Consider the following 61,587-nt stretch of genomic DNA (forward strand, 5'->3'; position numbering starts at 1 on the left):
GCTATTCTGATAGGTGTGAGGTCACTTCTCATTGTAGTTTTGTTTGCATTCCCTGATGATGAGTGATGTGAGCATCTTTTCATGTGTCTGTTGACCATCTGGATGTCTTTTGGAGAGATGTTTGTTCATGTCTTCTGCCCATTTTTTAATTGGATTATCTGTTTCTTGGGTGTTAAGTTTCATAAACTCTTTATATATTTTGGATACTAACCCTGTATCAGATATGTCATTTGCAAATATCTTCTCTCATTCAGTAGGTTGCCTTTTGGTATTCCCTTCATTGTGCAGAAACTTAATTTTTATGTAGTCCCAATAGTTTATTTTTGCTTTTATTTCCACTGCCTCAGGAGACATATCTAAAATGTTGCTATAGCTGATGTTAGAGAAATTACTGTCTGTGCTCTTTTCTAAAATTTTTATGGTTTCAAGTCTCACATTTAGGTCTTTAAAAAAAATTTTTTTAGTGTTTATTTATTTTTGAGAGAGAGAGAGAGAGAGAGAGAGAGAGAGCATGAGTGGGGGAGGGGAAGACAGAGAGGGAGACACAGAATCTGAAGCAGGCTCCAGGCTCTGAGCCATCAACACAGAACCCGATACGGGGCACAAACCCACAAACCATGAGATCATGACCTTAGCTGAAGTCGGATGCTTAACCGACTGAGCCACCCAGGTGCCCCTCACATTTAGGTCTTTAATCTGTTTTGAGTTTATTTTTGTGTATGGTATAAGAAAGTGGTCCAGTTTTTCCAACACCATTTGTTGAAGAGACTGTCTTTTTCCCATTGGATATTCTTTCCTGCTTTGTCAAAGATTAATTAACCATGTGATTGTGGGTATATTTCTAGGTTTTCTATTCTATTGATCTATATGTCTATTTTCATGCCAGTATCATGTTGTTTTGATTACTACAGATTTATAATATCACTTGAAGTCTAGAATTTTGATACCGTCAGTTTTGTTTTTCTTTTCAAAATTGCTTTGGCTATTTGAGGTCTTTTGTGGTTCTATACAAATTTTAGGATTATTTGTTCTAGTTCTGTGAAAAACGATGTTGATGTTTGATAGGGATTGCATTAAGTCTGTAGATTGTTTGGGGTAGTATGGACGTTTTAACAATATTTATTCTTTAAATCCACAAGCATGGAATGTCTTTCCATTTCTTTGTGTTGTTTCCCAGTTTCTTTCATTGGCATTTTATAATTTTCAGAGTACAGATCTTTCACCTCTTTGGTTAAGTTTATTCCTAGATGTTTTATCCTTTTTGGTGCAATTGTAAATGGGAATGTTATCTTAATTTCACTTTCTGGTGCTTCATTATTAGTGTATAGGAATGCAACAGATTTTTGTACATTGATTTTGTATCCTGCGACTTTACTGAATTCATTGATCAGTTCTAGTAGTTTTCTGTTAGAGTCTTTAGGGTTTTCTGTATATAGTATCATGCCATCTGCAAATAGTAAAAATTTTACTTCTTCTTTACCAGTTTGGGTGCCTTTTCTTTTTGTTGTCTAATTGCCATGGCTATGTTGAATAAAAGCGGTCAGAGTTAACATCATGTTGCTGACCTTAGAGGAACAGCTTTTAGTTTTTCCCATTGAGTATGATGTTAGCTGTGGATTTCTCATATAAGGCCTTTACTATGTTGAGGCATGTTCCCTCTAAACCTACTTTGTGGAGGGTTTTTATCATGAATAGATGTTGTGCTTTGTCAAATGCTTTTTCTGTGTCTATTGAATGATAATAGGTTTTTATTCTTTTATTGATATGATGTAGCACATTGATTGATTTGCAAATATTAAGCCACCTTTGTAAACCGGGAATAAATCCCACTTGATCATGGTGAATGATTTTTTTTTCATGTATTGCTGGATTTGGCTTGCTAGTATTTTGTTGAGGATTTTTGCATCTTTGTTCAGCAGAGATATTGTCCCGTAGTTCTTTTTTGTGTGGTGTCCTTCTGGTTTTGGTATCAGGGTGATGCTGGCCTCAAAGAATGAATTTGGAAGTTTTTCTTCTTCTAGTTTTTGGAATAGTTTGAGAATAATAATAATAATTAACTTAAACGTTTGGTAGAATTCACCTGCGAAGCCATCTGGTCCTGGACTTTTGTTTGTTGGGAGTTTTTTGATTACTGAATCAATTTCATTGCTGGTAATCAGTCTGTTCAAGTTTTCTATCTCTTTCTGCTTCAGTTTTCGTAGGTGATGTTTCTAGGAATTTACACATTTCTTCTATGTTGTCCAATTTGTGGGCATGTAGTTTTTCATAATATTCTCTTTTCATACATTTCTGTGACGTCTATTGCTATTTCTCCTCTTTGATTTCTGATTTTGTTTATTTGGGTGAGTTTGGCTAGAGGTGTATTAATTTTGTTGATCTTTTCAAGGAACCAGCTCCTGGTTTCATTGATCTGTTCTTCTTCTTCTTCTTTTTTTAGTTTCTGTATCATTTATTTCTGCTCTATGTTTATTATTTCCTTCCTTATGCTGGTTTGGGGTTTTGTTTGTTTTTTAGATGTAAGGTTAGGTTGCTATTTGTGATTTTTCTTGCTTCTTGAGGTAGGCCTGTATTGCTATAAACTTCCTTTTTAGAAAAAATTTTGCTACATCCCCCCAAAGATTTTGCACCATTGTGTTTTCATTTTCATTTGTTTCCATGTAACTTTTGATTTCTTCTTTGATTTCTTAGTTGATCCATTCATTGTTTAGTGGTATGCTATTTAACCTCCATGTATTTGTGCCCTTTCCAGGTTTTTTTCTTGTGGTTGATTTCTAGTTCCATAGTATTTTTGTCAAAAAAGTATGTATCAAAGCATGGTATGACCTTGATCTTTTTAAATTTGTTGAGACTTGTTTTGTGGCCTAACATGTGATGTATTCTAGATAATGTTCCACATGCACTTGAAAAGAATGTGTATTCTGCTGTTTAAGGATGGAATGTTCTGAATATATGTTAGGTCCATCTGGTCCAATGTGTCATTCAAAGCCACTGTTTCCTTATTGATTTTCTGTTTGGATGATCTGTCCATCAATGCGACGGGGGTATTAAAGTCCCCTACTATTGTTGTATTACTATCTATTAGCTCCTTTATGTTTGTTATTAACTGCTTTATGTATTTGTGTGCTTCATATTGAGTATATATTTACAATTGTTAGGTTTTGCTGTTGGATTTTCCTCTTTATTATTACATAGCGTCTTTCTTTATCTCTTGTTACAGTCTTTGTTTTAGAGTCTTTTTGTCCAATATAAGTGTTGATACCCCAGCTTTCTTTTGACATCCATTTGCATGTTAAATGTATCTCCATCTCCTTGTTTTCAACTTGCAGGTCTGAAATGAGTCTCTTGTAGGCAGAATATAGATGTGTCTTATTTTTTTGATCTACTCTGTTGCCTTATGTCTTTTGATTGGAGCATTTAGTCCATTTACATTCAAAGTAATTATTAATATGTATTTGTTGCCATTTTGTTACTTGTTTTGTGGTTGTTTTATAGGTTTTTTTTTCTGATCTTCTCTTTCTTTCATGGTTTATAGGCTTTCTTTTTTTTAAGTTTATTCATTTTGAAAGAGTGCATGAATGCATAAGTGGGGGAGGGACAGAGAGAGAGAAAGAGAGAGAGAGAATCTGAAGTAGGCTCCCTGCTGTCAGTGCATAGCCCCACATGGGGCTCAATCTCATGAACAAGAGATGCTCAACCAACTGAGACACCCAGGCACCTTGGCTTTCTTTAGTGATATACTCAGATTCCTTTCTCTTTATTCTTTGCATATCTATTATTGGTTTTTGATTTGTGGTTTCCATTAAGTTTGTATATAACATCTTGTGCATATAGCAGTCTATATTAAGATGATGGTCGCTTAAGTTTTAACCTATTCTTTACTCCTCTCCCTTCACCCCATGTTTCAGGCATATGATGCCATAGCTAACAAACATCCTTTATGAGTCCCTTGACTGATTTTTACAAGAATATTTATTTTTACTGCTTTTGTATTTTTTGCTTTTTAAACTCTCACTTGTGGTCTTTTTATTCCACTCCTAAGTCCCCTTTAGTATTTCTTATAGGGCTGGTTTAGTGGTCATAAACTCCTTTAGTTTCTGTTTGTCTGGGAAACTCTTTATCTCTCCTTCTCTTCTGAATGATAGCATTGCTGGATAGAGTATTCTTGGCTGTAGAGTTTTCCCTCTCAGAACTTTGAATATATCGTGCCTGTCCCTTCTGGCTTTCAAAGTTTCTGCTGAAAAATCTGTTGATAGCCTTTTGGGTTTCCCATGTATGTAATTGTCTTCTTTTCTCTTATTACCTTTAAGAATTTGTCTTTACCACTACTTTTAATTAATATGTGTCTTGTTGTGGACCTACTTTTTTTGAATTTGGGAGCAGGGATCTCTGTGCCTCTAGGATCTGGATATCTGTTTCTTCCCCCAGATTAGGGAAGTTTTCAGCTATTATTTTTTCAAATAAATTTTCTTCTCCCTTTTTGAATGTTATTCCATTTGATGGAGTTGTGAGTTCCTAAGACTATTCTCATTTGCATGATTTTTTCCCCTCTCATTTGCTCAGCTTGATTACTTTCCATTACTCTGTCTTCCAGGCCATTAATTCCTTTCTTTGCTTTATCTAGCCTGGTATTTATTCCATCAAACGTATTTTAATTTCATTTATTATGTTATTCATCTGTGATTGGTCTTTTTTATCTCTTTGTAAAGGGGTCACTGATGTCCTCCACTCTTTTCTCAAGTCCAGTGAGTATCTTTATGATCATTACTTTAAAATCTCTATCAGGCACATTACTTATATCCTTTTCACTTTGGTCTCTTGTTATGGTTTGGTCCTGTTCTTTAATTTGGGAGATATTCCTCTGTCTCCCCATTTTGTCTAACTCTGTGTCTTTTTCTGTGTGTTAGGAAAGTCAGCTATGTCTCTTGCTCTTGAAAGTAACAGCTTTATGAAGAAGATGTCCTGTAGTGCCCTGGAGTGCAGTGTCTCCTCTTTCCTAGGACCTGGCACTTCAGGGAGTGACTCCTATGTGTCTTTCTATGCCCTTCTTTTCAGTCCTAGCCTCTTTTCCCTTCAGTCCAGTTGTCCTCAGAGGCTCTCTTTGCCTGTTGTGGTCAGTGTTTGGTTCCTGGCCAAATGGGGTACATTTTAACAAGGTGTGCACTGGCCTGCTTGCAAAATAAGACCTGCTACCACCACTCCTGGAACCAAGGCCATGCAAAAGGTACAGGTGAGGATACAGGGTATGGTGAGGTTTATGCTAGTCTTCTGGGAGGTGGGGGTGGGGGTGGGTGTCCTGCAGCACCAGGACTGAGGCAAGCATGACTGGGAAGGGTGAATCTGCTAAAACGTGGTGGGGGGTGGAACTTGGTGTAAGCAAGTTAGGTAGCAAGTATTGGTGCCACACTGTTTCCTGCAGGTAGTAGTGTGTTTATATTGGGGACAGGGGAGGGAAATGGCACTTGCCAGCTCCTTTGCTCCTGGAGCGGTCTCCCTGTGATCCCTGCCTCTCTGGGCCATGCTCTGAGATGAGTAAATAACTCTCCCTCCCATCTGTCCATCGTGTTTTTCAAAATGCTGCTTCCCTACTGTATCTCTGCTGGCTGTTTGTCATGCTGTCTCTTTAAGTGTGATGTCTCAGTTTCTTAATGCTTTCCAGGTTCTCCCAGAGCCAAGCCCTCCAATTTTTAATATTCCAGGCTTTAAGTCCAGCTGGTTGTAAGAACTCATGAGATTTGGACCCTCTCATTTTCAAAGCCAAATGTTATGCAGATTCCTTTTCCCCATGCAGGCTCCCTGGTGTGATAATCTGTTTTTCTTGCCCTTTTCTGTGCCACCTGCTCCCTCCCAACTATGGACAGCCATGGTCCATTTCATTCCCAACTGTGTCTTCACCCTTCCTACCTTCTTTGATATGGCCTCTTCTCTACCTTTAGTTGTGGAGTTTGTTCTGTCAGCCTTTCAGATCATTTTCTGGGTTATTTATGCTGATGTGAATGTTATCTAGTTGTATCTATGAGATGAGGTGGGTTTAGGGTCCTCCTACTCTGCAACCTTCCCAGTCTCTCACCCTCAATAATCTCACAGATTGTTTTTTTTTTTTTTTAAGTTTCTTTATTTTTGAGACAGAGAGAGACAGAACATGAACAGGGGAGGGTCAGAGAGAGAGGGAGACACAGAATTCGAAACAGGCCTCAGGCTCTGAGCTGTCAGCACAGAGCCCGATGCGAGGCTCGAACTCACGGACCATGAGATCATGACCTGAGCCGAAGTCGGATGCTAAACTGACTGAGCCACCCAGGCGCTCCTCACAGATTGTTTTTAATCTCTAGAAATTCCATTTGCTTCTTTTATATGTTTTCCACTTCTATCCTCCCTATATTGATATTTTCCTTTAATCAGCTTAAAAGGAATTATAATAACTGTTTTAATGTACTTTTCTGTCAACTCCATCATTTCTATTGTCTAGTTTTTCTCCTAGTCATGGGTCACATTTTTCTGTTTTCTGGCATGTCTGGTAATTCTTAATTGGATGCTATAAATTATAAATTTTATTCTGATAAGTATATGGATTTTTGTTTGATCTTAAATGTGTAGAGCATTTTTCTGGAAGCAGGTTAAGTTATTATCAGCTTCTTTTGATGTTTCTTTTAACTTTTGTTATGATTCATCTGGAGTTGCCTTTATTTTAGGTATAGAATAACCCCACTTCTAAGATGTGGCTCTTTTTGAAGTTTCTATTGAATGCCTTGAATGATTCAGGAGGACTCCTCACTCTGGCTAATGGTGAACTTACCTAATTTCTAGGACTGTAAATTCTGGGATCCATTCAGCTCATTTACTGTCTGACTTTTGTTTGTCTTACGTCACAGAGTTTCATCCTGTACACGCATATGTTATTATTTAGGAAAGACTCAAGGAGACACCCATGCAAATTTCTGTGGCTCATTGTCTCCTTCATTCTTTTTTTTCTTTTGTCTTGTACCCTGCCCCCATAGCTTCCAGTTGCCTGTATTCCTATCTCTGTCTCCTAAACTCGATGAGAATTCTGTTCTCTGGGATCCCCACCTTGCTCCATGATCCAAACTGTGTATCCAGACAAAAAGCTGGAGTGGATAGTTAGAGTATCATGGGGGTAAATATATATAATTTTTGCATGCATAGAATAATAGATAATAGACTATCCCACATATACAATCTTTACTACTGAAACAAAAACAGTCCCTCTGCTATCTTAGGATCTAAGTTTATATAAATTTAAACTTAATCTGATGAACAGATGAAGTAAATTCATGGAAGAAAACTACTAAAGCCAACAGTATTTCTTCCCCCAGGCATTCCAGAAGAAAATGGGGGGTGGGACTGATATTTTAAGTTTTCCTCAGGATCTTCATTCAGTAAGACTAATTTAAAACTATTCTGGTGTACTGCCATGGATGTTAAGAGCAATTGACAACCCGGGCAACATGATGGAAAGCTGACTAGCCTGGGAATAAAGAAACATGGATTCAAGTTTTGGTTATAACTGTTACTCTGTGATTTGGGGCTTCAATTCCCTTATCTATAAATGAGCCAATGACTGGTGCTCTGCCCAATCCCAAGTTGTTTTCAGGATCAAACAAGCTAGTATACATGAGAGTGCTTCTAAAGTATGAAAGGTCAGATCATTATCAGAATGATTAAGATTACATTATGTTTGGAATGATTTAAGGCATCCATAGTAATGCTCCTAATTAGGAGAATCCAGTCAGATTATACATCATGAATATCACGGGGTCAGTAGGCTTGATAAGAGTCCTCAGATGCATATAGAGTCTGAGCAGAGTGGTGTGTGAGTACCACACGGCCAGATTGCAGCAGCCCCTATTTTGTCATGATGGGAACCCCCAGAAGCCAACCTTCAGATATCATTCTATTGAATGTTATCACCTCTGTGTTGTTTTAGGGTCTCCTTTTGTGGATTCACTACTGCTGCAAGCTCTGTCCTTCCTGTTTAGTGCTCATGGCCAGTCCCAGCTCCCTCCCTCTCAGAACATTCTGCACTGGCTGGACTTCAGGTCTTCTCCCTGTTGTCCCTCCCCCATTAATAAGTGCCATTCCTGGGCTGCCCACCCAGCCAGTTGGCATTCTTCTGGACTGTTACAGTCAGAAATTCTAATTAACTGTTGCTTAATTGTCAACCTAATTAAGGCACCTGCTAGGGAGATCAGCCCCTCTGATCCAGGTTCCTGCTGTAGCTGTCACAGTTAATTTGTTCCTGGATAATCAAGAGTTGACTATGGCCTTGTTTTCACCATGATTTTTGACTATCTGTAAATTGGCTTCCACTTGGTAATCTGGATAATTGGGAATAGCCTATGCCATAGGGAAGGGCGCAGCTTCTCAAACTTTGCTGCTTAGAAGGTGGTCTTCCAACCAGCAGGACTGGCATCACCTGGAGCTACTTAGAAATGAAAGATCTCAGGTCCTGCCTCAGATACATTGAATCATAATGCTCATTTTAGCCAGAGCTGCAAGTGACTTGAGTTTGAGAAGCACTATTCTAGACTAAGCCATAAGCCTCAGAGAGCAGTGGGGAGTTGCCAGAGGCACCAGCAAGCATACAGGGACAGCATCTCCCATGGTGTGAAATGGACAATGACTACATTGGAGGAATAAAGGGGAAGTCTTACCACCAGTGTGGAGGGGAAGGCATCGGATTGCTCTCAAGGTGAGAACCAGAGGATTCTGACTCTTTACTGGGAAATTTCGCCTTATCAGCATAGAGGAAGTGACAATTTGAGTGGGGCAGCCCACCCAAGTAAGAGCCCAAGTAAGCTCTAAAGACACATTAATATATGAATAAATTCTTGGGGCGCCTGGGTGGCTCGGTTGGTTAAGTGTCCGACTTCAGCTCATGATCTTGCAGTTCATGGGTTCGCGCCCCACGTTGGGCTGTGCTGACAGCTCAGAGCCTGGAGTCTGCTTTGGATTCTGTGTCGCCCTCTCTCTCTGTTCCTCCCCCACTCATGCTCTCTCTCTCTGTCTCAAAAATAAATAAAGCTTGGGGCGCCTGGGTGGCGCAGTCGGTTAAGCGTCCGACTTCAGCCAGGTCACGATCTCGCGGTCCGTGAGTTCGAGCCCCGCGTCGGGCTCTGGGCTGATGGCTCAGAGCCTGGAGCCTGTTTCCGATTCTGTGTCTCCCTCTCTCTCTGCCCCTTCCCCGTTCATGCTCTGTCTCTCTCTGTCCCAAAAATAAATAAACGTTGAAAAATAAATAAATAAATAAATAAATAAATAAAGCTTAAAAAAATTTAAAAGAAATTTATTAATAAACTCTTATCTCTGAATAAATCTAATTTCAAAACAGCAACATTCATCTAACATACTTAAACAAAATCAAAATGAACAAGAGTATAGAATGAAGCAAGGATTTATACCAAAAAGCCAAAAACAAAACAAAACAAACCCAAACAACCAACATTTTCGGACATGAATACATTGAAATAAATGACACTTACACACTATTCTGTTAAGTGTTTGCCCTGTTTGCTACCAGGGAGAACAGACAAGAAGATGGCACCACAGAGGAATCATGGAAAGAGGTTGAGATAAGGAATTAGAAGACCTGGATTTGAATTTTGTTTCCACCTTAAAACGTAATAGTGTCAAACCTTAAACTTTGTTGACAATCTTTGATAAAAGGCTCATAATACAAGTGTCAAGGGGGTGTTGTGGGAATCAGCTAGGATGGCTGGAAAACACCTACCTCGCCTGGCACCTGTGTCATTACGCAGTATTTTATTCATCCCTCCATTCCTCAACCCAAGATGATGTTGATCTTGGCAGGGCCTGAGTTTGGCTGCACTTCTGGGCATGGGAGGCTTCAGGGCAAACTCCTCCCTCTTGTAACGTCAAACATTCTCTTTAATAAAGGAGTCATTTTCAGGTCTTTGAGTGGAGTTCTGGTTCATGTGCCCAAGATTAGGAACCCATTCCAGCCTTTGCACTGGCCAGAAAGATGCAACACAAAAGTGAGATTCATCTCTCCTAGTCAATTTTGAAAAACATGAAACTCCCTCAGTCTTCTCCAGGTATTTATTTATATTTTTTCTACAGTTTTGCTTAATATGGAGAACTTGCTTTCTCTTAGCCCAAAGAGACCTAGAAATATTCCTTTCAATTATATTTTAAGCCAACCTGATCATATAAATGGAATTCAGGGTATCCTGATATATAGCAAGTCTCAGCAGAAAATCAGAAAAGAGAAGAAAAAATATCAAGTATATCAGGTAGATAGAAAATTCATATGTATTAATTATTTTTAGTCTTAGGTGAAGTAGAAAGGAGAAAAAATAAACTAGAAGAAAAGAGGTGAACAAAATCATTGAGAGAAGTTTTGATTATAAAATAAGACTTAGGTAGCAGATTTTATATACCTAAAGGCTGAGCCAAATAAATATTCAGCCATGCAGCACATCATGCAACAGCAGTGAGAGCAAGGAAGGTGCAGGCCACAAATGAATGAGGCATTAATGAAACATTAAAAGCCTCTTCTCACTGGATAGTCAGTACAAGATGTGCTGAAGCATAAAGATGTGCAATTTCATAAATAGTATGGCGAAACAAGTGGGTGGAAAAAACACTCAAACCCGTGTAACTCATGAAGATATTGTAAAAGATTTTATGAAATGCCTTGGAAAAAAAATATGGCAATCTACTCATGGATGTTGGTAGGCAATTTTGCGCACATTTATAGTTCTACATTAGTTTTCCTCTTCTAAATCTTTCAATTTGTTGTTTAATAAAAGGGGGGGTTGGGGGAGAAATCTCCAAACAAAAAGCACACAAAAGTGGGGTGCCTGGGTGGCTCAGTCGGTTAAGTGTCCGACTGGCTCAGGTCATGATTTCACCATTCGTGAGTTCGAGCTCTGCATTGGGCTCTGTGCTGACAGCTCAGAGCCTGCAGCCCGCTTCAGAATCTGTGTCTCCCTCTCTCTCTGTGTCCCTCCCCTGCTTGTGCTCTGTCTTTCTCTCTCTCTCAAAAATAAATAAACATTAAAAAAAAACACAAAAAAGAGGGAGGAATGGAGGAGAGAGAATCTATAAAAAATACAATTGGGAATTTCTTTCTATTTGAGATAACAAAAGAAAAGGATCTAGGGATCATAGTGAACCACACACACACACACACACACACACACACACACACACAAAATTAAGGCAGTATTACAGTGTACTTAGATAAAATGTTAGTGTATTTGCTGTTGTGGCTAAGAACAAGAATACAGTGTGTTTTAGAAAGAGCATTGGACTGGAACTAGGAGTTACTAGAAATGACTGCCATGCACATTGTGTTAAGATTCTATGGTTCTGTTAAGACTCAGTGGGAAGTAGTACAGGACTGATTTCTGCCAGAGATTACTGGTGCATATTAGATAAACCAGTAAGTTCATTCATATTGCTATGAAAAAGCTCTGGGAATCTGGATATTTTTTCTAATTTATTTAAGCCTAAATTTCCTCATCTATAAAACAACGAGAACAAACAAAATAATCTCTTCCATGGGGCTCTGAGGGAACCTGGGAGCACAGCTGGGTTGGGACAGGATGGCCACTGTCACTGCTAGATTCCATGATCAAGTGAAGTATCCAGAACGAGGGTCAAATCAAGTCTATCTACCTGAAAAGGCCACATTCAGGCTCTGGAAAGGCCAACATAAATGCCATGTCTGAGCTAGAATTAAGGTTTGGATCTCAGAGTCAAAAATTCCAACTCAAGACTTAAAGTCAGAGTAATACAGTTTGAAAAAAATAAATAAGAGGGAGGAATTCTTATTGAAGCAAAATCCTGGTGTCATCCTAATTTTCTCTCTCCTTTAAATTCCCTCCTAAAATGGACAGGAAAATCAGGCCAGCAAAAGAAAACCCGTGGATCACATCTTTAATAAGACTAAGTGACAAGATATCCCACAAGACCTAAAATATGTATAAGTAGGACAAAGCAACTGCCAACAAAAAGACCTTCGCAGGTCCCTCAAGAGATGTGCAGCTTGCAGAGGGGAGGGAAGAGCACAAGGAGGGACCCCACTTGCATGGAAACCTCTGCAAGTGCTTCTGAAAGCAACTGGCAAAATGGAAGTAATCTCTGCAGGTTCCTGTTTGGGTGTGAGTGCAGAAGGCCACTGGAATCTGCTGAGCGGCAGTGGAAAGATCAGAGAGTGCCCCATACCTTTGACAAAATCTCCCTTCCAGAAGTGCAATGAAGCAACTGCTAGTAGTAACTCAGATTGGCAGAGTCAGAACTAGGGCGCTGATACTGAAATATGAAAAAAGGCAAAAAAGCCAGATATCAAGAGGCCATTTTTTGTTGCTTCCTGGTAACAACAAAGGAAAAAGGCTTTGAGCAAGGAAGCTAGGAAAACTACCCTGAACCTGTAAGGGTTAAATTGTAGTGTAGGGCTAATGCTTAGCTTGAAAAATAACAGCTTTGTGTTGACACTGAAGGTTAAGAGATAACAGCCTTGCTTTGCTCTGGTAAACTATGCCTCATACTCTTGTAAATTAGGCTTCACCAATTAAGGAAACAAAAGTTCAAAGAAAAGAGCATCAGAGGCAGGGTCAAGGAGATCCACTGGTTGCAACTTAGAGGCAGAAAGTCTAAAGTAAACACCTCATTAGGCAACTGTTTCTAACTCATCTGGAAACTGTTTCTTTGTTCTGTTCCCAGGTGGTGATAAAACGATGTGATCGGTTATAAAAACTCTGTACCCCGGCTGTTCAGGGCCTCACTCTTATCAAGAGTGTTGGTCCCGATCTGTCGGCCTTGCCTCTCATTGTAATAAACTTTGTTGTGACTGTCACTGGTGCCCGTAGCATTCTGTTTCAGGAGTCGTTGGATGCAACAAACCATCCCACCTTGTACACTGGACTCTCCCTAAAGTACAGGAAAATGCTCCTTATTTAAACATTATCAGCAACAAAAAAAGAATTGTGATTTAATTCTATATAAAGACCTATGAATAAAAATAGAGCCTAAAATAATATGACAGAACTGAAATAATAAATATCTTGTGTAGGTTTGGGGCACCTGGGTGGCTCAGTCAGTTAAGCGTCTGACTTCAGCTCAGGTCATGATCTCACAGATTGTGGGTTCAAGCTCCGTGTCGGGCTCTTGCTGACACTTGGAGCTTGGAGCCTGCTTTGGATTCTGTGTCTCCCTCTCTCTGCCCCTCCCCTGCTTGTGCTGGCTCTCTCCCTCTCTCTCTCAAAAATAAACATTAAAAAAATATCTTGGGTAGTTTAAAATATATGTCTAGGAGAATTACTAGGAAGATGGCGGCATAGGAGGACGCTGGGCTCACCGCGCGTCCTGCTGATCACTTAGATTCCACCTACACCTGCCTAAATAACCCAGAAAACCACCAGAGGATTAGCAGAACGGAGTCTCCAGAGCCAAGTGCAGACGAGAGGCCCACGGAAGAGGGTAGGAAGGGCGGTGAGGCGGTGTGCGCTCCACGGACTGGCGGGAGGAGCCAGGGTGGAGGGGCAGCCCGCCGGCCAAGCAGAGCCCCGAGTCTGGCTGGCAAAAGCGGAGGGGCCGGACGGAGTGTGTTCCAACAGCAAGCGCGACTTAGCATCTGGGAGGTCATAAGTTAACAGCTCTGCTCGGAAAGCGGGAAGGCTGGAAGACAAAGGGAGGGAGAGTTGCTGAGCCCCGGGACGACAGAGCTCAGTTTGGTGGGGAACAAAGGTGCTTGCCAGCGCCATCTCCCTCGCCCATCCCCCAGCCAAAGTCCCAAAGGGAACCAGTTCCTGCCAGGGAACTTGCTCGCTCCGCACAAACACCCAACTCTGCGCTTCTGCGGAGCCACCCCTCTGGCAGCGGATCTGACTCCCTCCCGCTGCCACAGGGCCCCTCCTGAAGTGGATCACCTAAGGAGAAGCGCCCCTCCTGCCCCCATGCACCTCGCCTACCCACCCCAGCTAATAGGACAGATCCCCAGCAACACAAGCCTGGCAGTGTGCAAGTAGCCCAGATGGGCCACACCACCCCACAGTGAATCCCGCCCCTAGGAGAGGGGAAGAGAAGGCACACACCAGTCTGACTGTGGCCCCATCGGTGGGCCTGACTGCAGTCCCGCCCACCAACTCCAGTTATACACCACAGCACAGGGGAAATGCCCTGCAGGTCCGCACCACTCCAGGGACTATCCAAAATGACCAAACGGAAGAATTCCCCTCAGAAGAATTTCCAGGAAATAACAGCTAATGAACTGATCAAAAAGGATTTAAATGATATAACAGAAAGTGAATTTAGAATAATAGTCATAAAATTAATCGCTGGGCTTGAAAACAGTATAGAGGACAGCAGAGAATCTCTTGCTACAGAGATCAAGGGCCTAAGGAACAGTCAGGCGGAGCTGAAAACCGCTTTAAACGAGATGCAAAATAAAATGGAAACGTCCACGGCTCGGATTGAAGAGGCAGAGGAGAGAATAGGTGAACTAGAAGATAAAATTATGGAAAAAGAGGAAGCTGAGAAAAAGAGAGATAAAAAAAATCCAGGAGTATGAGGGGAAAATTAGAGAACTAAGTGATACACTACAAAGAAATAATATATGCATAATTGGTATCCCAGAGGAGGAAGAGAGAGGGAAAGGTGCTGAAGGTATACTTGACGAAATAATAGCTGAGAACTTCCCTGAACTGGGGAAGGAAAAAGGCATTGAAATCCAAGAGGCACAGAGAACTCCCTTCAGACGGAACTTGAATCGATCTTCTGCACGACATATCATAGTGAAACTGGCAAAATACAAGGATAAAGAGAAAATTCTGAAAGCAGCAAGGGATAAACATGCCCTAACATATAAAGGGAGACCTATAAGACTCGTGACTGATCTCTCTTTTGAAACTTGGCAGGCCAGAAAGGCATGGCAGGAGATCTTCAATGTGATGAACAGAAAAAAATATGCAGCTGAGAATCCTTTATCCAGCAAGTCTGTCATTTAGAATAGAAGGAGAGATAAAGGTCTTCCCAAACAAACAAAAACAGAAGGAATTCCTCACCACTAAACCAGCCCTACAAGAGATCCTAAGGGGGATCCTCTGAGACAAATTACCAGAGACATCGCTACAAGCATAAAACATACAGACATCACAATGACCCTAAACCCGTATCTTTCTATAATAACACTGAATGTAAATGGACTAAATGTGCCAACCAAAAGACATAGGGTATCAGAATGGATAAAAAAAAAAAGACCCATCTATTTGCTGTCTAGAAGAGACTCATTTTAGACCTGAGGACACCTTTAAAAATTTTTTTTTCTTTTCAACGTTTTTATTTATTTTTAGGACAAAGAGAGACAGAGCATGAACGGGGGAGGGGCAGAGAGAGAGGGAGACAGAATCAGAAACAGGCTCCAGGCTCTGAGCCATCAGCCCAGAGCCTGACGCGGGGCTCGAACTCACGGACCACGAGATCGTAACCCGGCTGAAGTCGGACGCTTAACCGACTGCGCCACCCAGGCACCCCCTGAGGACACCTTTAAATTGAGAGTGAGGGGATGGAGAACTATTTATCATGCTACTGGAAGCCAAAAGAAAGGTGGAGTAGCCATACTTATATCAGACAAACTAGACTTTAAATTAAAGGCTGTAACAAGAAATGAAGAAGGGCATTATATAATAATTACAGGGTCTATCCATCAGGAAGAGCTAACAGTTATAAATGTCTATGCACCGAATATGGGAGCCCCAAATATATAAAACGATTACTCATAAACATAAGCAACCTTATTGAGAAGAATGTGGTAATTGCAGGGGACTTTAACACTCCACTTACAACAATGGATAGATCATCTAGACACACGGTCAATAAAGAAACAAGGGCCCTGAATGAGACATTGGATCAGATGGACTTGACAGATATATTTAGAACTCTGCATCCCAAAGCAACAGAATATACTTTCTTCTCGAGTGCACATGGAACCTTCTCCAAGATAGATCATATACTGGGTCACAAAACAGCCCTTCATAAGTATACAAGAATTGAAATTATACCATGCATACTTTCAGACCACCATGCTATGAAGCTTGAAATCAACCACAAGAAAAGTCTGGAAAACCTCCAAAAGCATAGAGGTTAAAGAACACCCTACTAAAGAATGAGTGGGTCAACCAATTAGAGAAGAAATTTAAAAATATATGGAAACAAACGAAAATGAAAATACAACAATCCAAAAGCTTTGGGATGCAGCAAGGCAGTCCTGAGAGGAAAATACATTGCAATCCAGGCCTATCTCAAGAAACAAGAAAAATCCCAAATACAAAATCTAACAGCACACCTAAAGGAAATAGAAGCAGAACAGTAAAGGCAGCCTAAACCCATTAGAAGAAGAGAAATAATAAAGATCAGAGCAGAAATTAACAATATAGAATCTAAAAACACTGTAGAGCAGATCAATGAAGCCAAGAGTTGGTTTTTTGAAAAAAATAAACAAAATTGATAAACCTCTAGCCAGGCTTCTCAAAAAGAAAAGGGAGATGACCCAAATAGATAAAATCATGAAAGAAAATGGAATTACTACAACCAATCCCTCAGAGATACAAACAATTATCAGGGAATACTATGAAAAATTATATGCCAATAAACTGGACAACCTGGAAGAAATGGACAAATTCCTAAACACCCACACTCTTCCAAAATTCAATCAGGAGGAAATAGAAAGTTTGAACAGACCCATAACCAGCGAAGAAATTGAATCGGTTATCAAAAATCTCCCAACAAATAAGAGTCCAGGACTAGATGGCTTCCCAGGGGAGTTCTACCAGACGTTTAAAGCAGAGATAATACCTATCCTTCTCAAGCTATTCCAAAAAACAGAAAGGGAAGGAAAACTTCCAGACTCATTCTATTAAGCCAGCACTACTTTGATTCCTAAACCAGAGACCTAGTAAAATAAAGAGAACTACAGGCCAATATCCCTGATGAATATGGATGCAAAAATTCTCAATAAGATACTAGCATATCAAATTCAACAGCATATAAAAAGAATTATTCACCATGATCAAGTGGGATTCATTCCTGGGCTGCAGGGCTGGTTCAACATTCGCAAATCAATCAATGTGATACATCACGTTAATAAAAGAAAAGATAAGAACCATATGATCCTGTCAATCGATGCAGAAAAGGCCTTTGACAAAATTCAGCACCTTTTCTTAATAAAAAACCCTTGAGAAAGTCGGGATAGAAGGAACATACTTAAATATCATAAAAGCCATGTATGAAAAGCCCACAGCTAACATCATCCTCAATGGGGAAAAACTGAGAGCTTTCTCCCTGAGATCAGGAACACGACAGGGATGCCCACTCTCACCGCTGTTGTTTAACATAGTGTTGAAAGTTCTAGCATCAGCAACCAGACAACAAAAGGAAATCAAAGGCATCAAAATTGGCAAAGATGAAGTCAAGCTTTCACTTTTTGCAGATGACATGATACTATACATGGAAAATCCGATAGACTCCACCAAAAGTCTCCTAGAACTGATCCATGAATTCAGCAAAGTCACAGGATACAAAATCAATGTACAGAAATCAGTTGCATTCTTATACACTAACAATGAAGCAACAGAAAGACAAATAAAGAAACTGATCCCATTCACAATTGCACCAAGAAGCATAAAATACCTAGGAATAAATCTAACCAAAGATGTAAAAGATCTGTAGGCTGAAAACTATAGAAAGCTTAGGAAAGAAATTGAAGAAGATATAAAGAAATGGAAAGACATTCCGTGCTCATGGATTGGAAGAATAAATATTGTCAAAATGTCAATACTACCCAAAGCTATCTACACATTCAATGCAATCCCAATCAAAATTGCACCAGAATTCTTCTCAAAACTAGAACAAGCAATCCTAAAATTCATATGGAACCACAAAAGGCCCCGAATAGCCAAAGTAATTTTGAAGAAGAAGACCAAAGCAGGAGGCATCACAATCCCAGACTTTAGCCTCTACTACAAAGCTGTCATCATCAAGATAGCATGGTATTGGCACAAAAATACACACATAGACCAATGGAATAGAATAGAAACCCCAGAACTAGACCCACAAACGTATGGCCAACTCATCTTTGACAAAGCAGGAAAGAACATCCAATGGAAAAAAGACAGTCTCTTTAACAAATGGTGCTGGGAGAACTGGACAGCAACATGCAGAAGATTGAAACTAGACCACTTTCTTATACCATTCACAAAAATAAACTCAAAATGGATAAAGGACCTGAATGTGAGACAGGAAACCATCAAAACCCTAGAGGAGAAAGCAGGAAAAGACCTCTCTGACCTCAGTCGTAGCAATTTCTTACTTGACACATCCCCAAAGGCAAGGGAATTAAAAGCAAAAATGAACTACTGGGACCTTATGAAGATAAAAAGCTTCTGCACAGCAAAGGAAACAACCAACAAAACGAAAAGGCAACCAACGGAATGGGAAAAGATATTTGCAAATGACATATCGGACAAAGGGCTGGTATCCAGAATCTATAAAGAGCTCACCAAACTCCACACCCGAAAAGCAAATAACCCAGTGAAGAAATGGGCAGAAAACATGAATAGACACTTCTCTAAAGAAGACATCCGGATGGCCAACAGGCACATGAAAAGATGCTCAACGTCGCTCCTCATCAGGGAAATACAAATCAAAACCACACTCAGATATCACCTCACACCAGTCAGAGTCGCCAAAATGAACAAATCGGGAGACTATAGATGCTGGAGAGGATGTGGAGAAACGGGAACCCTCTTGCACTGTTGGTGGGAATGCAAATTGGTGCAGCCACTCTGGAAAACAGTGTGGAGTTTCCTCAAAAAATTAAAAATAGACCTACCCTATGACCCAGCAGTAGCACTGCTAGGAATTTACCCAAGGGATACAGGAGTACTGATGCATAGGGGCACTTGTACCCCAATGTTTATAGCAACACTCTCAACAATAGCCAAATTATGGAAAGAGCCTAAATGTCCATCAACTGATGAATGGATAAAGAAATTGTGGTTTATATACACAATGGAGTACTACAGGGCAATGAGAAAGAACAAAATATGGCCCTTTGTAGCAACGTGGATGGAACTGGAGAGTGTGATGCTAAGTGAAATAAGCCATACAGAGAAAGACAGATACCATATATTTTCACTCTTATGTGGATCCTGAGAAACTTAACAGAAACCCATGGGGGAGGGGAAGGAAAAAAAAAAAGAGGTTAGAGTGGGAGAGAGCCAAAGCATAAGAGACTTAAAAACTGAGAACAAACTGAGGGTTCATGGGGGGTGGGAGGGTGGGGAGGGTGGGTGATGGGTATTGAGGAGGGCACCTTTTGGGATGAGCCCTGGGTGTTGTATGGAAACCATTTTGACAATAAATTTCATATATTGAAAAAAAATATTATCAAGCATAAACAAAAACAACTCCAATAAAAATATAATAATAATAAAAAATAAAATAAAATAAAATATATGTCTAACTGAAATACAGTCCCTATAGGGGAACATCAATTAAAATGACAGTGGGTCTCATCTACCACCATGGAGAACAGAAGAAAGTGGCACATATTTTTCAAGTGCTGAAAGAAAAAAAAAAGTCAACTGCAAATTCGATATCCAGTGAGACTATTCCTGAGGAATAAAGGGGAAATAAAGACTTCAGGTGAAGGAAAACTAAAGGAATTTGTCACTAGCAGACCTACCAGCAAAGGACAGGAATTGGCAGAATGTATGCAAAAAAGACAATTATATGCTGTCTAAAAGAAATTCACTTCAATTTCAATGACATTAGGCAGGTTAACAGAAAAAGGATGCAAATAGATATACCATGAAAACATTCATTTAAAAATTAAAAATGTAATAAAGTTATTTTAAAAATATTTATAGTGATATCACCTGTTTCATTCTTGATATTAAGTCAAAATGATTAACATTTGTTTATTTAATTCAGAATTTTAATTTTTTAGTCAGCAGACTTTATTAATATGTGATAAAGTAGGCTTAGGGCAAAGAAAATTACTAGAACATAAAGAGGCATTACATAATGATAAAAGAAGTCACCAAAAGACATAATTATCCTAAGAGCCTTAAAATATATGAAACAAAAACTTAATGCGCAAAAAAAAAAGAAGAAGAAGAAGAAGAAAAAAAGAAAAGAAACTGACAAATCCACAGTTATAGTTGAAAACTTCAACACCCTCCTTCAGCAACTGATAGAACTACCAGACTAAAAATTAGTAGGGATATAGAAGATCTGAATAACACAATCAACCAATGAATCTAATTGTTATATATTGAGTACTCCACACAATAACAGCGGAATACACATCCCCACCCACCACCAAAACCCCACGAACATTCACAAAGATAGACCATAATCTGCGTCATAAAAATTTTTTCAACAAATTTAAAATAAATTGAATCATAAACAGTATATTTTCTGACCATAATGGAATCAAACTACAAATTAGTAACAGAAAAAGAACAGAAAAAATTTATAAACATGAGGAAATAATAATACACTTCTAAATATCCATAGGTCAAAGAGAAAGCCTCAAAGAAAATTTAAAATAAGTACACAGAACTGAATATAAATTAAAAATATATAAAAATATGTGGGATGCATTGAAAGCAGTTCTGAGAAGAAATCTCATAGTACTAAACGGTTACATTAGAAAAGAGTAAAGGCTCATAAATTATTTGAGTTCTTATCTCAAAACAAAACGAAAGACAAAAAAAGGAAAGAAAAATAACTCCAAAAAAAAGTATAAGGAAGACAAAAATAAAGATCAGAGCAGATGATGATGAAATTGAAAATAGGAAAACAGGAGAAAAATCAGTGAAACAAAAAGATGTTTCTTTGAAAAAAGCCATTAACATTAGTAAAGCTTTAGCAAGAATGATACCGATAAAAAGAAGGAAGACACATATTATCATCAGAAATTAAATAGGGATTATCACTACAGATCCTATAGCCACTAAACAGCTAATTAGAGGGTGATATGAGGGGAAATATCAGAGTAAGGACCTACAAAATTATCTCCTCCATAAAGCAATGAGAAAACTGGCAAAAATTGTTAAAAATCAACTTTTCTTTAGAACTTTGGAAAGGTTTTTCAGCAATCCAGGATGCATTTGTTCAAGATAAATGTTGGAATCTCAGTAAGAACTGTGAGCTCTTTAGTGCTCTGTGAGCAACTATACTTACTTAAACTGTACTTACACTACAATTATACTGAGAAAACATGCTGATGCCTAAATGAGTAGGACTCTCTATGTATTAAAGCTGAATGATGGATGAGGAATTCCTATAGGATGGTGATGCGGTCAACATAGTTAACATCACCCATCACTGATATACTGGCCCTTGGTGGATGGGTTTTTTTTTAAAATCAGGCACAGACTTTATAGGATTCATAGAGTATAAAAATAAACTATGGGAAACATCCCAACCATCTGTGACACAGATGCACAGTGAGCAGGAGATGGTGTGGATTTCTGTAGAAAGTGACCATTAGTCATTCTTCAAGCTTGGAACTTGTTGCCAAAAGTGGAAACCAGCTCTTAGTGTTAATAGAGTTATTGGCTGAGAGTTAATGAGGCTATTGATCAGACAAAAGCTCTGTGGTCTTTTCTTCTTTGGGAACTCCCTGAGCCTCAGCATGCACAGCATTACAATAGACATTTTTCTCCACAAATCCTTTCCACAATGTCCCTGTAAATCTTCTTCACAAAGTCATCCTTAAATATCTAACTGTTTCATATACACCTAGCAATTGGTTTCCATTCTCCAGAATCATGTGGTAAAAAAGCAAGCAAGTAGGCTAAGAAGAAATTAAAGACATAAAACAATCATACCTATTCTGCATTGTCTTCATTCACAGCTGTTTCTGAAAGGGCCCTGTACCCACTTCTTGGATTCCCTCACTATACACCCCCCTGCTCTTTACTCAGGGCATTAAAGGACTGTACCCACCAAGGACTCCCCAGGTGACTGTATGCACATGAGGGTTCCCACCTACATTTTTTAAAGCCACCTTCCATTAAAGCTGGGAAGGCAAAATCAACAGGATGTTGTGGCATCCCTGCACAGAAGATAATGATCTTAGGTGATAAAGGTCGAAGGTTGTCAATAAAATGTGTACATGCTAACAGGGGAAGCAAAACACCAGTCAATGTATGGAGCACAAAGCTTTTAAAGAAGGAAAACCTCAGTGAACACATGAAAGTAAAGTATACATTTCATATCTGTTTGCCAAGAATTGAAGCTGTAGGCTTACTGAAATGAACCTAAATTACACATAGATACGGATATATATGTATAGATGGGTATAGATAGGCACACGTGCACATACATACAAAACCACATACAGAGAAAGCTTTTACTGCATGTCTTAATTTTACTGTTTGCTGGGCTCTTGCTAAGCAGGAAAGCCTTTCTGTAGAATAATTAATTTACCTGCAAGTTTGAGCAGTTGTTGAATAGAAAAACGGCTCACAAATGCCACATGCCTAACCGTTGTTTGGTTTTTGTTACCTGGGTTTTGTAGATGTTAATGAGTGTGCAATTCTTGACAGGCATGGGGAAAGATTTCTTTTTCTGAAACTCACACCAAAGCCTTGAGAGTTCAGGCAGAGGCAGGCTGAGGTCTCTACTGCAGACTGTCAATTTCTTCGCTGAAGGTGAAGACAGTCCTTCACAAGCAGAACGACTGCTCTGGGCCCACAGTACATCCTTCATTCCTTTCAGAATAGGACATAGAGTTAGCTTGATTTGCCCCAACTATAAGTGGGACAAGCAGGGGAAAACCATGGTGAAATCATATGAAGACCAAAACAAGGGGTTCCAGATTTAAAACTAACCAGTACCACCATCCCCAACAACAACAACAACAAAATCTCTGCATGCTTTAGCATCTTGTACTAGGAATTACCTCCCCAGAAGGGAAGCTTTCCACTGTTTGTTTTTAGAGCTTACCATTTAATGAAAAAGACAGGATTTCTATTTCCATGGCTCAGAGATTTTCAGTGATCCCTCTGTAGACTTGGTTTGATCTCCTATTCTCTACATGCTCTTTAGTAGAGAAAATCCACCCATGTACATCCTGGGCCTAATTTCTGTACATTAGTGTTTTGTACTGTCACCACTGTAGCTACTTAGAGTATCTTGGTGAACTTCCCTGCTTACATGAAGAGAACCTAGGTTTAGCAGGTATTAGAATAGGAAACAGTGCCCCCTGGAGGAAGACGGTGAAACAAAGCTGGAAGAAAAACTGCCAGTACAAGACAACCAGTGAATAAGGGGTGACCCTAAAGCTCCCTTAATTTGTGCAGCTCTTCTTTGATGTTCCCAACTGTGAAATGGGTATTCTCACATCAATTTTCCTGTTCATCTTCTTATACTTGAAAGTGCCATGAAGATCAGAGGTCCTTGACATTTTCCTCCTAAAGGAACCACTTTCAATTTATCCAAAACTTTATGTGTTCCTATATCTGGCTATTTTCAAAATCAGTAAGAGATACCATCAATGGGAAAATTGTGAAACATGAGGAAATTGATTAATCATGGGGTTTCATGCATATATATTGGGGAAGAAGGAAATGGGCTGTCACTTCTTTCTGTTATAGAGATTAGAGATCCTGGGGTTTCCCAGACTCCCTGGCTTAGGCAGAGGTGACCATGCCTTTCTATGGGGTGGTCCCTGGCCTAGAAGTCCACTGGTTTTGGTCACAATTGTCTAATATCTACCGACTCACTGGAGACTAAAGGATACACCACCGCTATTTTTGTTATTATCCTTCTGGTTTCCACATAGTTTCTCTGAGCAATATGCTTATGGCTAATTCTTTAGTTTTATTCTCTATGTAACATAGGGGTTGGTATTATTATTATTATTTTTTTGCCCTTTAAATACTTCCCTAAAGTCATAACATTGGTTTCTTTTTTTGGGGTTTTTTTTTCTTTACCAAAAACAAACAAACAAACAAACAAACAAACAAAAAAACCAAAAAACCAAAAAACAAACAAAAAAAAAACCCCAACCAACTGACCAATGGAAACTATCTACAGCCAGCAATTCCATGGTTAGGAATATACCCAAGAGAAATTAAAACATATCTACACAAAGTCTTGTATGCAAATGTTCATATTAACATTTTAAATCCTCATTTATAAGAGCTAAATGCTTTAAACAACCCAAATATCAATGAAATGGTAAATAAACAAAATGTGGTATTTCCATAGGAAGGAATACCATTCAGCAGTAAAAAGGGACTAAACATTGAGACATGTGACAATATGGATGAAACTGAAAGGCTATGCTAAAGGAAAGAAGCCATACTCAAGAGTTTATGTATCATATGATTCCATTTATGGAAAATTTCTGGTAAGGGCAAAACTATAGAGACAAAGATCAGTGGTTGCTTGGGGCTGAAGGTGGGCAGAGTGATTGATCTCAAATAGGCATGCAGGATTTTTTTTGGGTGATGGATGTGTTCTAAAACTAGATTGTAATAGTTGCATAACTACCTTCATTTATTAAAAATCATCAAACTGTGGACTTAAAGTAGGCAAAGTTGGGGCGCCTGGGTGGCTCAGTCAGTTAAGCGTCCAACTTCGACTCAGGTCATGATCTCACAGTTCGTGAGTTCGAGCCCCGCGTCGGGCTCTGTGCTGACAGCTCAGAGCCTGGAGCCTGCTTCACATTCTGTGTCTCCCTCTCTCTCTGCCCCTTCCCTGCTCATGCTGTGTCTCTCTCTGTCTCAAAAATAAATAAACATTAAAAAATTTTTTTTAAAAAATAGGCAAAGTTGATGGCTTGTAAATTATAACTCATGCTGAAATACAAAAACCCCAAATTAAAAAAGAAAACATCATCTCTAGCTTCATGAAGACTGTATCCTTAAAAAAATATTCTGATAATTAAACTTCATGGCTATTGAGTTATTGACCTTAGGAATTTATTTTTGGCATGCTAGCATAAGTCATTCATGCCAAAATTTAGGTGGCAAAAGAACACCATTGTTTAGGGTACATCAGCTAGGATTCTGCCTAAATGGAGGTGAGGGGTGCAAGTTGAGAATGGCAGGTACTACAGAGCCCCATGGAAAGCAGCAAGGTCTAGAGTGGAAGAAGGCTGGGACCCAGGAAAGGTGGCTAATGCTACTTCATTATTGCCATCTGTAACCCAGGTATGGAGGTTGAGAATAAATCTTTGGGTTTGGCGTTCTGAAAAATGCAGGGTTCAGCGCCCAGGTCAGGGTCTGAGCAACATGAAGTCAGGGGGTCAGCACAGAGCTGCAGGAGTCCTGGCTGGAACAGCAAGAAATTAGGGGGATTCTAGGCTTATGTTGACTTTGTATCCCAGTGTCAACATTATAGTCTGTTATTGGGATATAAGTAAATGTACTTATTCATGCAGGGACATGGCTCATAATTATGAATTTAGAAAATGTAGCTCTTGTATTGATACAACCAAAGGATTTGTGAACCAGAAGCTTCAAATGTGTTTCTCATATAAGGGATTATAGAAAGAAAGCAAAAGAAATACTCTTTCCTTACCACCTGGATTTTCAGTTTTTTGTGAAGACCTCGAAGCAACAGTGATTTTTTAATAAGTATTCTCATCCAGCCAAAAAACACCATTGTAACCTCTGTGATACAGCCAGATGTTATTACTAGGAACAATGTTGGGACAGGAGGCCCTAATTCCTTCCTTCTGCCTGTACTCAGCACTCTCAGGTTCATCTTGGAGGTGTTATCCACCTCTCTTTCTTAAAGCTTCTGGCCATAAAGGAGCTTATCTGGGCCTTTAGATGGGCCTCTAGATCTTAAGGTGGAGCAGAGCCAACTTACCTGGCTCCAGACAAGATTCTCTCATGTTATTTGGGGGGGGGGGCCCACAGGGGGATAGAGAGAGAAAAGGTGCAAGTGAGCAAGGGGCAGAGAGAGAAAGGGGAGAGAGAGAAGGAAAGAAGCAGGGCTCACCCTAAGCGGGCCTCATGTTTACCCAAAGAGGGTTTCAAGCTTACCCGGGGTGGCATTGGAGCTCACCCAATGCAGGATTTGAACTCGACATACATTTAGAAATTGGCAACTTTGTTTGTATGTGTATGTGCTTTCATTTAGCATCCCTGCCTTCAAGCTATGGGTCAGGGCAGGTGGGAAGTAGAAAGGATGCTCATGGGTCTTTGCAATGGGGGTGTAGAGATGGCTTCAGTCTCTACTGACTCTTGGCTTCAGCTCAGGTCATGATCCCAGAGTCGTGGGATGGAGCCCCACATCAGCCTCTGCACTGAGTGTGGAGCCTGTTCAAAATTCTCTCTCTTTCCCTCTTTTTCTGTCTGCCCCTCTCCCCTGTTTGTACTTTCTCTCTCTTAAAAAAAAAAATGTCCCTGCCTGCCCTTGAAGGTCACATCACATGGTCTTGGTTGGGGCAGGGGAGGTGGGGTAAAGGAGAGTAGAAAATGTAAGGAGGTGTATCTATTTAAAAATTCTTTCTGGGGGCGCCTGGGTGGCACAGTCGGTTAAGCGTCCGACTTCAACCAGGTCACGATCTCGCGGTCCGTGAGTTCGAGCCCCGCATCGGGCTCTGGGCTGATGGCTCAGAGCCTGGAGCCTGTTTCTGATTCTGTGTCTCCCTCTCTCTCTGCCCTTCCCCCGTTCATGCTCTGTGTCTCTCTCTCTCTGTCCCAAAAATAAACGTTGAAAAAAAATTAAAAAATAAATAAATAAAAATAAAAATTCTTTCTGGAGTGCCTGGCTGGCTCAGTCAAGGGAACATGTGATGACTCCATCTTGGGGTTGTAAATTCAAGCCCTATGTTGGGTGTAGAGAATACTAAAATCTTAAAAAAAAAAAAAAAGTTCTTTACAATAACAGATAACCTAATGCTTCCTTACAGGATGATCAGGATTTAGCTTTATTTAATCCAATATTTTGTTGGCAATCACTGCAAGCCCTCAAAGACTAGCAGGAGAATGATGGCCTAGTTTATCCAACTTGACATGTTAGAGGCGTGATAAGGCTGTTTTTCCTAGACACTGTACTTGGCTCTGTAATTAATTGATAGTGTGCACTGTGAAGAGAGGAGAAATGGATTGAAGTTAAGGAGTGAGGATTTTCTTGGTTCTGCTACTATTTGTACGATCTTTATATTCTAAGTGTGTTGTTGTATAACACATACAGTGTTATCCACTCTGCCAATCTCTTTTAATTCGTGGATTTTGACCATTCCCATTTAAAGTTATTATTGATGTAATTGGGTTAATGTCATGTTTATAACTTTCCTTTCACTGTACTTGTTCTTTTTGTTTGCTTTCTCTTGTTTTGAACATTTTATATGATTCCATTTTATCTCTTCTCTTAGATTATCAATTACATTTTATATTGTTTAGCAGTTGCCCTCGAATTTGCATATACATGTACAACTAACCTAAATCCACTTTTTTTTTTAAATTAACCTTCAGATAGCACCATCCTGCTTCAGATGTAGTGCCCAGTCTACTGATGAGCTCTCCAAAAGCATTCTTAGTTGGTTTCATTGTTGTGGATTTCCAGCATTTTCTTTGGATTTTTCTTAGAGTCTCTATCTCTTCACTTACATTATCCATCTGCTTGTCATGGTGTCTACTTTTTTAATAGAGCACTCAACATATTAATCAGTCATTTTAAATTCCTTGTTTGATAATTCCAACATTTGTGTCATATCTGAATCTGGTTCTGATGTTCTTCAGATTGTGGGGTTTTTTTCTTGTCTTTTAGCATGACTTGCAATTTTTTGTTAAAATTCCAGACATAATGTTATCAGGTAATTGGACCTGAGGTAAAAGGCTTTTGGTGTGAGTGAGGATTTATGTTAATCTGGCTAGGTGTTGGACTGCATTTAATGTTTTTTTGTAACTGTAGGGGCCAGAGGCTTCAGCTCCCTCTAATGTCCTTGCTTCTGCGTCCTCTACGGTTTTGGGGCTTCCCTAAGAAGTCCTCCTCAAACAGAGTGTGTGCCTTGCTCTTTCTGCTCTTTCAACTGTAACTCAATTATATTTAATACCTGTTGATGTGGTGGCAAAGTGTGTGTGGGGAAGTATTCTATCATTTAATTTTTTAATGTTTATTCATTTTTGAGAAAGAGAGAGAGAGAGAGACAGAGTATGAGCGGGGGAGGGGCAGAGAGAGAGGGAGACACAGAATCTGCAGCAGGCTCCACGCTCTTAGCTGTCAGCACAGAGCCCGACATGGGGCTCAAACCCATGAACTGTGAGATCATGACCTGAGCCAAAGTCAGACACTTAACCGACTGAGCCACCCAGGTGCCCTGAAGCATTCTATAATTTTAATTATTAAATCCCAGTCTTTTACTGGACTTGTGTCTCTCGGGTGTGACCTTCACAGGGGATTCTTAGCATTTTTATTATTTTTGTTGCCCCTGGAATAAAGATAGGAAGGCATGGGGGTGGAGGGCAGGCACTGGGTAAATGTTGCTCTCCCATGTGGGACAAGCCTCTGGTACAGTCTTTTCCCCTAGAAAGTAGTCCTTTCTTATGGAGAATGTCTGGGCATATCTCAAAATGATCACCTTTCTCTTCCACCTGCCAGAAGCAGCAGGAGATGTTTCTTGACTCTTCACCATAAGAAACTGGTGGGGTTCCTGGAGGTAAAAGCCTTGAAAATCTAGAAAAACCCCTGTGCACGCAGCCTCCAGGAGTTTCTTATTCTCAAGCCAGCCTACACTCAGCACCCAATATTTGTCAAAATTACCATCTGAGTGATCCCACCAGTTCATGGCTTCAGTAGCTTCCACTCTAGGTAAGCAGATCTTAGCTGGGAATCTCTGTATTCACCCTGGTCTCCAGATTTCAGCACACAGTTTGTCTTGCAATCTCAATTCTCTGATGAGTACAAGAAAAGGCATTACTTTTCAGGGTTTGGTTTTTTTTTTTTTTTCTAATTTTTTGTTTTGTTTGTTTTGTTGTAAGGACAGGAGTGATAACTTCCAAGCTCTTTACACATTGGATCTGCCCAGAAGTCTAGTTTTATGATCTTGCACAAGTTAACTTCTCTGAGGCCATTTCTCCCTGTATGACATGGAGACAACAAACCTTTTAGGCCTACTTTGTGTCATTATTTACATTAAAATGCTTTATAAATGGTAAAGCACTATAGTTACATAGGGGTTATTAATACCAATTTGCCAACATCCACCACAAATTTGTGGAGCTGTCACTAGGAAATATCTATTAAGCCAGGAATAACATTTCCTAGCTCCCTTGAAATTGCCCTGTGCCAAAACAATGAAGTAGGGGGGACGTGTCCCATTTCCACAACTGGTCCATAATAATGTCCCCAGTGCTCCTCCATGCTTTTTATTCTTCTCCTAGAAGCAGAGGACAAGACCCTGGAAATGAAGGAACCATAAGATGGAAAAATCTCTGCCTACAAGGAACAGACTTGTTGGGTTGTTATGTGTGCAAGAAAAATCATTTTATTGTCTTAGGTCACTGAAATCTTGGTATTTGTTATAACAGCTAATGTTATCCTATATAATAAAGAAATTGATACCTTGATATTGGGGCTACAGTTACATAAACCTAAAATACATGAGAATACTTTAGGGACTGCGTGGCAAAAAAAAAAAAAAAAGACTGGAAGGATTGAGACTAGGGTCATGCTGTGGTGCAGTAATGAGTAAAACTGGCACCTGTGATATGGATGACATAGAGAAAACAGAGACTGTTCTGTCACAAAAATTGAGTGTTTACAGATTTGAGACAATAAGAAATAAGACTGTCAAAGACCTGAAGCAAAGGACCATTGAGATTTGTCAGGTAAACAAAGGGACTCAGCCTTGAGGAAAATAAAGATTATGGATGTGATATTGTCATCCAAGCCTTGTTTAAGATGGCTTTAGGATAACTTCTGACAGGGAGATTGTCTTGGGGGCAAGGAAGCAAAGATATAATTCCTGCTCTCTATACCTTCCCTGATCCTCCCCATGTACCTGCCACTTCCACCAGACTGTCCCCACTTACCTGGGGGGCCTGTGCGGCCCTGTTCCAGAACTTCCCACACCTCTGCTCTTTTGAGAGCCTACTATACCAGGTTCAGTTCTGGAACCCCATAATCCTGGTGCAGGGCTTGGAAAATATACCTTGAACAACTTAAACTTCATCCAATAGGTGGCAAGGCTTGCTTCCTCTCACGCAGCTGCCATCTTTATTATTCCCCTGTTCTAATCCAGGTTTCTGCTGTGTCCTGCTTCTGAAGATTCCAGCTGAACAGGCCATGCTGGGGTTTAGAGGGGGGAAGCAGGGTGTGGTTAGGGTGAGGTGTCAAATGTGGGGGATGGGAGACCAACATCCCCGGGAACCTGCTGGGACCCCTCCCTGGTCTGAGGCTCTTCCTCTGAGGAACCTCTGAGTTACAGGCTGAGTCCCTTGCATGTGGTAATCTGCCGGATTTCTGTGCAGTTAGCCACCATGAAAATCAAATTTCATCTCGACTCTAGACACATCACTATAATGGTTTTCAGGGCTAAGACCAATAAAACTACAAAGTGTGAGGAGAGAAATCCAATAAGAGAAAGTAATTGAAGATAAAAGCCTATTAAGTCAACCTACTATGATTAAATTTTTAAATTTAGGAATTGCCCTCCCTGTTTTAAGACCACTTCTGGGAGGCACAGTGGCTTCTTGTTTAACTCCAGGCTTAATGTTACTGCTGTGTTCTCACCTAGACGTTTCCCAGGGGCTGGCTTCTGCCCCCCCCCCCCCCAGGGCGGTGGTGGCACCCCTCCGGCCTGGCCCCGCCCATGGCCCCACCCTACAAGCATCCAGGCCTGCCCAGCCCTGACCCACCTGGGCAACTGACCCCGCCCCGCCCACAGCAGTAGTGACTGGCGGAAGAGGACTTGGCTGATTGGGACTTCTGAGGAAGGAGGTCCCGAGCAAGAGCTGGGCGCTGCCGGGAAAGACGCAACCAGGTTTGCCCCAGGATGCTTCTGTAAAGCCCTCTCTGAGCAGCAGTGTAGCGAAAAACTCCTTCAGGAGACAGGGACATGGGCACCTGCTCTAGGCCTGGAAGGGGAGGCAGTGGGCTCTGGAGGTGAGAGGAAGTCAGATGGCCTTAGTGGGGCGGGAGAGTGAGGCCTGCAGGGTCAGTAGCCCCGGAGGGTAGGGATGGTTGTGGGAATGCAGGTTTTGGATATACTGTGAAATGCCCAGGAGATGCTGTGGTAATGGTCTCCACCTGTTTGGCAAAATATGTTAGGAAAATGAACCAAATGCTAGAGAAAAATGACCTAAATCTAAATGCCAGAAGTGGGGGATGGCACCCAGGTGTCCAACCTTTTGTTTAAGAAAGAAAACGTTATCTTTTTACATTAGGACTAACTTTAAGGCCTTAAATTCACATACATTACTATTCACACTGTAACGTTTCAAATAGAAAAGAGGTAATCAGCTCATTAGGTATCAAATGACTTTAACAAGACTTTGCTAAAACTTTACAGAAAAATAACTCCTGTTACACCCTTTGTGTTTCAGTTGAGGATGAAAGGCTACCACACTGCCTGTCATCAATGTTGCCAATGGTCACACTTTAGCCATGCTTCCCTTCCGCAGTCCTGTCCCTAGCAGCCATCTAAGCAGGCCTGAGCTGCCTATCACTGTCACCAGGTCTCAAGGACCATGTGTGGCCATGGAGCACCTCCCCTGGAACCGCAGCACGTTAGATTTGGCACATATTTTTTATTTTCTTTTACTTTCACATTTACAAACTCAAGAAGCCATTTTGAGAGAGGGAAGGTTGAGGCTGCCTGGAAGAAAAGCAGGGTTCATGGGCACTGTGCAGAGTCGGGCACTTAGGACTTTTCACAGGGAAACTATCCTGAATCTCAAGAGCCCTCATTGTCAGTTGACATCTGAAATAGTAGCTGTGGCTTGCTCCTCCGTGCCTGGAAGATGCGTTACTGGAGGCTGCCTTGGCCCAGGATTTTATTGCTGGTGAACTTGAGTATCCAACTTACAGTTCAGGATGATGGCATTATCAGAAATGGGTCCAGTGGTGAGCATTTTGCAGAGATGAAAGGAAATAGCAATGTGTAAACTGCACTGATTCTGCAGTGCTGGCAAGTTTCCCACACTTGCCTCTGGTCCCGGAGGGGGGCCCTAGAGATGGGTGTTGTCCATCGGGATGGGACAAAGAGGATGGACATGCTCAAATCCACAGCAGCTGGAGTGCCAAAACCTAAGCAGCTCTCCCTTCCCCCATGCTATGTGCCCTATAAGGCCCCCAGAGATGTTCCCTTTCTCAGATGGAAAGAATGTATAGTCCCCTCACTTTCCAAAGTTGTATCTCTTGGGCTGAGTGAGACAAGTGTTTGGCAGGCAGTTCAGAAATATGGACTAGAAGACATAGGCACAGATCTTGGAAAGATGAACTGCTGAAAAGTACCTTTGGGTCACCTCTGAATTTCACAGGAACAAGAGAGTCATGGAAAAATGGTTTGCCTGTGATTATAGCAGCACTAGGACGAAAGCCAGAGGTGTAATTTTATTACTCAGATTTGATCCTGTATCAGCCCCATGTGACTTTTGTGGACCATTAGCTTCTCCCTCTCTCCTAAAAGTGCTAGTCTTGCAACCCTCCAGTGACAGGCGGGACCCCACCCTTCAGGGAGCTGTGTATCTACTTCTTCCACAACTGAAGGAAATGGAAATGACTCCTACACCATGTAATTTTTCTTCCCAGACTGTCAGACTACAAATGTTTAGTCCCTTTCCCCTTCTGAGGAGAGCGAAGGCCTTATGGCATTGACAGGGGAGAGGACCGAGGGGGAAGCTGCCAGGGCCCTCAGTGCACCTTATGTCCAAACTAAGTCATAACGGTCAGGGTCCAGCTTCATCGGCCGAGGCATGCACAGGTCCATGGGGGACTGCGGTGTCTCCAGTAGGAATGGAATGGAGGACGTGTCATTTCTGTGCCCACATCTCCCACCTGGTTAGCCTCTGGTCTAACAAAGATGTGAATTCACAGTTCTACACATTAGTTTAGCAAAAAGTCTGGTTTCTGATACCCAAAGAGCTTAAAGTCCCCTTCAAAACGTGCATACAGGCGCCGGATGTCTCGTTTGCTGATGCCCAGAAAGTAACGCTCCACCTTGGTTCTGTTATACACGGTAATGCCCGGAGGGATGGTGGGGTAAGATACCAGGTGGTCTATGCCGGCTTCTTTTAAGATGTATGGGGCATCATCCTCCAGGGTCTCGTGGTGACCGATCACACTGTACTTTATCTCACAGGGTGCACACAGTTCAACGTACGTCACCCAGTGAATGATGTGGTCCCCAAACTGAAGGTCCAGCCATCTGTGGTTTGGATCACCCAGGTAACGTACAAAATCTTCAAACTGGATGCCCCTGGTCTCTGTCCGGTTCCTCCTATATTTCCTAATGATGCCAGGGGCAATCTCATGCCTGTACCAAGGCTCAAAGCGGGGATTGTGAACAAACTTATCCTTAAATGCAGAAATCAGCCTTTCGAAGGGATCTCTTACGATAAAAAACTTGAAGTATGTTTTCAAGCTAAGGAAGGAAATGAAGATAAACAAGCAGTTAGGCCAATGCTGTTGATGGTAACCAGGGCGAGGTGGGAAAGGGGAGGGTCCCTGCTGCAGCCGCTGCCACCATGTCTAGAACGCACTCCTGTGAGGAGCAAGTGACATGCATTTCTGAATCCACTCAGCCACCTTTGGAAGCAGATCTTGCTACTGACCCATCTTACAGTGAGGAAGTGGGGGCTCAGAAACCATAACTGTCCCAGGCCACAGGACTCCTCACCTGAGAAGGTCACTGTGAAGACATCTATTTATCTGAATAGATATTTGAATATTCCAAAACTTCAAGGACATTTAAGTCTTGTTGGGCAGAGAACTGACAAGGCCAGGAACCCTGAGTGAGATAGGAATAGCAGAGGCCAGAGAAAGTTACTTTAGGGTCCATCTGTATAGAGTCAATTCACAACTGCCAGGGGAAGGACAGCCAGAGCAGGGGACAGGTAAGAGAAGTGGGGAACACAGCTGCAGGCTCCAGCTGGCAGGAAGGCGGCCCAGGGGAGCTGCCAATAGTGACGGGGGTGGTGCAGTGGTGGCAGCATGATGGGCCTGTAATGGTGCTGATGGAACAATGACAGCATCGGCCACTGATGTAATTACGGTGCTTACTCCATGCCGGAAACTGTGCTCAGTGCTCTGCACACTTGAACTCCTCTTTTCTCACAAAAGCTCCCATGAGATCAGTGCTTAGGTGGATAGCAAGACACCCTCACCCAGGAGGCTCTCTGATCTGGCATTTAACACCTGCATTCTACAGGTTTTGTGCAAACTGGGAAGACCAAACAATGCCAGAAGCAATGAAAATCAAGTGGCTGAAAAGTAAGGGAGGTCAGAGTTCATTTGGTGCCCTGACATTTATTTGCTGCTTACGCATTCTGATTCCTTTTAAGCTTTGTTTTATGGGGTCATTTCTTGGCTAATGAAAAGAAATTTAAAAAAAAATTTTTTTTTAATGTTTATTTACTTTTGAGAGAGCAAGCACAAGTGGGGGAGAGAGAGAGAGAGAGAGAGAGAGAGAGGGAGGGAGACACAGCATCCAAAGTAGGCTCCAGGCTCGAACTCCCGAACCATGAGATCATGACCTGAGCTGAAGTTGGACATTTAACTGACGGAGCCACCCAGGTGCCCCTAAAAAGAAATTTTCAATTCACTAGCTAAGTGATTTTTAAAATGCCCAGTCTCCATCCTTGCTGTGGTCAGTGAGGTCTGTCTCTCTCTGCCTATGTCAGGTCCATCCCCCACCCCTCTCCTTAGGGCAGCTACGACAGAAGCAGGTGTAATACCTTTGGAAGAAAATGAAAAACTAGGTGGGAATCCCTGTAATGCAAATCCCTTTCCTGTGACATATAGGTTCTATTAAGTAAGGAATCCATAAAATTTAACAGGACTGAAGCAGAACAAAGACAACTACTCATTTCTACTAAGAAAATTGTGTAACCTTTGTTTTAATGGACCGCAGGAAGGTAAGAGTGGAGAAAACATTGTGAAATTCTCATAAAGGTTTGTGACTTTAAATGCACTGAACCCTGAGCATATGCTCAGTGGCCTCTCACCCAAGTAAACCAAAAGCCCCCAGTAATCCTCAGAGCAGTTTGATACACATGGTAAGGAGGGAACTGGGCCTTGGATTTTACAAAAATCCCCCTCCCCTTAGGAACCTCTCCTACCGCTTCTGAATTTCTGCATCACTGAAGGAAGAGAGACGAGGGAGGCCATTCTTCTCGTGGTCATGAACCACATTTTCAGGGATCTCCTCAATGGAAGGAAAGGCCCCTGGTAAGGAAACAAGGGAGTACAGGTTGGCCACCTCAGTGCTACCTGTAAAGGAGGATGCTTGGTTTCTTAACTTGGGCCCCATGTTCCCCACAAGTCCATCCCCTAAATCTCAGTTTACGTCTTTGAATTCCAACTGCTGTGCCAAGAGGAGAGAGTGAAGAAAAGCTTCTGGTAATCCATAAGCCAATAGATGAGTTGGGGGTGGGGGGGATAAGGGGAGGGACACTGCCAATACCTACTCCTGGCAGCACACCTAAATTAGGTTAAATCTGACATTTAAAAAAGATCCCTGTATGCATACAGAATTCCTAAAACAAGCAATACTCATTCTACTCTGAAACTGGGGGGGAAAGCCAGAGGAGTGGCACTGTGAAACATACTGGTGCCTGAGGCCCTGTCGGGGGCGGGGCGGGGGGGAGCCCATTACTCCCAATGGGCTTGGCTCTCCCAGTCCCACATCCCCAGGCCTAAGGTGGTTCCTAGGCAACCTCACCATGTCCCAGACTGGCAAGTGGCAAAGCTGACTGGTGCTAGGAAAACCTGGCCACTGTTGTGGGAGCGGTGTGATATATCTGAAGCAAGGGACAAGGAGGACAAAGAGGGTTTAAGAAGGCAGAGCAGGAACCTTGGGTACACTCCGTCCTCAGCCTGGTGGACTGAGTAGGTTTTTCATTCTTTTCTCTATTTAGCCAAATGGAAACAAAATGTCATTATCCATGAAGGTTCCAGCCAGGCCTCTGCAAACCTTCCATCCTTATTTGTGTTAATCCTCTTGTGTTGGAGTCCAGCAGGGAAGGATCTGTCGGGCCATCTAGGCAGTGGCCACTGCCTTGTCTGTTTGACTTATACCTTCTCCAGATATGTAAGTGCCAGTCCAGAACTCTGCACAAAGTGCTTTGGATGACCATAAAATGAGCAAGATGAACGTCTGCTCTTGAGGGGACAATGAAAGAACCAGCTCTGAGGATGTGTGCCGAGACCTGCTCAAGTACTTGTCCCCATGCAGGTGTCTCCAGGGACCACTGAAGACAGCCACTGGAACCATCCTCTATCTTATGGCCTGGCAAACCTGCCCCCATTTTTATCCTGCCCTTGTAAATTGGTGTTTACTTCTTTAGAGTCTGATGCTTTGCACTGTGCTGGCAGATTTGTGAGACGTTTGTGTAATTATTGTTTTAAATTTGATTTGTAACCTCAATCTTTGATGTCAAAACTCAAACATTCTGTCGACTCAAGAAGCACATTAATCAAACACTATAAAATGAAGCAAGTGTCTCCCTTTTCTCCCCCAAACAACCATGAAAAGGCCAAATGACCAACAACTCTGAGGACAGCAGGAGATGTGGGCTAGAGGACAGAGACCCCAGGGCCACCTCCCACAGTGCTCTGAGGGCTGATTCCTGGTCCTGGAATGATTTCCTTTTGAAGCTGAATTTAACAGAGCCCATATTTATCTTGGACCTACTCAAGGTAATTGGAGTTTAAGCAAACATGATATCTGAAGAGAGTAGTGAGTAATCAAAACCTGTAATGTATGAGGTCATTTTTCAATGATCTGATTTGTTTCCAAATAAAGATCCGATTTCCTGAAGCAAGTCAATTGAATCCTCTGACTATGGAAGCTCAGTGTAAAATGGAGATGCTTGCTTTCTACCCAAGCGGCACAGAACACCTCATCTGTGGGTGAAGGGGGCAGCCTTCCCAGGCATGGGTGCAGGCCCTCCCACTATAGAGGGACAGCTGAGAGGGCAGTGAGTGTGGAGCCTCGACTTACCAGGACAGAACTAGCAACAGCTGAGAAGCAAGGCAACATATCTGAAGAGAAGAAAAGGGGTCAACCTGGGGGTAGGCAGGCTGCCTGAGACAGGGATTCCGCTGTGGAAAGTGAGGAGATTCTGGCCATAGGCAGGGCCCTTTGAAAACCTCGGTATCTAAAACTTTTAAACCACCAACTTTTAAAGTACAACTTCAACAGGGAAAACAACAGAGAACTGACTACAAGGTTACCAGCCCCTCCAGGACAACTGTCCCTTCCCTTAGCTCCTTCCTGCAGTCCTCCTCCGTCTCCCCTGCCCAGGCCACAGTGCCCCTCCCCAGGCAAACCCTGCTGTCCACTGACCACACACATCCACCAGGCGCTGCACGCACCGTTTAACACGATCAGCACCTTCTTCCACTGGGTGTTGCCCACTTTAGGAGTCTGGCAGAAAAGAATCTTGTGCTTGTCACAGACAAATATCCGGTCCAGGACAAACTTGGATACCGCAGTGTGTGAGAGATTCTTCAGGGTTTCATCCCTGCAGACATTTCTGATGAGTTCCAGGCGCTCCATATAGACCAGGGGTTGAACAAGCCGGCTGTCTGAAAGCACTTTCCCGGTTGGCTGCAAGTAACAAGGAGGCAAAAGACAAGGCAAAAGACAAGGGCCTTGTTAATAGAAAATAGAAGCCACCGGGGAGGCCCTGCCCCCTGACCTCATAGGAAGAGCAGAGCTCTGTAGGTACCATTCACTTTCACGGGATTCAGGCTACGTGGATGTGCCAGACCAAAGCTCAGCAGAGACATGAAGATGCTTCTTCCTCCTCAGCTTGGACAGACTTAGGAGGCAGCAGTGGGTGAGCTGCCGACACTTAGCTGATGGCAGGCATTGTGGCCCATAGCTTCTTGGACACGCAGGGTACTTTGCATTCAGGGATCTTAGTGAAGGCCAGTTTCTGCCCCCTTCCTGCTCCCTATCACTTCCTTCCACTCAATTCTGAGTGTACGGATGTGAACTGTACCTAAGGACCAGTCATCAACACACGTGCTGGCTGTTTTGAAGACCCTCTGGTATACTGGTAAAAGTTTAAAATTCATGATTAAATTAACTAAATTAACTCATTGTGTTTTAAAAATGCAAAAGCCATTACTCCACCTCCTCCGTGACAAGCACGCGGTTAAGCTTCCCTGTACCGTGGTTTAAACAAAGGGGACGAGTTCTGCGCGGTAGCGGTGTCAGCTGTACCCGAAGCGTGGCCACTGCGGGCAGGTGTCGGGGCACGTCCTCCCACCCGGTGAATACATCCGCGTGAGCATGGGTCCAGAGATGCCCCCCCCCCCCCCCCTCCCCGGCTGCCGGGAAAGCGGGCCTGGGAGCAAGCGGAAGTGGGCGCGCTGGCAGCCCACGACCAGCCCAGGACCACGGGAACCGCTGCGGGCACGGCCTCCGGCTGGGCCTCTGAGGTTGGGGTGCAAGCTGCACCAGGACGCTGTGGCTGCTGTTTTTTTTTTTTTTTTAATTTTTTTTCAATGTTTTTTATTTATTTTTGGGACAGAGAGAGACAGAGCATGAACGGGGGAGGGGCAGAGAGAGAGAGGGAGACACAGAATCGGAAACAGGCTCCAGGCTCTGAGCCATCAGCCCAGAGCCCGACGCGGGGCTCGAACTCACGGACCGCGAGATCGTGACCTGGCTGAAGTCGGACGCTTAACCGACTGCGCCACCCAGGCGCCCCTTAAGAGACTCTTTTTTTTTTTTTTTTATGTATGCCGTCTGGATTCAGAAGCGTTTGTTTTGTTCACCTCCGAGTTATCTGGAGTAGGTCTCTCAGTAGTTTCTCCTCTCAGAAACAGTATCATTCCCAGTCTGTGTGTAGCTAGGACAGTTCCTCTGTAGCCTTCACATATACAGAGTGTGACTTGAGGGTGAAAACCGTCCTTACGACACCTCAGGCTGGCACTGACGGCTGCAGGGAGGTGCACGTGCAGCCCACCTGACTGCCACACTTTGCAGGCAACCCATTTTTAATACCTGGGTGCCTGTAGGATTTTTTTTCTGTCATGTTCCAGCACGTTACAAATTTTGCCAGGATAGGTCAGCGTGGGTCTCGCGGCTGATTTGCCTGGAAGGCAGGGAGCCATCTGTAATCCTGTTCAGAAAATGTCTTTTTTTCCTCAGGACACGGGGGCAGGGATTAGGCCCATGTACAACAGAGGGAGAAGGTCATTTTAGGTTAGGAGGCCTAGGTTAGGAGGTGGGCAGGGGTTTTGGGATCAGACTTCGCCCCACAGCTCACATGGATCTTCCCACCAGGTGGGAGGACTCCTTCGAGCAGAAACTAGTGCTGATGTGTGCTCCATCATTTGCTCACAGCTGCTACACTTCCCACACTACTCACACCACTAGGGTGCAGAGCCCGCCCCCTCTCCTTCAACACAGGTTAAGACACATAACCATGTGCTTGTCATTCAGGAAATGTAGTTTTACACCATACAGGTGTTATACCTCAATGAATGTTTTTTAAAAAGGAAACATAATAAAACTTCTGATAGTGATGAAGAGAGCCATGGATTGTGATGGACCGTAGCTGATGTTTTTTCCTTTTAATGCTATTTCCTTAAAATACAAAATGAACATAACTTATTTCTTCATAAAAAAGATGAATTAAAACTATTGCCTGGTGGAGGGAGCACCTATAAAGACTTCTAAGAGGTTCTAGAAAACTGGTCCAAGTCCTCTGTGGTTGGGTTTCTACCACATCTGGGTTACTTTATGTATCCAAAGGTAACTCTGCAAACATAGCACATTTTTGTCTTTCTTCAGCATGATCTTCACTAACTAAAAGCCACAACTCTGCCAGATCCCCCTGAATTTCTTTCCAGGGCTGGCCTGTCCCTTTCTTACCAGCTATGAACCCTTTTCTTCTTTCCTTCCTCCCCTTTTCTACAGAATGACAACCACTATTTCTAGACACTTCCTGAATTGGCCACAGGGCCTTTCCACTGCCCAACAAATCAGATATGAGTCAGTATGGTTGGCAAGGAAAGCAGACGCAAAATGGGTTCATTTGACTTTCCTTCTTAAGAGCAAGTGGACTTAAAAAAACAAAAAAGATGAAAAAGCTCAAGTTCCAAATTATGACATACACTTTTGGGGACCGCTTTAGAACCTAACAGAATATCTATAACAGAAAATGGCTTTTGTTAACACTCGATTCAAAATTCTACTGCTCCGTCACTCAGGAGAGTCAACTGTTTGACAAGTATTTATCGAGTCTTTACTCTGTGTTTGGCTGGTTTCAGTGTTCTGTGGAGACACGGGGAAAGCCTCAGCTGAGTAAGAATATATGGCACTGTCCGTGTACATGAGGGTATACACGCCCTGAGTGTGTGTTGGGGGGTAGGAGATGAGGAAGACAGAGCAGGCAGAGGGAATATGCCAGCAGTTCAGTGACACCCTGTCCTCAGTGACTTATTACCCCCTCCCTGTTCACATCACGGTAGAATGTCTGCCCACAGAGATCTCCTGACTTCCCAAGAAGCATTCTGAAAGGCAGTTCTGAATAAAGAGTCTGTTTCTGCCAACCCCACTCCTTTGGCCACCTCCACTGTGGCTCTTTTCCTCAGCATTTTGAAATGTTTCTGTTGCTGTTTATTGTCTATTCATTCCTTTTAAGTTACACAGAACTTCTTCCAAGAATTCAAATCAGATGGTCCCCTAAATTAACTTTATTGAATGGACCAAAATGGCCTTTTATCTGTTAAAATGCACTAGGTTTCCAAAGCAATCATTTATGAGGCTGCTGTAACAACGAGTCCTCCCCTGGGACTAAGTCAGGTATAAAATGGGGGAGAGAGATATAGCCTTCCAAAACACAAGAGAACACACTGGAAAGACTGTAACAGAGGACTCCACCCCACCACACCAGTTCTCTGCTTTCCCTCATGGATCTGCCATAACCAAACTCCCTGATATCCCTTCTCAAAGGTTTGACTGAATTTCCTGGGTTTCCCTGGTGAAGGGAAGAGTGTCTTGGGAATTCCTAATGGCTACTTCTTGAGGTCAAGACATTCTAGAAGTGAGAGCGGGCACCTGCAGACTTACCCAGCTCTGATCCTTCCAGGGACCTGTCTTCCTCCCTAGGGAGCACGGGCACGAGCCCACCACCCTGGCCTTTGCCTTCGTGCTTTCATAAATGGAGTCTAATTTAACCTCATTCCCTCCCTGACCCCAACTCTTGCTTACTTATCGACACAGTCTCTGTCTCCTCTCCTCACTCTATTCTAATTGCTTTAAATCTCAGATCTAACCTGGATCACGGATGACACTCAAGACCAATGCATCGCAGGGCAGCACCTCCAAACAAGTTCTCAAGAAACTGCAGAAAATCTTCCTCCTTTTCAAATTTGCTTTTCTTCAAGCTTAAGCATTAAATATAAAGGAAGACAACTGCTCATTCAATGGTGCTTATGGACTGGCATGGTTTTCTGTTTTCTTCCTTTGCAACTATACTAAACCAATTTTAATGACTGACATTATTTTCCATTCAAATATTCAGCTATATTTAGCACAAAATAAACGTTCTTTTGCAGTTTTTAAAAATTGGAAGTATAACCAACATACAACATTGTATTAGTTTCAGGTATACAAAATATTCACTCGACAACTGTGCAAAATAAACTTTTAAAGGTGAGCTACACAACCTGATCACCTTTAGAAGTCACCTGTCTTGGGAAGACATTGCTGAGTTTAACATAATAACTCTTGGTCTCAGAGCACTGAGTCTGACCACTGTTCCCCACTCCCTCACACCCCTTGATGCGAGAAAGTGCAGGGGACAGGGGACATGTAGCTGAAAGTCCCCGCCCACTACCTGCTGTCCCTGATACACTGGCTCTGTTCCTTGAGCCTCACACTTTCCAAATGCAAAATGAGAATAAAAATACTTACGGCTGAGAGGGCTGTTTTTGAGGACGGGTAAGATTAAAACTCAGTAAAGTCTTCTGTGAATTGCAAGGCATGTTCTGGTGCAGTATTTCCAACCACAATTAGTCCTGCAGACCAACAGCCTTTGCAGGAAGTGTGTTCCTCTGTCCCCTAAGAGTGCCACCCCCCAGGATGGTCACTTTTGTTCTTTTCAAGTCACAGCATCCTACCAGCACCCTGGTCTCAGAGCACTGCATTTCTCTTGTGAAACTCTTACCCCACCTCTGTGTCATTACTGAGGCCAGTAACTAAACATTTATTTCCTTACCCCCTTCTATTAAGGCCACTCTCCTATTTCCTTCAGGTTTCTCTGGTTTCCTGTCTCTGTGGTCCATCCACTCTCTTCCCTTGCCCTGGAAATGCCTCAACCTAAAAGCAATATTCCAGGTCTGCTTCAGGGAGTTCTGTAGACTGGATGAATCAATCAGTGTCCTACAACATGTAAACTCCAAAAGTACTTCACTCTAACCAAGTGCACACTTTCTAGACTTTGTCAGGTTCTAATCTGTTGTCCTTCTTGTGCAAATCAAGGACAGGAACTGTCTCCTTCTCTATGGTTAAATTCTGGGCTGATAAATGTCTTCTAGCTCGGTCTACCCATTTCATTTCTTTTGGCATAACTGCAAACCAAACCACGGAATGGGTGTTAGGAAGTAAGAGGGGATCTCAAGAGTATGCTCCTCATCTTGGCTGGGGAACGATTAGGAAGTTTTGTGTAAAAGGAGCTTGAGGAGAAAGACTTGGGAGTCAGAATGTCAAGCAAGAAGAGTGCTGAGTAGAAGTCGGCAGCCTTGGGCTCTGCCACTAATGCCCAGATGATTCGGGATGATTAGCCTTTTCCCTAAACTCGGTTCTCTTATCCATAGTGCTTGGAGGGGAGATTAGCTGCTCCTTGGTCCAATACCCCCTCCTAACTTTAAAGTTCCAGGATTCTGGGTCAGAGACCTTTTCCCATTGTCTTGGTTTTCTCCTGACCTTGCCCAACATCCTCCATTCCCCTGCCAAGGCTCCTTCTCAGCTGGTCAGGAATTCAACACAATCAACATTTACAGAGGATCCATGATGTACAAAGCACTGTGAGGAACATAAAAATAGATGTGACCATGCCACCTCCAAAGAGAAGCTAAAAAAGATGAGCAGAAAGGTGCAGAAGTAACAGAAGTCACAACTATGAAGCAGAAAGTGATGGTTAGAGGAAACCAGCTGACATGAGCACAGAGGGGAAGCTAGTTCCCATGTGACAGGGGGACCCAATGGGGCCACAGCGGGTGGAAAGAAGACACCACAGTGAAACTGGAGAGAAGCAGCTCTGCTCCTCATTGCCCTCTGCCTTGCTGTGCCCACCTTCAGTTCCTCAGGAAAGTGCTTCTCTCCGGGTAACTTCCCCACATCTGGCACGGCTGTCAGCAACAGAAATTCCTGTTTCGCACTGTATGCTAGAAGACAGAGAGGTTAAAGCATATTCTTATGGAGGAACAGACACACACATCAGCGAGACAGAACAGAGGCCCCACAAAGAGGCCCCCACAAATATGCCAACTGACATTGGACACAGGTACAAAATCAGTTCGGTGGAGGAGAGGCCTTTCAACAAACGATGCTCCGGCAACTGGACATCTATAGACCAAAAAAATGAACCTTTCCCTGAACCTCACACTTTACTCGAGAATGAATGCAAAATGCATCAGCAATTAAATGTAATAAAACTTTGAAGAAAACATAGGAGAAAATCTTTGGAAAACCTGATAAACTGACTCTCACCAAAAAAACTTTTGCTCTGCAAAACCCCTATGAAGGGGATGGAAAGACAAGCTACATACTGGGGGCAGATATTTGCAGATCAAATATCTGATGATGGACTAGTATCTGGAATATGTAAAGAATTCTCAAAACTCTGCAGACAAAAAAAAAATCCAATTAGAAAATGGGTAAGACATGAACTGGCATTTTACTGAAGAGGATCTACAAATGGCAAATAAACACATGAAGAGCTACTCAAGGTCATTAGCCAGCAGGCAAATACAAATGAAAACCACGATGAGATACCACTACAGACCTATCAAAATGGCTAACATAAAAAATAGTGAAAACTCCAAATGATAATGAGGCCACAGAGACACTGACTAATTTATATGGCTGGTGGGAATGTAAAATGGCATAGGAACTCTAGAAAATAGTTTGGCAGTTTCTTTAGAAACTAAGCACGGTGCTTGGGTAACTCAGTTGGTTGAGCATCCAACTCTTAATTTCGGCTCAGGTCACGATTTCATGGTTGTGGGATCAAGCCCCAAGTCAGACTCCGCACTGGGCATGGAGCCTGCTTAATACTCTCTCTCTCCCTTTGCCCCTCCCTACCCCTAAAACAAAAAACAAAACAAAACAAAACAAAAAAAAAAAAAGAGAGAGAGAGAGAGAGAGAGAGAAAGAAAAACAAAAAACCTAGGCATTTAACTACCATGTGACCTAGCAATCGCATTCGTGGGCATTTATCCCAGAGAAATGAAGATTTATATCCACACAAAAACCTATATACAAATGTTTATAGAAACTTCATTTGTAAAGCCCCAAAATGGAAAAAAAAAACCCAGATGTCCTTCAACAGGTATATGGATAACAAACGGTGGTGCATCCATACCATGGAATATAACTCATCAATAAAAAGGAACAAAGTATTGATACACCCAATTAAAGTTGGATGAATCTCCAGAAAATTATGTTGAATAAAAAAAAGCTAAAACCAAAAGGTCACATACTGTACATAACATTCTTAAATTATGGAGAATAGATTAGTGGTTTTCAAGGGGGGTGGTGGCCAGGGATGGGAGACAGGGAGAGGGAGGGAGGTGTAGCTATAAAATGGCAACCCAGGCATCCTTGTGGTGATGGCGATGTTATGCATCTTGACTGTATCACTGTCAACATTGTGACTGTAACTCTGCACTGTAGTTCTGGAATGTCACCACTGGGGTAAACTGAGTAAAGGGTACACAGAACTCTGCATTCTTACAACTGCATATGACTCTACAGTGATCTCAAAATTAAAGGGTAATTAGAAAAAAACCAAGTTAGCAGTCAAGTCAGTATTTACACATTAGTTTAAAAATTCATGGAAAGTGAGATTAGACCAGACGAATCTTACAAAATGCTAGTCCAGAGTAATAATTTACAAAAAAAACTGATTTGGGGGAAACCTTTGAGTAGAATTTGAAGATAATTTTCAGATCTTTACAATCAAAGAAACATTTGCTTCCAAAATTTTGCAAAGTCTAGGGGCACTGGGTGGCTCAGTCAATTAAGTGTCCAACCCTTGGTAACAGCCCAGGTCGTGATCTCGTGGTCATGAGATCAAGCCTCCAAGTCAGGTTCTGCACTGAGTGTGGAGCCTGCTTGGGATTCTCTCTATTCCTCTCTCTGCCTCTCCCCTGTTCATGCAAGCATGTTCTTTCTCTCTAAGTAAACATTAAAAAAAATTTTGCAAAGCCTAAAAACATAATTAGAGAGAAAAAGTAGATACCAAAAAAGTACCAAAATCAGCATAACACAGCATCAACAAAGGGACATTTATTTCACTTTTAAAAAATAATCAAAACCTACTCCTCTTGGGTCATTAATAGCAACATGTGCACACTGGACTACAGCTCCCACCTGCACTGGCCTGGCTGTTACACCTCCTCCAAGCCCCTGGCAAGCACTGCTACTGGTATGCACCATGGGGTGACATCCTCCTTGCCCAGGGAGGGCAAAAACATCTTACAAGTACCTGACAAAAATAATAATCCCTTCTCCCCATCTGTTACACGCCTTTGAGTTATCGGACTCCAATAAAAACCTCTTTGCCACATACCTTTAGGAACGCTACTAAAATCTTTTTTCTTGTCTACATGTGATTTAAAACGCAATCCTAACCAAAGCTGTGTGCAGGAGCTCGTCTGTACCTGCAGTAAGGTCAAAGAGCCCTGTCTATGTGCCTTCAGCCCCCAAAGCTCCTGAATGCACTCCAAGGACTCCAAGAGACCAGACTCTACCCATCCTCCTCTTTTGCAACCTGTCATCTTTGGGCACTGACACGCTGACAAGAAAATTCACATTCTATGCCTATCTGGTCACTTCGAGTTCTGACAGTGTCTTCTAAGACTAGCACCGCAATGCTTAGTTCTGCCACAGGTTGAATGGATTTTGCAGAATCCCAAGCTTCCTTAATAACATTTCAGATGGGACAATGCATCCTGAATTCTAAACAGCTGACTTGCCAATGAATCTCTGAAGCAACCTGTTCCACACACTTGGAAGCATACAGAACAAGCTTTGGCAACTGCGGAACATCTTGCCTTCCAATACCACAAACACCAGTCAGTCATCCACCAATTTTTATCATTTTTATGATTTTAAACTTCTTGATATTTGCTTCAAATAAAACTGATAGCACAGTTTACATTTGGATTTGTTTTATTTCTGTTGCTCTGTCAACAACCATTTGTTTTCACAGATGCTATTATCCCCACTAAGATCAAGGGACAGTCTCCTTCTCCACCCTGACCGTTAGGAACAAGCCTCTAGCTCCAGAATCAAGGATTCTGATCCTGTAGGTAAGGCCAAGTGTTCTCATAAAGCATCAGATCACTTTTGTTACAGGCATCATTATATTTACAATATTTTATAAAATGTCTTTAAACATGCCAAGTGATGTACCCTGTTGTTCTTCTAGAAGTGATCACATCCACTCATCTCCCTGACCACACTGTGCATCAGCCACCCAGCGTCAGTCACCTGTCCATCACACGCAGGCAGAAGGCACGCAAAGATGTTCAGGTCACGGACCCTGCCCTTAAGCGACTAACAGTCAAGGTGAAGGGCTGAGTGGAGGCAAAAAATTGGAAGAGGAAGTCAAATTGAAGTGAGAAGAAAAATCAGTGTCTACACACACACACCAGATTCACAAAGATGTCGTTTTTTTGTTTCAAGTCTCACTGTACCATGCCATCAAATTCCCGTCACTGAATGGGATTTATTTCTTGTGGTATGGTCCAGTTAGAACACCTGAACTTAGATCAGTATGACGCTGAAATTTTTTAACCAAGGATGAGTCATTTCCACAAATATTTCCATGGCTTCCTTGCTGAGCTGAAGAAAGACCATAAAACTATTTTTTTGAAAAGGTAAGTGAGACTTTAAACAGTGTTTCAAGACAAATCCACCCTTCCTATCAGTTTAAGTGGCAGGGAAATCATTAATAACAGGAGAGTAAAAAGAAAACACACTCGTCCCCTGGCAGATTCTGGAACAGAGCCCCATTTCCCAGAGGTCAGAGCCAGAAGGAACAGCCCCACAAACACCAGAGTTACAATTGGCTCCCTGAACGCTGACACCAAGGATGTGCCATCTGCTTTACAGAAAATAGAACCTCATCATATAGGAGAGCACTGTGTTGTCAGATATTTCTTTGTGATGATACTTCACATTGTGCTTTTGGTTCAAAAGCCACAACACTGTGAACATGAGTGAAACAAATTCCAGCACATGAGAAAATCCCTTTCGGTCACACGTTCACAAACCTCATTCAGTTTCCTATACAGCCGCAAGATCCACCAGGGGGTTTAAATGCCTCCCCAGACAAATGCTCTGTCTGTACCCATGGAACCCTAGAGTGGCAGGAGATGCCCTTGCCGACAGCCTCCAAGAGGCTGTGTATTCGACTTCTCGTGGGTGCTCCATCCCTGCCCAATCACCCAGACTGGAAGACACCCAGCATGGGAGCTCCTTTCCTTCATTCAGAAAGCCGGTGAACATCTGTCTTCGTGACCCCACCCAGGCATTTAGGGACAATCAGGTAAGGTTCTGTGTGCTCAAGAAAGGCTGGGTTATGTTTGGGGCCTGAAAACAAAGGTTCTCACTTTATGTTCCCTGCACACTGTGGGGCTGACACTGTCCTCCCAGGCAGTCCGCCAGGCTTCCCGGGGGAAGGGGGAGGGGCAGTGGGGCCAAGTGTGCACTGCCTCTAAGGTCCCCACCAGAAGTGGTCAGCACCCCTGCGCCCCCATTCACTAACCACAGCAACCACACCAAACATCCAAGGGTGCAAAAAATACTTGGTGAATAGCACCAAACAGATTTTTCCTTCAGGTTTAAAATCCTCAAGCCTTTCATCCTTCCCTCTAGGTTTCACCTTCTATCCCTTCGACTATTTGCTCCACTTCACAAAACCCTCTAGAGCTTCTACAATTTTCTGAAAGCATTCAGCATGAAACCTGTCACATCCTAGTGGAATGAGACCTCGCTTATCAGATACCACTGAGGAATGACATGTCCTTCAGAGGCTATTCTACCAGAGAATATTACAACTCGAGGCACACAACTTACTTATTTTTTGTGTCTCATAAAATATATTACCTATACTCCTACTTTTTGAAACAAAATAAACCATAAACAATTTAACCTCCTGACTTGCCTTTGAAAGTGCCTTCTAACTTACTAGGTGACATTTAAGGGGATCAGGAGTAAAATGTGTAGTTGTGGACCCGTTTTCACAGTGATCTCACATCCTCAGCATCTGCCTCTCTTTCCACATTTGCAGTTCTCCCCTGGGTCACACTCTTAGAGACTCTAACTGACTTGGTCTCTGGTTGGGCCAGCAGAGAAAGGTTTACAAAGTCCCACAGATGGTTCTAATGTGCCACAGGATGAGAACCACTCCTCTGATGCTGAAGGAGGGCTCTCCATCACAGGTACATTTAACTATACCGGAGCAGCTGGAGAAACATCCAAATGGTCAAGCTGAGATCATTGTCTCAGATTCCAATGACGCCCCAAGATTCAGCACCTGCTGTTCTGACAGAGGCCCCTGGTATGGACCATGATTATCTGTGATTATCCACAATGCACTGTGATGCTCTTGGCCGCCTCAGATATCTGCAGTTAACACAGCCTTCCCGAGGCTGTGAAAACCTCTCAGGTTCTCACGAGAGGTCCTGGAAGGTGCAGGTGGCACCTGTAATGATGACAGCCTGTCAGGCCCGAGCATGAAGGAGCTGAGTTACTGAGTGCAAACACTGGAGCTGAGAACCACCTCTTAGGGTCAATTTCAGGGCCATCCTCTTAGGCCTGCACATCTGCCTCCAGCCTTGTTCCCCTACAGACAGAGTGAGAGAGCGAGAGCAAGTGAGAGAGCGAGAGCAAGTGAGAGAGCGAGAGCAAGTGAGTGAGAATGGGGGGGGCAGGGGGCACTGGGCAGCCCTCAGCATAGCCGGGAGCTCTGTGGGCTGGAGCAGGGCCCTGTAAGCTGCTGGCCACACAGATGGCACAGTTCATGCAGCCACCAGGAGTAAGTGGGGAAAACAGCTGGAACGGATACTTTCCTGATCTCCCTTTCCTAAGGGCTGCTGTCTGCAGGATAATGTGTAAAGGGCTATGCAAAGTGAAGATGTTGTATACACCCATGTGCACAAGCATCCTCCCCATTAGGCAGATGTTGTCAGGCCACCCTGAATCTGCTCATGAGTCTTTTCAACATCTCCCGTTTGTCTTGCCTCACTTTGCCATGGAAGGAGTCACCTTGGGGTTCAAGATGACCATCAGTGCACCTCCTTACATACACCCAGCAACCTCACAGATCACAGAGAGAGCCTCACTGTACTCAGGTCAATCTTGGTGCCGTCAGAGTATGTCCAATTTGTAGAAAAAAAAAACCACTGATGACCAGGTAAGCAAAGGTCAAGGGCATAAACTAAAATATGCTCTTCTGAGGCTGGATTTGGTGCACTTAATGTCTTCATCTGAACACCTACGTCAAGTAAGGGGAATCAAAAAGTCCTCAAAGGCTACCCAGTACAGGGGCACCTGGGTGGCTCAGTCAGTTAAAGCGTCCAACTTCAACTCAGATCATGATCCTACAGTTTATGAGTTAAGCCCCTCATAGGGCTCGTTGCTATCTGCACAGAGCCTGCTTCGGATCCTCTGTACCCCCCACCCCTTCCCCTCCCCAGCTCTCTCTCTCAAAAATAAATAAAGATTAAAAGAAAAAAAAAAAGACTACCCAACACATATTTAAATCACCTTCCTTCTAGTACACTGAAGGTGACTTTCAAACACATGGCTACCAGCACACAGCACCAACTAGAACACAGAGATGCTGGTCAGTCATGGTAGCATCTCATGACAACACGAAGCAGGGGGAAGTCCCAAGCCTGGAGCCTACCAGATGCTCTGGAGAATGGTATTGCTGGGAAGAGGTCACCAAGGAAGCCCAAAGACAAAGTATGCTCCACCTGCCCCAGGGGAGATACAGGGGAAGAGACTTTCGTCCATTTCCACCTCCTCTCCTGCACTTCTGTAACATGAAGGAATTGGATGCTGTGACCTCCAAGGTCACCTCTGGCATTAAAGTTCTTTTGATTCTGTGACAAAGGTCATCTGTGCATGTACCCAGGAACAATACCACAGCATTGTGTGGATTAGCCGAAATCTATCCCACAAGGAAGCATACCTACCATCGGGGTCTTTAAAGGTCAACGTGATAAATTTGCTAGCAACCATGAACATGAAAATCACCCAAAAGCATGCGGCCAACAGAAGCCACTGGTGGTGCATGTTGTCAAATGTCAGCCATTCAGTAATTCTTCCTGGAAAACAAAAGTGAAATGCACCTGGCACTTATAAATAAATTAAACAAAAGGTAATAAAAAGAACAGGTGATTTTAGTTAGTAGCATCAATACAAATATTTGAAAATCTTTTTCTATTGATACAAGGGTATTTTGACTTGGTATTTAACTTAATTTTACTCTTAATAATATGAACTTATCGATTTGATAATTCAAAAAAATGTAAAACACTCTAATGGAAACGAGCCATTTCTGTTTGTTTTTGGAATACATGATAAGCTTTTGCAGATTTGCCTCTTGATTCCTTTCTGGCCCAAGCTAACATCAGAACATGTTCCTGGTGCCCAGTGACAGCCGAGGCCTGGAAGTAGGTGGGCAGAAGGAGGTCTGCCAAGGGCCAGACCTTTGCTGTAGTAATCTGCAGAGGGCAGAAGCCATAGTAAGGCACTTACAAGCAGGCCTTGTGTAAAATCCAGACATGCTGACAAGATAAACATAGCCACACCTACAGAATCTCCAAAACAGTAAAAATGAACACTGGAGCTTCTCTCTCTCTCCATTCACTTGCCTGCAAGAGTCTGCGCAGAACCTTGGGGGTGGGTGTTTTTCATGCTATCACTGCCTGAGGAGTGATGCAGGGCATGTCAATCCTTAGCAGGTCACAGAAGTCACACTCTGCTGCAGGGAACACATAAAGAACAGGGAAGTCAGTCAATTCTTGGCAAGAGAGACAAAAAAAGGGTGTTTCACTTCACCTTTAACACAGTGCTTCTTCAGGCCAAACCAAACCACTTAAAGAAACCATGGTGGGCTGGGTTGGTTTTCACTAGCTGACTGAGGCCATCAGGGTGAACAGGTCCTCTCAACAAGGTGCTGATGACATACGATTTCAGAGAGCTTCTGAATGCCAGCTGGGACAGAGCTCAGTGAGGACCCAGGTAATCAACTCTCCTGCTTATCTCAACACTTACCTCCCAGAATTTCACTGGAACCAGGCATCTGAAACCTGAATTCCCCCTACCAAGTGGTTATCCAGCCTATACTTGAATACATCCTGCAATGGGGAACTGACCATCTGCCATGCAGCCCATGTCTTTACAGGGTGGCTCAGGAGCTACCCTCTGTCAACCTCAGGTGCTCATCACACATTAGACCCAGTCAGTGTGTTTCCTGAGGTCTTCAAATAGGGTCGCTGGATTAAATAAATAAAAATAGAGAACAATCAGTTATATCTGAATTTCAGATGAGGAATACAGCAGTCTCCCCTTATCCATGGGGGATACTTTCCAAGGCCCCCCAGTGGATGCCTGAAACCACAGATAGTACTGAACCCTTGATAGTCTATGGTTCCTCCTACACATATATACCTATAGGAAGCTTTAATTTATAAATTAGGCACAGTAAGAGATTAACAACAATACCTAATAATAAAGTGGAAGAATTATAACAATACAGTAGAACAAAAGTATGTGAATGTGGACTCTCTCTCAAAGTATCTTACTGTGCTGTATTCACACTTCTTGGGATGATGTGAGATGATAAAATGCCTAGGAGAGGAGAAGAAGTGAGGTGAATGATGTAGGCACAGTGACATAACGGTAGGCAACTAACTGACTTTCTGAACATTTGTCAGAAGGAGGATCATCTGCTTTCAGAGTGCAGTTGACCGTGGGTAGCTGAAACCACGGAAGGTGAAACTGCAGATAAGGGGACACTACTGTGAATAATGTTTTAGTAGAAATATGTCCCAAATATTATATGGGATGTTCTTAAACTTCGAGAAGCTATTTGTTGCCTCTCTGAGTTTTGAATTTCACTGGCAGTCCTGTGTTTTATTTGGCTACACTACCCAACATGGGGCATGCCAACTCCTCTCTAATCATCTAAAGCCAGCTGGCCTGCCTTGGTTGAATCTTCCTTTCTCCTTTAGTCCTTCTCTTCTGAGGCAGCATGGTACAAAGCAGAGAGCCCTAGGTGGCTCCACCACTCATCCAGCTCTGTGACTCAGCAAGTCACTTAACCTCCCTGAGCCTTGACTTCCCACCTCTGAGACAGGGTCCTCCTCCTTCCAGAGTGGTCATGAGGATTAACAGGCCCTCTATAAACATAAATTGACCCTCTGTGACTTTCCAATTCGATCTGCAAACAGCCTTCTTGGTGGCCAGAAATGAAAGTAACAACATGGTCTGCCTCAAGGAGACAGGAAAAGAAAGGTGAGATTCTCATTCCAGAGGACTTGAGCTCCTAATCCTTCTCTTCCGGGAACAAGTGAGGCACAGACTGTGCCCAGCAGCACAGGGCACTGCAGTCCTGAGTCCATTGATCTTGTCCCTCCAAGACAGTGATGCTCGGAGGGGTCCATCCCCATGGGTCACAGTGGGAGCACTCCAGAATGGCAGAGAGGCAGAGGAGCCAGTGTGGGCTGGGGAGGGAGTAAAAAGAAAGGAGACAAGTACCAGAGAGGAGGTAAGCAACCAGAACAGAGAGGCATTTGCTCCCTTACACCAGTTTTCATGAAGTCTTGGAGGCTGAGGAATAGGACCCGGGGCTGAGTGGCCTGGGGCTTGCAACCCATGTTTTGCTAAGAGAAGTGCTATGGACAAGTGAATACAGAGGAGAGGAACCACCGGGGCCTCCTCCCTCATACACATGCTTGCTCTGCAGAGCAGGGGAACCTCCTGGCACTGCCCACTCGTGGTGTCCTACTCTGATCAGAGCTATACTTTTGGCCCCTGAGCACCCTCCCCAGCCATCAAGCCAGCACTTGGGAGGTTTTTATGGCTTAAGAATTCAGTCTTTCTAATGGGAACTAACCTTCTGAAGGGATCTAATTTGAGTCGGCCCACTGAGCTCACCTCTATATAAAAGTAGGGAGATAATGAATAAACAGACTTACATGAAAATGAAGGGTCATATTACCTGCTCTCCAGGAAGCCAAGTGGCTCAGATTTCTACATCTGGGCTACCTGAATAGTGAGACCTGCATTATCCTGATGCTGTGCCTGCCTTCCTAAGTCCTGGATTTTAATTTCAAGCCAGGAGTGCTTTACTCTTTCACCCAGGCCTAGGGTTGGTGGGGGTAGGGGATAGGTCTATTCTCTTCTCCCAGAGTCTACCCAAGTTTCTTATCTGTCAGGATAAAACCACCACTGTATTCCTGCCAGTGTGTTGTGAGACCCCTCTGAGACAGAGCGTGCCAACAGACCTCCTCTACAACTTACATCGGCCAATGTCTTCTTCCAGATGGCAATTTTACTTCAAACCCGCTCAACTCCAAAAGTGACTTCAACTAGACTCCTACTGAATGAGACATAGAGTGCCCTCTCCTACCCAAAGCCTGGCTGCTGCATCAGGTCAGGAGAAGGGAAGTTTTAAGGTCCCCACCTCCTTCTCATCCCCGTCAGGATGAAATGGCAGGGATAGCCCAAGACACTTGGGGACTCTGATTGGGGGCTGCAGATATGGAGAGTTTAAACCATAAACCATAACCTCTGCATAAGTGGTGCATAAACCATAGCCTCTGCATAAGAGTGCATAAACCATAGCCTCTGCCAAAAAATGTACTCTTGAGGTGTATAAAACCACAGGCCCTCACCGATGTGTTGAGTAGAGCTGCCCAGACCAGGCTGAAGCCTGCCAATGACCCTCTGCCCTGCTGCAGGCCTCCCTGGAGGCCACAGAGCCTGAGGGTAGTCACTGTGAAAGGGAGCGCTCTCTACTGGCCACTGGGATTCTATAAATGTGAAATAAGCAGGGCCTGCTCCCCTCCCAGTGCACAGCAGAGGAAAAGGCAGCTCTCCCTCACCCCCCACCCTGTTGGAACCCCCCAAAAGCCTCTCTCCATCATCCTGCCTTGTTTCATTTCCCTCATTGCACCCACTATAGCCTGAACGTTTCAGTCATTCACTATGTGCCCCCATAGTGGAATGTAAGCGCCCCTAAGTACACCAAGGACTAGAATAGTGCCGGGCGCTCAGGAAGTCAACCACCATTATTTGCTGAATGACTACATCCACCTAGAAACTTACCAGGAAAACTCTGGGGAGCTGAAAGGTACTTTTGAAGGCACCTTGCCCAACCCTTTATCTGAGAGTTTCCAAACTCTTTAAAGGATTGAGGCCCCCAATTTCAACCTCAAAATATTTCTCCAATATCCACATGAGAGTAGTTATATATTTAATATCTATTACCTGAGTCTAGACAACAATTAAAAGCTACTAGGACTTCAGTATTACTTGCAAATAAAATCACATTTTATAAATCACAGCATTACATGCATTTGAACAGACATACAACTTAAACATACTGACCAGGGGGGATTAATAAATGTCCCTGAAGTCCAAATTTTTTTTTTTAATTTTAAATAAAACTCTGTGCTGAAGGGCAAGCCAATAACACAGATTCAAAATGTCAATTTATATGTAAACAGAAAGGGCAAGTTGCACAGCTGAATGTGTGACCCTATCTGTAAAAAAATTACGTATATGAAGGTATGTGATTATATACACATATAAACACATATATACATGTAACGTATACAATACAATCTTGAGAGGATGAGAGCAGTTATTTTTTGCTTTGTACATCTATACATTAAAGAAAAACTTCTGCAGCAAGCATGTATCCATTTTATAATAAAAGCTGACAAAATACAAATAATGCCACTCACATACATGCACCCTGGTGTTTTTATTTATTTTTTCTACCTGACTTCTACTAACTGCAGTTTTCTTACCACTTGGCAATGGATGGTAAACACTTTTCCAGCCAGGAGAAAATGTGGTTAAGTGACAGATTCAACATGTGTCTGAATATTTAGTAAATATATCTGTCTTCACTAGTTTTCGTTTAGCTTTTAAAAATAATTTAATATTTAAAACATAAAGTACAAAGAATAAAATAACAAAAACAGATTCTGGGCTCTAATAGTTTTGCTGTACTTACTTGAGTGTTTGTAAAGGAAAGAAAGTGTTACAAATAAGGCTGGAGGCCCCCTATGCCCCTGCCTGGCTCTAATCACGCTGTACCCCAGACCTACTCCTCCAGACCTACTCCTCCATCGGGGTGTTACACTTTGTAAGACTCAACTCCTCTGACAGAAGCAGCAGCAGGGGTTAGGGAGGGTGGTCTTCCCTGCACAGAGAAAGGCAGGGCCTCCTGCAGAAGATGGGAAGGCTTGTTCACCCAGGGCCTGCAAGGAAACACTACATTACATGCAGATGCTTTCTAGGGAGGCTCCCGCTGCGGGAGAAAGCCTGAGGTGGAGAGATGCACTATTTTTAAGCACTTACCTTTTTCATCATCTACAGTGAGGCAGTTCACAAATCACACATAGACTTAAGAGAAAAAGCTGTCATGGCAAAAATTTAGATAAACCAGGACTTGTTCTCCAAGTCATGTGCTATGTGCACCAACCAGAACCAGTAAGACTAAAGCCTGTTCCCTCTCAAAATACCCTTCCCCTCAGGGCTGGTATCTCTACAGTTTACAACATATAAGACACAAACAGGAGTAGATGTATATCTGCATATAGTTTTAAGGACACAATAACCTAAAAAATACTTATTTGCCAAATTCATCATGAAAACGTATATTCATCCATCCAAAAAAATAAATGCCAGGGATACAACAATGAGTCCCAAACCAAACACATATACACAGTTTATGTCCTTATGGAGCCTATAGTCTAACGGAGACACCCACATGCATCAAAGAGTCTATCCCCTAAGTGGTATGAGATAGAAAGACATGATGCTGTGAGAGGAAAATACAACGGGACAGAACCTAGGCAGAGATGAGAGATAGCAGTTTCGTAAGGCGGTAAAGGCACAGGTTCCAGACCAGGTGACCAGCAAGGAATAGCGGCCCGGGGGTACACAGGAGTAAGCCAGGGGCCCCTGAGTAACCAAAGGAAGCCCCTGTGGCTGGAGTTTCCAGAGCACGGTTAGAGACGATCAAAAGCAGATATGGTCACACAACAGTGTATCTTAAAACAGCAGTTATGGAATTTAGTTTCACCTTGCGAGCAATGCAAAGCCACTGAAGAGAGCTCTCCATGAGAAGAAAGGTAGTAGTGTCATGATCTGATTTAAATTTTGAAGCTGTTTCTCAGGCACAGAGTCAAAAATGTAAAGCACCATCTACCTGGCCATTCCGCAGGCTCAACATCATTTCCGTAAGTGGAGCAGGAGTGTTCTAACCCAGCTAAGCGGTTCACATCACCACCTAGACCTACCGTCCTAGACCACCACCACCACCACCACCATCATCATTGTCATCGTTGTCAAGGTCTCTAAAAACTAGCTTACCATCATCATAGTTGAGGTCTCTAAAAACTAGCACACAACTAGTAAGATCCACAGTATCTGACGGGTTGGATTTTTAGAAATCCTACAGACTAGGGGTTCCAGTTAGCCATAGCATGTTTCTGCTTTGAGACTACATGCATTCTCAATCTAGGTATCTACCTAATGGTGTTTGGCTTTATGTTTAGGGCAGTGTTCCAGCCCTGGCTGTACTTTAGTATCACCTGGGGGGCTTTTAAATAATATAGCAATGTCTTGGGCCCCAAGAACACTAGAGCCCAAACAACACAAATCTCTGGAGATGGATCCAGGGCTTGTTTTGTAAGCTCCGCACAGGATTCTAATGAGGAGCCAGGGCTGAGAACTGCTGGTCCAAGCCCCCAGCCCTCCTCAACTTCTAATGCCCACATGAATCCCTGGGGATCTTATTAAAATGCAGATTCTAGGCATTCTGACATAATAGCCATCCTCCCACCACTTCTTTCCATTATAAGAATGAAAACTAGTAGCAAAAGATTATCTGTCAACTAGCATCTATTGATGCTCTGAATTACATGTACCCTGAAAAAACAGCTTAACAAGGTTTAATTAGAATCATAGACCTCTATCACTGTTCCCATTTGTTCTTCTTTTCCAGCCCTCCTGCCTAGAGGTAACTAGCCTCTGTAGAATTTGGGTTTGGTCTGACCTTGGAAAAATTACAGTAATTCACCCCATTTGTTTAAAGAAAAAAGAAAGGGATTCCAAATTCCCTTAGGCCCAACTCCTCCAAGCCCACGCCACTACCTGCACTGCTTCCCCTGAATATACAAATTCTCCATGGGGTTTACCTCCTGTCCAACGATGACGCCCCCAAGACTCACTATTTCTGTGTGCAGAGACTGGGGCTTAAAACGAACAGTCTTTCCTCCATGGCTCTGCCAAGGGCCACGGCTCTCCCTGCAGTCCGGTGACAAATGGCCTTTAAAAAGCCTGACATTTTCTGTAATTAACTCTCCTTTGTTCAAGGAGCCAAGACAACTCCCAAGTTGCCTCTTGCAGCTAATGGTGGCAAATCTGAGCGTGCCCCAGGCCCCCTGTGGTCATGGTGTGCTGCCCCGAACAGGCCCCTGGGCCCCCAGGAGTCAGCATACCCATCTTCAGAGCTTTCTTATTTCCAGTCATTAAATGAGAGTTTCACTTCAAGATTCAGGTTCTGAAACCTAGCCAGAGGGCTGGACTCGGAAAACCCACAAGTCAGAACTAGTGGATAAGGTGGTTTCCCCTCTTATGTGGAAAGCAGGGTGAGCTAAGCAAGAACACAGCTGAACCTACCAGAAATCCCAGTCTTTTTTTTCACCCCCTCTCTCTAAACTAAAAGTGCAAATTGTACATGTTTGTAATGACTAACAATGGGTTTGGTTCTATTGCCATCTTCTGGTGCAAATTCTCTCTCCCCTGCATTTGCAAAAAGATGCTTGTAAATCCATTTGGTCAGCTGCCAATAATATTCCTGCCAGTGGCTTTTCCCTGTGTTTGAGCTGCCATCCAAAAACACAAAACCTTTCTGGGTTTGTGCTGAAGAGCTTGACTCCCACCTGCCTTGTTCTACTTTTTCTATGCATGCTTGCTTATTGAAGGTTCTGAAAAAGTCCTATGGTAAATAAGCCCATTTAACTCTGTTTACAATAGCTTTTTTCCCAAATCTCATTTATTCATTCAGCAATATTGACAAAGTGCCCACTTTGAGCCAGGAGCTGTTCTAGGCCTCGGGAATATGACAACATATACTCCCTGCTCTCATGGTGCTTCTACAGAGGCAGATAGGCCATAAACAAATAGAGCTATTAATATATATAATCACATCAAGTGCTAAGTGCCACGATTGAGAGAAGGGTAAGGGGAATGTTGAGAAGAGATGGAATAGAGTGAGGGAAATCATGTAGCACCTGAGCCAACAGCTTGGTCGGTGTCCCAGTGTCCCCAAAGCAGCAAGGAGACAGTGTCCCTCATGCTGAGTGAGCTAAAGGGCTAGGAAGTGGCCCAGATAAAGCATCCTGTCAAGGGTCCTTTACTGAGCTGGCAACTCCTGAGTCCCCACCCCCACCACATACATACCCCAGGGAAAGGATCACGAGTCCGGTGTTCAGTTTTTAAAACAGTAATTCAAAACATAACCAGGCACTAAGGGAAACTTCAACAAAAAAAGCCTGGTAATGCACAAGGAACTGGGAGCCTTTGGGGGATTGATAGGAAGAAGGGAGATTAGGTAGCTGAGGGCTGGAGCAACTGGGGACATTCAACAATCAACTATTCCGTATCTTTGTATTTGGACCTAAAATGTCATTACCTAATCAATAAAATCACTAAAAATGACAAGGTAGTAAGATAAAATATTGTGTATGAATTTATAATATATATAAAGTGCCATGACAGTCACTGTGACTTCTAAATTCATAGGGCTTCTCTCAATCTAAGTTCAGAAATTTCCTTTGTCTACTGGGCCATTAATCATTACTAAAATTTACAGTCTCAGAACGACTGATCAGCCTTAGTTACCAGGATGAAAACATACCCCTTACTCTGTCCAGTTGAAGAAAGTGTCTGAGATTAAGACAGATTCTCATGAATAACAATAACAAACAGCAAACGGCTGCCTGGGGCTATCTACACTTCAGGCACTGCTCTCAGCCAGTACCAAACTCACTTAATCCCAGGCTGAAGAGGTTGCTTCTATTATTATATTTCAGGAAACATTTCTAAGTAGAAGTGTACATACTCCTACTTAAGGCTTTTAAATTTCCCAAAATTTCCATACAAGCAAGAAAAGAGGCAGTAAGAATACTAAATGACAGGAATCTCAAATAACTAGTGAGATCACATTCTCCTTCACGCACCTTCTGAAGCCTGGGGTCCACATTTCCTTGAAGTATTTGCTCTGCCTGAGGTTCTTGGTTCCTCCTGTCACCGTATAGGATAATTAAAAAAAAAAAACAAACAATAAGCACCATTAAAAATGATAAGATCTTATGTAACACAACTTGGTTTATATTTTGGAAACAGTCAACCACTTTGATTATTCAAGTACAGTTTGCACAACAGGTTTCTTACAGAGGTGGGTTGTATATGGAATTTTTGACAAATGAATAAATATTCTAAATGTACCAAAAGAAGTACCTGTTTAAAAAACTCATGTAAATTCATACAAAAAATGAAATAAGTTCTGTTGCAAAAAATAATTAAATCCTGTTATATCTATTTTATGTCTGACATAAAGAATGTCATAAAGAATTCTTTGGGTAAAGAATTCCTGTAGACGATGATGGGATGGTGAAATCTTCCAATGCAAGATGTTCTCTGGGTTTTGTATTTCTTTAGGCTTTAACATCCTGGCAATTTCTAGCCAAATGACACATCATGAATGAGTAACTGGAAACAAGCCAAACGCGTGGAATTAGAGATTACAGATTTAATAGAGTTGGCTGACAAAATAAACATACAACTCATTTAACACATAATACAGCCCCAACTGCCTGGGATGCATGTAGCACAGTCTAGCTGTGTTTCCTTTTACTCTTAAGAGTTCAATGTTAAAATTAAAAGCAATTTCACGTTATGCAGATGGAAAGATGAAGCTTTACGTACTCACATCCAGATTCTTCCAGACCTATATCAGAAGAAAAAAGACTCTTCATTCCTGCAATCTCAAAGGTCCTGAATTCACCTCTCCCCCATTTCTATTTCTAGCTTTCTCCCACCCTTTTATTGTACAACCTCAAGCATTTGAAAAATGATCTGAATATAACTGCAAATTGCCTGGGATATTTCCTGATTCTTTTCTTTCTTTGTTCAGTTTTGCAAGCACTCTGGTTTTCACTTTGGGTAAGGAAAGAATTTTCCTCTCAGGTATTTCTTTGAGATTCTATTCTTTCAGGGTCAAGAGCAAAGATGGAAATTCCAATTTTGAGCCAAGATGGGCTCAAAATGGGAGGGGGGGAGGTTAGTTTCTCTTTGTGTCTTTTCTATTTAACCCAGTCACTGAAAATTTCAAAGTGAATAAGTAGGTACTGGAGATCAGCAAGCCCGAGCTAAATTGAGCTGTCTAATTTTAAGAATGTCTGAGACATTTCTCACTCTGGCAGTTAAAACTGACCAATACCCAACTCTTTATGGCCCAAAGCCCCAGCCTCTGGGTGCTTCAGACAAAAAAACTCTTTATGACAGTCCTCCCGCTTAGCTAACCAGACAGAACCTGGCTGCACTGCCTTCTATTCATTCACTGACCGGCCCTTTCCTGCCTTTAGAGACTTGGAAAACAAAAACGACAGCTTTTGGAAAACCTGGTTCATCTCCCTAGCCAGAAGTGCAGAAATTTATACCTCAACCTCCAACTTCTGACCAGTCCTTCATTGTCAAAATCAGGGCTGAGAGCATTCTGGAGCCTATTTGGCAGGAAAGATGCGTTTCCAACCATCCTTTCCCCTCTCACCCACCAAAACCGTGCTTAATCGTGCACTTAGGAAAGGGTGCACATGTTCCTTCTTCCCTGCTCTCTCTCT

At 42.7% G+C, this 61,587-nt stretch overlaps 1 protein-coding gene across 4 annotated transcripts; it reads right to left on the minus strand.

The window, feature by feature from the left end:
• Positions 1 to 31,480: 31,480 nt before the first annotated feature.
• Positions 31,481 to 60,712, minus strand: CHST10 (carbohydrate sulfotransferase 10). Of its 4 annotated transcripts, none has more exons than XM_040454031.1 (8): positions 60,674 to 60,712; positions 59,926 to 59,989; positions 51,313 to 51,422; positions 50,632 to 50,763; positions 43,493 to 43,584; positions 37,552 to 37,786; positions 35,295 to 35,400; positions 31,481 to 33,598 (listed from the first exon to the last, which is right to left on the minus strand). In XM_040454031.1, the coding sequence occupies exons 3-8, from the start codon at positions 51,353 to 51,355 to the stop codon at positions 33,061 to 33,063; spliced, it is 1,146 nt and encodes a 381-aa protein (XP_040309965.1). In that variant the 5' UTR covers positions 51,356 to 51,422; positions 59,926 to 59,989; positions 60,674 to 60,712; the 3' UTR covers positions 31,481 to 33,060. The 4 variants fall into 4 exon arrangements, with proteins under 4 accessions (XP_040309965.1, XP_040309966.1, XP_040309967.1 ...); XM_040454032.1 differs by having other exon boundaries at positions 60,678 to 60,700; XM_040454033.1 differs by lacking the exons at positions 59,926 to 59,989; positions 60,674 to 60,712 and adding an exon at positions 53,641 to 53,700.
• Between the last annotated feature and the right edge of the window lie 875 nt (positions 60,713 to 61,587).

The sequence above is a fragment of the Herpailurus yagouaroundi genome, unplaced genomic scaffold (assembly GCF_014898765.1).
Source record: "Herpailurus yagouaroundi ecotype Mexico unplaced genomic scaffold, PumYag 210, whole genome shotgun sequence".
NCBI lineage: Eukaryota > Metazoa > Chordata > Mammalia > Carnivora > Felidae > Herpailurus > Herpailurus yagouaroundi.

What these genes read in the sequence shown, in the direction of transcription:
- CHST10 (XM_040454031.1), bottom strand. Translation starts at nt 51,355, where the DNA reads ATGAAAAACACCCACCCCCAAGGTTCTGCGCAGACTCTTGCAG. An exon ending in TTCTGCGCAGACTCTTGCAG is followed by an intron (nt 50,764 to 51,312) that starts GCAAGTGAATGG and finishes TTTGTTTTCCAG; the next exon opens with GAAGAATTACTGAATGGCTG. An exon ending in GACCTTTAAAGACCCCGATG is followed by an intron (nt 43,585 to 50,631) that starts GTAGGTATGCTT and finishes TCTGTCTTCTAG; the next exon opens with CATACAGTGCGAAACAGGAA.